Source organism: Bufo bufo, chromosome 1 (genome assembly GCF_905171765.1).
Source record: "Bufo bufo chromosome 1, aBufBuf1.1, whole genome shotgun sequence".
Classification (NCBI taxonomy): Eukaryota; Metazoa; Chordata; class Amphibia; order Anura; family Bufonidae; genus Bufo; species Bufo bufo.
This window is the reverse complement of record NC_053389.1, coordinates 604730132-604782042: the sequence shown is the minus strand read 5'-3', so window position 1 is coordinate 604782042 and position 51911 is coordinate 604730132. Positions and strand designations below refer to the sequence as shown.

Below are 51911 nucleotides of genomic sequence, written 5' to 3'. Positions count from 1 at the left end.
TATATATATATATATATATATATATATATATATAGTGGATATAAAAAGTCTACACACCCCTGTTAAAATGTCAGGTTTCTGTGATGTAAAAAAAGGAGACAAATATAAATCATTTCAGAACTTTTTCCACCTTTAATGTGACCTATAAACTCTACAACTCAATTGAAAAACAAACTGAAATCTTTTAGGTAGAGGAAAGAAAAACTATAAAAATAAAATAATATGGTTGCATAAGTGTGTACACCTTTAAACTAATACTTTGTTGAAGCAACTTTTGATTTTATTACAGCACTCAGTCTTTTTGGGTATGAATCTATCAGCATGGCACATTTTGACTTGGCAAGATTTGCCCACTCTTCTTTGCAAAAAGACTCCAAATCTGTCAGATTGTGAGGGCATCTCCTGTGCACAGCCCTCTTCAGATCACCCCACAGATTTTCAATCGGATTCAGGTCTGGGCTCTGGCTGGGCTCTTTCAAAACCTTAATCTTCTTCCGGTGAAGCCATTCCTTTGTTGATTTGGTTGTTTGCTTTGGGTCGTTGTCATGCTGAAATCTGAAGTTCCTCTTCATGTTCAGCTTTCTAGAAGAAGCCTGAAGGTTTTGTGCTATTATTGACTGGTATTTGGAACTGTTCATAATTCCCTCTAGCTTAACTAAGGCCCCAGTTCCAGCTGAAGAAAAACAGCCCCAAAGCATGATGCTGCCACCACCATGCTTCACTGTGGGTATGGTGTTATTTTGGTGATGTGCAGTGTTGTTTTTGCGCCAAACATCTTTTGGAATTATGGCCAAAAAGTTCAACCTTGGTTTCATCAGACCATAACACCTTTTCCCACATGCTTTTGGGAGACTTCAGGTGTGTTTTTGCAAAATGTAGCCTGGCTTGGATGTTTTTCTTCGTAAGAAAAGGCTTTCATCTTGCCACTCTACCCCATAGCCCAGACATATGAAGAATACAGGAGATTGTTGTCACATGTACCACACAGCCAGTAGTTGCCAGATATTCCTGCAGCTCCTTTAATGTTGCTGTAGGCCTCTTGGTAGCCTCCCAGACCAGTTTTCTTCTCGTCTTTTCATTAATTTTGGAGGGACGTCCAGTTCTTGGTAATGTCACTGTTGTGCCATATTTTCTCCACTTGATGATGACTGTCTTCACTGTGTTCCATGGTATATCTAATGCCTTGGAAATTCTTTTGTACCCTTCTCCTGATTAATACCTTTTAACAATGAGATCCCTCTGATGCTTTGGAAGCTGTCTGTAGACCATGGCTTTTGCTGTGGGATGCGACTTACCTGGAGGCCAGCAACTCAAATCTTTTACAGGGTCAGCTCACCAGCAGGCCCTCACATATCATTTTTTAGAGGGTCCGCTCACCTGCAGGCCGCAACTCAAATCTTATCACCCCAATTTTTGCTATTAAACAGGCTGACATTATAGGTGTGAAAATGTCACCTGAATTTAACTCTGCATTTCTTTTACGTATGCCCCCGTTTTCGTGCAATTTTAACTTGTATTATATGCAAATGAGCCCCTAGGAGCAGGGGGGGTGTTACACCTGCTCCTAGAGGCTTCGTTCGCCCACCTCATTTCCACGCCCTTCTGTCTTGATTGACAGGGCCAGACCAACGTTGGTTCTCCTCCTGGCCCCGTCTGCTGTGTAAATCTCGCGCCTGCGCCGTCCCATTCAGTATTCGGCGCAGGCGCAGTGAGAAACCATACTTAAATAACAGAAATGCAGAGTTAAATTCAGGTGACAATTTCACATCTATAATGTCAGCCTGTTTAATAGCGAAAATTGGGGTGACAGAAACCATTTAAACACCTGGTTTACACTATCCCCATATATACACAAGCACAGAATGTGATGCCCCATACAAGAAGCATCACAACCCAAACAATAATAATAATAATAATAGCGCACAATGCGCTCCAACTAAACTATGAATAACACTGTAAACAAATGAAAATGATTAAAACAAGCAGCAGCGCTTCGAAAATGAAACACAATAGCTACTACCATAGGAACTCCAGCGCTGAAAATGGCTTCTCACCAGAGTCCCTACTCTATGAACAAACACCTAAAAAATGACTACCTCTACATGAAGTAAATTATATATTCAACCCATCTATTCTCTTTTTTATTTGCTTTTTTATTTAACTAATTTTAACACCAACAAACAATCTTTTACAGGGGCAGCTCACCTGCAGGCCCGCAACTCAAATCTTTTACAGGGTCAGCTCACCTGCAGGCCCGCAACTCAAATCTTTTACAACGTCAGCTCACCTTCAGGCCCAAACCTAAAATGTTTTACAGGGTTACAGGGTCAGCTCACCTGCAGGCCTGCAACTCAAATCTTTTACAGGGTCAGCTCACCTGCAGGCCCGCAACTTAAATCTTTTACAGGGTCAGCTCACCTGCAGGCCCGCTACTCAATGTGAATGAGGCCCTCATTTATGTGATATACAGGTTGCATCGGAGTGCCTCTTCCTTGTAATTTTTGGCAGCACTTGCACTTTATATACAAGTAAATATACAGCAAAGAATGTTTTCAATAAATTTTTCCTATAAAATCGATTTTTTTTACTTTGGTTTTGTGCGTAAAACCTTAATTAGATTGTGGGCCTGGTGATCAATTTAAGTCAATTTAAGTCCTTTTAAGCAGAATCTGCAGCATCTCACCTGCAGGCCCTCAGCTAATTATACCTAATAGGTAATTTGTGCGCATGCTGCCTTGCTTGGATATGGTAGCCGTAGCCGTTTCTCAGGCTCCCTCTCCGGAATCAAACACTGATTCCCCGTTACCCATAGTTACAATGGTTTTGGGCTGACTGTTACATCGAAAGTTGATAGGGAAGATATCCAAATGGATCGTGGACGTCACGGGGACGTACGATCAGGCAGAATTTATCTATGGTCAACAAAGTGGCAGCAGGCCATTTCCTGTATAACGTGTGCGCATCCTAAATATCAGTGACATTCATTCAGTGAAATTTTTACTTAGGCGGTGGTGGCAGCGACATTACTTGCACTATACCTCTTGTATAACGTGTGTGCATCCTAAATATCAGTGACATTCAGTTTTAGCCAGGGACGCTGCATTTTGTGGAGGTCGGAGTGAGTTGTATCCTGGGGTGGCGCAGGTGCTACCGACGCCAAGAATTGCGTGACCTACTTCCATCAGGGTTTCCGCCGCCACCTACGTTAGTGGCTGCAACCCCCCTTCTCCTCCTCCGCCTCCTCTTCCACTTCCACCTCTGAATTATCATCTCGCAACACCAGTCGGCCATCGGTCAGTAGCTGGAAGCAGTGTAGCACTGCAGTGGGGAATCGGCAACAGGCGGTGCTGAAACGTATTTGCTTAGGTGACAAACAGCACATCGCCGCAAAACTGTGGCAGGGGATAAGGGACCAGACTGAGTTGTGGCTCTCGCCCACAACATTTTTTAAATAGTCAGCTTGGCAGCAAGCCCTCATCCACAAAATTTTTAAGATGGTCAGCCCAGCAGCAGGCCCTCGTCTACCCTATTTTTTAAATGGTCAACTGGGCAGCAGGCCCTCGTCCACCCTATTTTTTAAATGGTGAGCTCGGCAGCAGGCCCTCATCGACAAAATTTTTAATGGTCAGCTCACAGGCAGGCCCTTGCATATAATTTTTCAGAGGATCAGCTCACCAGCAGGCCCGCAACTCAAATCTTTTACTGGGTCAGCTCACATGCAGACCCGCACCTAAAATCTTTTAAAGGGTCAGCTCACCTGCAGGCCCGCAACTCAAATCTTTTACAGGGTCAGCTTAGCTACAGACCCGCAACTTAAATATATTACTGGGTCAGCTCCCATGCAGGCCAGCAACTCAAATCTTTTACAGGGTCAGTTCACATGCAGGCCCGCAACTCAAATCTTTTACTGGGTCAGCTCACATGCAGGCCCTCGTATAGAATTTTTTAGAGGGTCAGCTCAGCTGCAGGCCCTTGCATATAATGTTTTACAGGGTCAGCTCACCAGCAGGCCCACACCTAAAATCTTTTACAGGGTCAGCTCACCTGCAGGCCCGCAACTCATGCTGCCTTGCTTTGAAGTAGTAGCCGTAGCCATTTATCACGCTCCCTCTCCGAAATCGAACAATAATTCCACGTTATCGGTGGTCACCATGTTTGGCGCATAAAAGAACATCGAAAGTTGATAGGGAAGATATCCAAATGGATCGTGGACATCACGGGGACGTGTGATCAGGCAGAAGTTATCTAGAGTCAACAAAGTGGCAGCAGGGCCTCTCCTGTATAATGTTTCCTCATCCAAAATACCGCAGTAACATTGCCTGTAATTTTGTATTACTTATTTCAATAACAGGGCATCTTAAGAGTCCTGTATTGTTATTTATCGTCACTGCCTCCACAAGTCGGGAGTGTCGTCACGGGGATGTGCCATCGACCCCAGATTAACTAGAGTCACCAAAGCAGCAGCAGGCCACCGCCCATAATGTTTTAGATGGTCAGATCAGCAGGCCCTTGCTCCTAATGTTTTTGAGGGTCACCAGCAGCCTATCAATGATCATTTTTATGTGTAACTAAGGGTGTATCGGAGTGCCTCTTCCTTGTAATTTTTGGAAGCACTTGCACTTTATATACAAGTAAGTATTCAGGAAAGAATGTTTTCTATCAATTTTTCCTCTAAAATAGATTTTTTTCCCCCTTGGTTTTGTGCGTATTATTGTCATTATGTAAAAGTGGCGTACTATTCGGACAACATAGTTCCCAGCAGCGACCAGCGAGTCAAAGATGCATCCATACATCCTCCCCATGCTGTTACAGGACCATTTCGGTGGTGTTACCAACAATTTCTGACATTTTCTTATGAACCAGGCACCCTCTTCAGAGCAGGGGGTATCTGGTTTAATGCTCAGGTTCTCCCATTGACTTCCATTATACTCTACCGAGCACCCGTATATCACGATGTGTTCAGCCCGAGACCCCGAGGACAACGGTGCTCGATCAACACTACTCAGATATAAATAAATAGAACAAATTCATCTATCTACTTATTCATTTACCCACTCATTTATTTATTTATTTCTCCATGTCAATCTCACAACCACACACAAGCCAGCGCTATGTAACATCACAAGAGAAAAATGTCAATTAACCCGATTTAAACACACCCACGATCCTCCCCTTGGCCTGCGCGCCAAAAAAATCTTTGTTTTGAATGTACTGTGAACTCTTTTATATACATAGTCCTGACGAAGGGGGCAATCCAATGCTGGGGGCAATACTGAGTATATGTGTGATTTTTTTATATACATGATTATGTGTATTCGGACAATATCTGCTTGTACATGTGTTTCGCTCTAGTTTACATAATGATATTATCATTTCATTTATTTCATTCAGGCAATGGGGGGTGAGTGTGTTTAACTGTTAAATCCAGTATACCTCTTGTTTTATAAATATGTATATATATATATATATATATATATAGTATCTTATTTTTTTTTATTTTGGTTTAAATATTCCATTTATTAAAATTACAACAGCTCCATGTAAATGCCAGAGAGATAGATATATCGATAGATAGATAGTCCCTTAGTCCTTATCCAGTCTGTTAATGTAGATTTTTCTATGTGATTGGTAGAATTAAAAAAAACCTACAGTAGTGTAAATTAATGAACTATTTACACTAAAGTGCATCTAAAAGCTCAGATTGCAACAATACTGTATGTGTCAGGATGAATAAGGGGTTTATACAGTACATTTCCTCCAGACGGAGATCACATTGTACCGCATAGAAATATAATGCCAGAGGTTGTAATTATACTGCATGGAAGAGTAATACAGAATGTGCGATAGATAATGGATAGATAGATAGATAGATAGATAGATAGATAGATAGATAGATAGATAGAAAGATAGAGTAAAAGCATCCGGGAAGCGGTAGCTGCGGCCGCGGAGCGGCGTATACTGTACATGTAGAAGTACAAGTACATACTGTAGGCTATAATTTGGGAGCTCAATGATTTGTATTTTACCAGGGGGTGGGAGAGTTAAGTTTAAAGGGTTTCTACCATCAGAATTACTGTTATGTAGCTGACTGACATTAGCGATGTGCTAATGTCAGCAGTACATAACAGTATGTTTGTTACATTTCTCCCTGCTGCCGTTTTGCTAAAATACACACTTTTGTAATATGCTAATGAGCCTCTAGGTGCTATGTGGGCATAGATTCAGCACCTAGAGGCTCCGTCTACTCGCCCTTTATCCCGCACTGGTCCTCCGTTTTGCCCGCTCCGCTCCTCTTGATTAATGTCCAAGTTCCATACACCGTTGAAGAAATCCCGCGCCTGCGCCGTTCACTTCTGTATTCGGCGCAGGCGCAATGAGTGAAGGCCGCGCTCCTAGTGCCGGATTCCTCACTGCTTCATCAACGTGTGTAGCAAAACAGCTGCAGGGAGAAATGTAAAAAACATACTGTTATGTAGTGCTGACATTAGCACATCGCTAATGTCAGTCAGCTACATAACAGTATTTCTGATGGTCGAAACCCTTTAAAGCTGTCTCTTTCAGAACAGTGCTGTCAAATTCAAATGTGAGACTGGTAAAAATGCCCTACACTGCTCGATAACTGTATGTTTCATTCAGCAAATTCATGTTTGCAGGACCAACAAAACAGAGTAGTGGAAACAAAGGAAGGTGGGATAATTTTTGGCCTCTTAGATGGTGATGAGGTACAGTAAGTGATGCGATGAGGGAATTAGCAGTATTCTTGCCCAACAGCTGTAGACATTGTGCAGTGTCTGTAGTAATAAAGGCCTGAAGGGAACCAGCAGTGTGGCAGAAAGCAATGTGGAAGGCGGCACAAAAGTAATAGCATGTTACCTAAAGCCCAGGCATATAACTTGGCTTCTGTGCAATTTCGCTAGCAAATGTTGTTGTTTTTTTATCCCCGCTTGATTCGTGCTCATTTCCTAGGGGCTTGGACTTTGGGGAATGTGACAATTAGTACTACTGTGAGGTGCCACATTTACACATTGCTCATTGCCAGGGGTGATGATGGTGCAAACTTTTTATGTAATGCCTGTCAACTATAGAAGTTTGCCGCAAAGGGTTTAGGCCACTTAATTTGCTGATGGTCTAGAAATGATCCTCACGATCTGCTGTGGTCCCAGCATACAGTGGCTCGGCTTTCAGTTTGATCTGCATCTACGAGCTATGTAGTGTACCATTATTTTAAATGGCATCAAACTGCTCAACAACAAAAAAAAACGGCCATCCTGCAGATTTTTTGTAAATGTTTTTACTGTATTATTTCTGGCATAGGATATTCCCATCAATAATGAATTAGTGGTTCAGGACTGCTTCTTGCTTGAATAGCTCTTTGTCCTCCTTCACACTTTTGCTGACAATACTGTAGATATAAGTTTGCATGTATTTGGCCCTCAGAGCTGTACTCCTATGGCAAGCTTCCTGATGAGGGGATTGTTTTTATTACAGTATGTTGGTAAGGTTTTTTTGGCTGGCATATTGTAAATTGCTTGTATAGAGTAAATGTTCTTGTTTGATCTGTTATAGAGGTTTATACCGCTCACATTTCTCATTGCTTCTTGATCACTGAGGAAGGGGTGAATGCAAGTACCCCGAAACGCGTCTGGTGCCACATCCCCCGCAATTTGTGACCAGATACATTTACCAACTATCGACTGCAACCGACCTAGAAAAAGTGGGATTGAATATCTTCGAAAGTTACCTACGTAATTTGACGGCTAACACATAGAGGGACCGATACATCACTGGCCCACATGTTGAATAACAGCCCGCCAACGTGGTTTCCATTAAGAAGAAACTCCTGATACCTGAATGCTACAACATCGCCGGTACAACGCAGGGAGCGAAAATATCCCAAGGTTCGGTAAAGTCTGTCTTGATAGAAGCTGGATTAAAGGTAAATAAATAGTCGCATGCAAGCTGTTTAGTAACGGGACGCCACTACCCATCCTGTTTCAGCGGTACGCCGCTTTATTCAGGAAAGTTTTCACAACGGTATTAACTATAATCAATGTTTAAGGACGGATTGGTTTTGGTGGAATTAAGTAAAGAACTTTGAAGTTTTCTCATCGATCATTAGTAGTGGACACTATTGACTTCCGATTATTTTGCAGGTCGATTTACTTGCAGTCCGAATTTTTGCAGCTTACCCGATTTCTATATCATCGAGTCATTGCTATTGGGATTGTTCATATTCGATTATATTGCTGCTACTTACCCATTTGATCGTATTTTGCTGCTATTTTTACTGCTTGAATTCACTGTTTATATTCTGCTGGTATTTATTCACTGCCAACCTAGCAGGTGTTTTAGGAGTGGTGTATTTGTACACATCTATTATGCTGCTATCATTTTATTATTGATTATCGATCATATATTTAGCATAAATAAACATATTTCCTGTATCTTTGCATGTCCTTTATTTCTGAGAGTGCCCTATCCATATATATACACATTTTTCCATTTATCGAGTGAGTGTTCTCGTTAGGATAGGAGCACCTCATTTTGGAGTTTTGGTTTCTTAGTGCGACATCTTATCCTGCAATACTTTCATTTATATTATTATCTATAACATAAATTTAGGAGTATGAGAAACATTCGGGGCACCTAGAAGTCTGTCGTTAATTGGTAAGAAATGTCAGAATCAATCCCTCTAGCTTTGATTTAGGTTCTAGAGGTCATGTGTACAGAATGCAAGATGAAGTCAGACTTGCGTAGTTAACTCTTTATAGTATGATGCTAATAGCTTATACAACAGTGTCACCTAGGTATGAGTAGGTGGCATTACAACAGTAGCAGAAGTGCATTCTGGGTAATACAGTGACATCACATTCCTTATCACATGTACACGCCTAGCTGACAATGATTGGAAAACTCCAAGCTAGTAAGGTGTGCCTAACTGATAAGTTTGTGATCATAAACCACACATACATGAGGAAAGGGACCACCACCACCAACAACAATAAGAGAAAAAGAAAAAACACAGAGAAACAAAGAAAGCCCAGGAGAAAGATCCTAATGACCAGATCGTACCTTATATCACTCTGTATCATTACAGATTATTGAGTTTCACATTGATTAATCTTTGATTGTATTTAAAATTATTGTATAATCAATCATTTATATTTTTGCATAGATGCTTGTAACTTGTTTTACTGATTGCACAATATAATTAAATAACCGATCAAACTCTTTTTGAGGTGTTATATATGTCCACCTCGAGGATCAACTGCCTTTGAAATTTTGTCTTTGATCCTTTCTTTTATATAAAGCCATTTGCTTTATATCCACGACATAAAGATTGTAGGTCCCACCGAGATCGTGTTAATTTATTAATTATTTGTGCAAATAGTAAAACGTTACATCATTTTCTTGGCTGTCCAGACTGTTGATATATCTGTGTACTGATTATTGGTAGAGAAAATGAGCACAGCTGGTAGTGAAGCGGGTTCTGGTGAAGCTACAGAAGATAGTCCATCTAGCCCGGAACAGTTATTCCACAATATTGTTGAATATGTAAATTCACAGTTGAGTTTGGATCAGGATGTAACTGCATGGCTAAGTAAGCTGTAGGCAGAAGCCAAGAGAGAATGTGTGGATGTATGGTCATCACTTGGTACAGTCAGAAGACATCTAACCTATTTTGATATGCTTAAAAGTACTGCCAGTAAAGACCAACACCTCTTAAGGATGTTGCCACCAGTTCTATGTGCAATATTAGAAGTCAGTACCCTCTTAAAGAATAGAAATGTGCACATAGCAGATATGTAGGCCTATATCCCCTGTATAGAAACAGAGTTATAATCTGCAAAATAATCGATTGAGGACTTAAAACGTGAGCTCGATCTCAGCCATGATGCCTATTATCAACTAAAAAGGGAGGCAGATGAGCTGAACCTCCGTATTTGCAGACTGCAACAAACAGACAGACCAAGCCATAATATAGTCAACGTTGAAAGTGATCTGTGTGATAATGAGAGATTTTTGGATCCTCCAGCTCTCAAAATATAGATATGTCATCATCACGTGCTCCTAAAGCGGAATCCATCCGAGACCCTAAGCCACCTGAGTATGGTGGCATGATTACACAGGAGGCCTTAACCAAATTAAGTCAGGCATTTCAAGCTGTAACCACCTTACTATGCGCTAGCGACGCAAAAGGCCACAGAGGTGTCCCACCACACCTTCCCCTAGACAGGGATGTTAGGGTTAAGTCACCTGTGCCAAGTGGGTACAATGGAAGTGATCAGAGTATGAGTGATTATGACAGTGATGTGGAAAAGCGTGTAGTTTATTCCTTACCACACAGGCATGAGTTTGCCCAAAATGGGGATGAGAGTTTCAGGTTACCGTCATATGCTGAAGTGGTCTCTGGAAAGAAAAAAGCTCAGTGTGCAGAAGGAGATCAGAGTTCCTTGAGTATCATTAATTTTCTCAATGCCACTGTACCTAAATTCTCTAAGAAATGTTCTCCTGAAATTGCTGATCACTTAGAACTGTACCAGTCCACCATGGATTCTTTAACCCTTAGGCTACCAGCAGTGTACATGTACGGTGGTGATGCGATGTGTAAGCATGACGCCCGCTCACACGTGCAGTGGGCGTCATGGCCAGCAGATCTCTGCTGTTCTCCTCCTTTGTTGGCTGCTAGAATGTGTACACTTAAACCATATTCTCATAGGTATAATTTGATGTTCTGCGTGTTGATCCGTTCGTCCTGTCTCCCCTTGTCTGTTGAGTCTCCTCTTGTGTGTTCCCCTCCCTCCCCTTCTCCTGGGTATACATCCCACATATTTGTTCACTTGCCTATAGTACCATGACTGCTATTAAGACATGTTCGTATAACACGAACGGCCTAAATGTCCCGGCCAAAAGGAACCAAATCTTGTATAGCCTTCACAAGCAGAAGGTGGGTATTGCCCTCCTTCAGGAGACTCATTTTAAGTCAGGACACGTTCCTGTGCTTAAAAGTAAATATTTCCCGGTATGGGCCCATAGCACTTTCGATGCTTCTAAATCTAGGGGGGTGTCTATTGCAATACATAGGAATATACCCTGCTCCATTCTAGGTTCTGTGGCTGACTGTTTAGGTAGATATTTGTTCCTGAAGGTGTCCATTTACTCCAGAACCCTTGTGATTGCTAATGTCTACTTCCCAAATACAGGTCAGCTGACTTTTGCATCGCAGGTGTTCGCAGCCTTGGAGGAATTTTCGGAGGGTTTGCCAATCATTATGGGCGGAGATGTTAACCTCCCTCTAGATGCCAGACTGGATACTTCCACAGGTAGGTCCTCCGTCTCTGCTGGGGTAGCTCGTGGACTCTTGAGACACTTACACTCCCTACGTCTGGTAGACGTGTGGCGCATTCTTCACCCTAACGATAAGGACTTCACGTTCTTCTCCCTAACTCATAACTCATATCACCGCCTTGACTATATCTTTATTTCCCACGGCTTACTAGATTTCCAACCGCGGGCAGGCATTAAACCCATTATTTTTTCTGATCACTCTCTGATTTGGGTCTCCTTGAACTTAGGGGACTCTAGTCGCGGGAGGGGGACGTGGAAGTTGAATGACAATCTGTTGAGGGATCCTGTTTGTGTGGCGGATATCAAGACTGTGATCTCGGACTTTGTGGAGGTACATAAAACGGACTCTTCGAGTCCTACCATTAAATGGGAGGCCTTAAAATGCGTAATCAGAGGCAGATTAATTTCTCATGCCTCCAGGCTCAAGAAAATGCTTTCTGCTGAGATTTCTGATCTTCTGCGGAAAATAACTGATCTTGAGCGGAAACATAAAAAAGACCAGTCAATAGTGTTGTTCCAGGAGCTCAGTAGTGCTAGGTCCGCGTTACGGAAAATTATAGATCAAAAATATTTGGGGGTCAGAGATAAGCTTAAAAAGCTCTTTTATGGCCATGGGGACAAAAGTGGGAGACTCTTAGCTAGAATGTTACGGGCGAGACAGCCGGTCACTTATATTTCCTCAATTAATTGTAGGAGCGGGGGTAGGGTTCATTCTACCAGGGACATACTGCAAGAGTTCCAATCTTACTACGAAAGCTTGTACAATTTGAAAGGGAAATATGCTGACTTACCTCAAGAGCAGAAAGTTCAGAAGATTAAGCAATATATGTCGCATTTACTAGGCCCTAAGCTGTCTGTAGAGGAGAGGGATGATTTATAGAGAGAAATCTCCCTTGTTGAGATCCGGGGGTCATTAAAAAACTAGTGGTTAGCAAATGCCCGGGTCCGGATGGCTTTACCCCGCGATTTTATAAGACCTTCCTAGATGTTATTTCTCTCCCCCTAACCGATATGTGCAATTCTATAACGGACGGCTCTTGCTTCCCTGCCCAGGCCCTTATGGCTCACATTTGTGTGATTCCCAAACAGGGGAAGGATCCGTTGGTGTGTAGCAACTACTGCCCAATATCTTTGATCAATATCGATGTGAAGATTTATGCCAAAATCCTTGTCGAAAGGCTAAAAGTTCATATGCCGTCTTTGATCTACGCGGATCAGGTGGGTTTTGTTCCTGGGCGGGAAGCAAGAGACAATACTATTAGAACTTTAGCACATATCACAAGGTCCACCTCTTCCGGATCCCCCCTATGCCTCCTCTCGGTTGACGCCGAAAAAGCCTTTGACCGGGTGGATTGGGTATTCTTACAGGAGACGCTAGGGGCTTTCGGTCTGGGCCCTAATATGACGCACTGGATTCTTGCTTTATACCACAACCCCAGAGCGCAGGTTTGAGTGAACGGGGCTCTTTCTGATCCATTTCCAATCCTTAACAGTACGAGACAGGGATGTCCCCTATCCCCGCTACTATATATCATGGTCATGGAATTCTTGGCCAGGGCCTTAAGGGTCAATCCTTCCATTCAGGGCCTTAACATTGGATCTTTGGAGTCAAAAATAGCCATTTACGCTGACTACCTATTAATATATTGCTCCGACCCGGTTGTTAGTCTCCCCAACATAATGAAAGAGTTCTCACTCTTTGGGGATCTGAGTAATTTCAAAGTGAACCTCCACAAGTCCGAGATTCTGAATGTTAACATACCGCCTGCTACAGTCTCGTCCTTAAGAGCTTCTTTCTCTTTCCAATGGAAAAAGGACTATATCACTTACTTAGGGACTGCCATCCCGTCTAACTTGGCTTGCCTACATCAGAAGAATTTTGTTCCCCTGCTGGAGGACATCAAGAAGGATTTGGCATCCTGGAGGAAACTTCCTCTGTCATGGTTTGGGAGACTGCACACTTTAAAGATGAACGTGCTGCATCCCCATATCTGTGCCATGTGCCTTCTTCAGGTCCCTTAGATCACGGTTTCTGGAATTCATCTGGGCTGGCTCATCTCCTAGATTGGGGTTGCGTTTTCTAACTAGATCCAAATTGAGGGGGGGGATTGGAGTCCCAGATATGCAGTTGTACCATAGAGCATCGATCCTCTCCTATGTACTGGACTGGTTTCACAACATCTCCGCCAAGAGATGGGTTCAGTTTGAAAGGCAGGAATTGGGTTTCCTGGTTCAGGACCTATTGTGGATTTCCAAGCCTCATAGGCCTAAACACATCCCATTTCTCACAGATGGGGTGCTGCGTGTCTGGGACATGCCGTGTCCCTGGGTTGCTCTACTTTTCCGGGTCCCTTGACTCCCGTATTCAACAATCCAAGCTTTCCGCTGGGTCTAGGTCATCAGTCGTTGTTGGGATTGAGCAGGGAGGAGAACGTGAGAGTACGTGACTTTGTGCTTAAGTCAACAATTCGTCCCCTTAATTCTTTCCCTGGGCGTAATGATAGGAGGGCCTGGTTCCATTATTTGGACGTCAAGGAGTTCATATCCTCTCTAGGGCCCATCTCCAATCTATCTACGGACCCTACGGCCTTTGAATCTCTGTGTCTCCAGAAAACTCCCCCGACCCACTTGGTGTCCTTGGTCTACGGGTTGCTTCAGGAGAGCGGGGGGCCTATATCCTCCCTGCCTTACGTTAAGGCTTGGGAGAAGGAACCGGGGAAAAATTTCTCTGAGGAACAGTGGATAAAAGCCTTCACCCTCTCCCATAAGTCCGCTGTTAGTTGTAGTCTGCAAGAGAAAAACTTTAAGATCTTATCTAGGTGGTACAGGACGCCAGCCGTCTTGCATTCCTTCTACCCTACTTGCCCGGACTTATGTTGGAGATGTGGTTTGGAGAAAGGTACCATGTCCCACATTTGGTAGCATTGCCCTAAAGTGTTCTCGTTTTGGGAGGCTCTGAACGGTCTATATAATAAGGTCACGGGTACCTCCGAGAAATGGTCCCTGGAGGGGAGTCTGCTTTCTATGCTCCCCGGTTCCATCCACACTCTCAAGAAAGGCCTTTTGAGGTTTTTTGTGCAGGCCGCGTTTAATTGTACCTAGACATTGGAAGTCTCAAGATGCTCCAAACATAAAGGAGTGGTTGGACACTTTTGAGGGTATACGCAGAATGGAGGAATTAATAGCTGAAGATGAAGGTTCCGATAGAAAGTATCTTAAAACTTGGACTCCCTGGCTTCTGTTCAGGGACACTCCTGCGTTCTTTAGTCGGCTTGATCAGGCAAACAGCAGTGTGTAGTTGTACCAGATACCCATCTTAACCTGGTGTTTCCCTTCCTCTTGTGTCCCCCTTCCCTTGTCGTCCTGTCTTGGCGTCTTCTGTGTTACTGTTTTCCTTTTCCTTTTTTTATTTTTGTTGGGATAATTATCCTTTCAATGCCCTCATCATTTGTAGTCAATGCGAGGTCGTGTTATACAATTGTTATGTCATATCCAGTTGCATATGCTGTATTCTGCTACCAATGTGTTAGTAATACTGTAAACCTGATGTGATTCTGCTTTATTTACAACCTCCGTAATAAAAATAATTGAACAACAAATATATCCCAACCCTTCCCTCAAGTTTCTCAACAACAGGGCGATTGTAGAGGGAAGGAGTATTATGCAAATATATGTATATATGTCCTTTAATATATACATATATGTGTTGGCCCTGTGTGGCCAGTATATGTGGGGATAGATTTGCATTCCCCCAGGTTGTGGCCATGCATTGCCACAGGTATGTCTGGGTATATATGTATATGTATATATATATATATATATATATATATAGATGTATGTATGCCCCAGTTATTGCATACCTCTGTATATATATTTATGTAATATGCCCCAGGTTTATATTGAGTATATACACTCACCTAAAGAATTATTAGGAACACCTGTTCTATTTCTCATTAATGCAATTATCTAGTCAACCAATCACATGGCAGTTGCTTCAATGCATTTAGGGGGGGTGGTCCTGGTCAAGACAATCTCCTGAACTCCAAACTGAATGTCAGAATGGGAAAGAAAGGTGATTTAAGCAATTTTGAGCGTGGCATGGTTGTTGGTGCTAGACGGGCCGGTCTGAGTATTTCAAAATCTGCTAAGTTACTGGGATTTTCACGCACAACCATTTCTAGGGTTTACAAAGAATGGTGTGAAAAGGGAAAAACATCCAGTATGCGGCAGTCCTGTGGGCAAAAATGCCTTGTGGATGCTAGAGGTCAGAGGAGAATGGGCCGACTGATTCAAGCTGATAGAAGAGCAACGTTGACTGAAATAACCACTCGTTACAACCGAGGTATGCAGCAAAGCATTTGTGAAGCCACAACACGCACAACCTTCAGGCGGATGGGCTACAACAGCAGAAGACCCCACCGGGTACCACTCATCTCCACTACAAATAGGAAAAAGAGGCTACAATTTGCACGAGCTCACCAAAATTGGACTGTTGAAGACTGGAAAAATGTTGCCTGGTCTGATGAGTCTCGATTTCTGTTTAGACATTCAAATGGTAGAGTCCGAATTTGGCGTAAACAGAATGAGAACATGTATCCATCCTCTGATGGCTACTTCCAGCAGGATAATGCACCATGTCACAAAGCTCGAATCATTTCAAATTGGTTTCTTGAACATGACAATGAGTTCACTGTACTAAAATGGCCCCCACAGTCACCAGATCTCAACCCAATAGAGCATCTTTGGGATGTGGTGGAACGGGAGCTTCGTCCCCTGGATGTGCATCCCTCAAATCTCCATCAACTGCAAGATGCTATCCTATCAATATGGGCCAACATTTCTAAAGAATGCTATCAGCACCTTGTTGAATCAATGCCACGTAGAATTAAGGCAGTTCTGAAGGTAAAAGGGGGTCCAACACCGTATTAGTATGGTGTTCCTAATAATTCTTTAGGTGAGTGTATATGTATATAGATGTGCACCAAGCATCTATATAGATATATATATTTATAATGCGGCCAGCATATTCCCCCTAGTTCCAGGTGCTCCCCCCAGCTGAGGATGTCTAGTTTCGGCCACTTCAAAGGACAGAGGATCAATAAAGATCCTCTGCCCTTTGATAACATCTCCAGCAGGCAGGAGAACAAAGAGCTTCCGTGCCCCTGTATGCCGCGTACCTCTGGCGCTGTAATTACAGCGCTGGGGGTATGCAATATCTCCACAGGCGGGAGGATCAAAGGATCCCCCCACCTGGGAGCGCGGGCTGGTGCGGTGACATCATATCACCGCGCCAGCGCCTGCAGAGCGGGAAACGGGAACGAGGGCTGCGGGGTTTGAATACCCCAGCGGCACTGCGCTCGACAGAGCAGAACCCCTACCCCCTCCAAGAAGGAGAGCGCAGGCAGTGATGCGCTGCGCTAAATGAGAAGTAAATGCTCCTACCCGCCTCCCGAAAGACGCAGAGCGCTGTGCTGCGCTCAGGAAAGCAACCCCGGCACCTCCAGCAAGGAAAAGGGATCAGACAGCAATGAGCTGCACTGCACTCTGAAGAACCCAACCTTACAAGAGCACAGGCAGCAACCAGACCCAGGAGGAGAGCACACAGGCTGTGCTACGGAGCAACCAGCCCCCCTCTGGAATGTGTGCAGCATCAGCATTCCTTTGCTGGGCTGATCCTGTTCACTGTCCTGCAGCAAACCCTGCATTAACCCTTGCAGGATCACTACCCCGTAGGGACAGTGAGTAGATAGGTCGGGTGGGTTGCTGGTATTTATATGTGTGTGAGTGTAATGTATAGATAGGGAGTGGGGTGGAATTGTGTATTATATTGTACTGTGTGTAGTGTAGCTAGGTGTTTATTGTAGTGCTATTACTGTACTGTGGTGTGTGCGTCTATATGTATATATATTTATAACCATTGATATATAAATATACACTGCTCAAAAAAATGAAGGGAACACAAAAATAACACATCCTAGATCTGAGTTAATTAAATATTCTTCTGAAATACTTTGTTCTTTACATAGTTGAAGGTGCTGATAACAAAATCACACAAAAATAAAAAAATGGAAATCTAATTTTTCAACCCATGGAGGTCTGGATTTGGAGTCACACTCAAAATTAAAGTGGAAAAACACACTACAGGCTGATCCAACTTTGATGTAATGTCCTTAAAACAAGTCAAAATGAGGCTCAGTAGTGTGTGTGGCCTCCACGTGCCTGTATGACCTCCCTACAACGCCTGTGCATGCTCCTGATGAGGTGGCGGACGGTCTCCTGAGGGATCTCCTCCCAGACCTGGACTAAAGCATCTGCCAACTCCTGGACAGTCTGTGGTGCAACGTGACGTTGGTGGATAGAGCGAGACATGATGTCCCAGATGTGCTCAATTGGATTCAGGTCTGGGGAACCGGCGAGCCAGTCCATAGCATCAATGCCTTCGTCTTGCAGGAACTGCTGACACACTCCAGCCACATGAGGTCTAGCATTGTCTTGCATTAGGAGGAACCCAGGGCCAACCGCACCAGCATATGGTCTCACAAGGGGTCTGAGGATCTCATCTCGGTACCTAATGGCAGTCAGGCTACCTCTGGCGAGCACATGGAGGGCTGTGCGGCCCTCCAAAGAAATGCTACCCCACACCATTACTGACCCAATGCCAAACGGGTCATGCTGGAGGATGTTGCAGGCAGCAGAACGTTCTCCACGGCGTCTCCAGACTCTGTCACGTCTGTCACATGTGCTCAGTGTGAACCTGCTTTCATCTGTGAAGAGCACAGGGCGCCAGTGGCGAATTTGCCAATCTTGGTGTTCTCTGGCAAATGCCAAACGTCCTGCACGGTGTTGGGCTGTAAGCTCAACCCCCACCTGTGGATGTCGGGCCCTCATATCACCCTCATGGAGTCTGTTTCTGACGGTTTGAGCAGACACATGCACATTTGTGGCCTGCTGGAGGTCATTTTGCAGGGCTCTGGCAGTGCTCCTCCTGTTCCTCCTTGCACAAAGGCGGAGGTAGCGGTCCTGCTGCTGGGTTGTTGCCCTCCAAAAGGCCTCCTCCACGTCTCCTGATGTACTGGCCTGTCTCCTGGTAGCGCCTCCATGCTCTGGACACTACGCTGACAGACACAGCAAACCTTCTTGCCACAGCTCGCATTGATGTGCCATCCTGGATAAGCTGCACTACCTGAGCCACTTGTGTGGTTTGTAGACTCCGTCTCATGCTACCACTAGAGTGAAAGCACCGCCAGCATTCAAAAGTGACCAAAACATCAGCCAGGAAGCATAGGAACTGAGAGGCGGTCTGTGGTCACCACCTGCAGAACCACTCCTTTATTGGGGGTGTCTTGCTAATTGCCTATAATTTCCACCTGTTGTCTATACCATTTGCACAACAGCATGTGAAATTGATTGTCACTCAATGTTGCTTCCTAAGTGGACAGTTTGATTTCACAGAAGTGTGACTGACTTGGAGTTACATTGTGTTTTTTAAGTCTTCCCTTTATTTTTTTGAGCAGTGTATATAGATATAGCGTAATAGACTGTATTTGCATTGTGTAATAAATATTTCTTTATTCATAACATACAGTAACATAGTAACATAGTACATAAGGCTGAAAAAAGACATTTTTCCATCCAGTTCGGCCTGTCATCCTGCAAGTTGATCCAGAGGAAGGCAAAAAAAAACTGTGAGGTAGAAGCCAATTTTCCTCACTTTAGGGGAATAAAAAATTCTTTCCCGACTCCAATCAGGCAATCAGAATATCTCCCTGGATCAACGACCCCTCTCTAGTAGCTATATCCTGTAATATTATTACACTCCAGAAATACATCCAGGCCCCTCTTGAATTCCTTTATTGTACTCACCATCACCACCTCCTCAGGCAGAGAGTTCCATAGTCTCACTGCTCTTACCGTAAAAGAATCCTTTTCTATGTTTGTGTACAAACCTTCTTTCCTCCAGACGCAGAGGATGTCCCCTCGTCACAGTCACAGTCCTGGGGATAAATAGATGATGGGATAGATCTCTGTACTGACCCCTGATATATTTATACATAGTAATTAGATCTCCCCTCAGTCGTCTTTTTTCTAACGTGAATAACCCTAATTTTGATAATCTTTCAGGGTACTGTAGTTGCCCCATTCCAGTTATTACTTTAGTTGCCCTCCTCTGGACCCTCTCCAGCTCTGCTATGTCTGCCTTGTTCACTGGAGCCCAGAACTGTACACAGTACTTCATGTGTGGTCTGACTAATGATTTGTAAAGTAGTAGGAATATGTTCTCATCACGGGCATCTATGCCCCTTTTGATGCAACCCATTATCTTATTGGCCTTGCCAGCAGCTGCCTGACACTGTGTACATTTGTGTATAGTCTTTAGTTGTAGCCGTCGTAGTAGCAGTAGTAATTTGCACGAAGTTTAGTTCAGTGTAGAGTGAGGCAACAGAGAGTGTTTTATATTTATTGTATAAATAGGCGGAGTCATCACTAGACGACTCACGCCTATTTAAGAATATTAATTATTGAGATTACCCAAATTAGCAATAATTAATATTTCCCTTTACACTCTCTATCCTTAAAAATGCCTATGGGTTAGCGTTTAGGTCCCCAAATTAGGAATCTAAGGAATTCTAACTGTTTTATGATGCAATTCCTATGCAAATTAAACTTAGCCTAGCTAGAGATCTCGATCTTAAAGTTCCCTTGGACAAATTAGTAACGGCTGCAACTTCCCTGTATAACATCAGTGAGTGCAATGCTACTGGTGAGAGGAGATACAAAAGGTCCCCAAAACAAAACGTAGCAGAAGCTAAAATAAACCACAACCTGGGATTTGAAACGCAGCCACGCAGGTACCCTCCATCTACAGGACCTTCCCAACAAACCCAGCGACAACAGGTAGGACCCAAGCAAACAAAGCCTCATAGCCCCAACGGGTTAGAGGGGGATAATAATGGAGACAAAAGGTCTAACTACCATCCCCAATATTACAATAGGGGTCCCCCTGGATACAGGCGCTGGAATAACAGGCCCAGACAACATACTCTACTTCACCTAGTAGTCGGTCTCCCACTTCTAGTTAAGGTACACCACAAAACCAAACTGTGCGCAAATCAAATGATCGGTTTGTATCAGTTGGCAGATCAAGTGGCTAAATTAACTAAAATAGTTAATAAGATGTCCCAGGTGTCTATGGAAAAACAACCTGAGCCTTTTTTAGGGGCGTCTGCAGGGCCCAGCTCAGCCCTATAAAGCAGGCAGGGCGGGGTCAGAGCCCAGGCCAACTCAAGGTTACTGAACTGGTTGTAGAAGAATCTAATGTGATTTCGAATTCTATATTGCCTTGCAGTGTTCCTGACCCTAAAAAGAGGAGGTGTCTAACGTGTTGTCTATTTTGCAGTCTAACCATGTTGGTTCGTGCACTAATGTGTCTTCTCCAGTGAGTGATCCCATCATCTCAGTGACAATCTGTGAGCTGCCGTCTGTAAACTGTGATATAATCCAGTTTTCCCCAAAAGTGGGGGCTGCTGCCACGTGCAGTAAGAATGTCTGGATTTCTCCAGAAGTCGTATCTCTGCAAAAGGATCAAATCCTCAAAAAGCGTCAGATAAGTGAACATCCTAATTTCTTATGTGATTTGTTTCAGGTTGAAGGCCGTTATTTTGTTGATGCTTATCTCCAAGATAAACTTATCGGGCCAATTAGGGGTTTACTTGACACGGGATCAAAGGCCACCATATTGTCATATAGTTATTTCCAACAGGTTATGGATGTGACAGCAAAGAGTCCGAAATTGAAATTGTTTGATGGCTCTTTGATAAGTGTAGGCGGAGACGCTTTGCAGGTCACAACGTCGCAAAATGGAAGGATTACCGGATGATAAAGAGTAAAGAGATATCAAGGTTTCAGCTAAAGGCGGAAACCCAGGATTGGTATAGTATAAACATACGAGTGTACTAACTTATCCTCATGTATTTTTCCTCAGTAACTAATTATCCCTAACTCACTTCTGAACCAAGAACTTGCTCTGTTCAAGAAAGAAAACGATGCCAAATTGAAGATATATGGTAGTATGACTTCTTTCAGCGTAGGGTTGATAAAAGAAAAAGTGGAAAGATATATGTGCTTATATTTGTCATACAATATATTATAGGTGCAATATGACATCAAAGATAATTGCTGTTATGTACATCATCCTGGTCTTGGGGAAGGAGTTCCACGCTGAACTGATCGCTGTACCAGGCCCTTTATCTGGGATCATGCTGCAGAATACCACGGGATTCATCTTGACAAATAAGAGGATTCTATCCCAGAAGATCTACGTCAGTTTGGATCCACGCATCTCCGTTGAAAGACAGTTCAATGTTTCTGAGATTCAATTTCCAGAGATAAAGATGTGGTATCAAATGCATGTCAGTTATTCCCAAGAACGGATTACACAGATCCTGGAGCAGAAAAGAAGAACTCTGACCAGGGAACAGTTTTCCACTAATCAACGACCAAAGCGTTTCATTTCTGCGATTGCAGCCGCCATAATCGTTGGCGTAGTAGGCGCTGTCGTTGCCACCGATGTATCAGTTGCTAATTCCTTCTCTGTTAAGACATTGGAACTTGAGATCGGTTCACTAAAAAGAACCTGATGACATTCATGCAGAGATGGAAAATCAAAAGCAACCTTTATTGAACTTATATTCCGTTGTGGAGGACACTATCGTCACCACCAACTTACACTCAAAGTTATTGACTCACTTAATACATCTTCGTGAGAGTGACGGACAATTTAACCGAAAACTTATATTCCTAAAGGAGCGTATTGATCCTAACCATCCAAGCGATGTGTTGAATGCAAGTTTTCAGAAAGACTTTAGCAAAGCTCTGGCTGGCTAGAAACCAAGTACAAACACCCCAGTTCTTGAGGAACCCGTATGAAAAACCTTTTCGACATTCCAATATAATCCAATTTTATTTCAATGGATTATATTGTAATAAAGGGGGATTTGTTGTGCTTTTTCATAAGTGTATAAAACATTTATATAATTATTATAGTTATAGTGGATATTATTGGCCTATAAAAGCCATGTTGGATTATATTCACTGTGGCGAAACCAACCTCACCACTGGGTTTTGGAGGGGCCTGGCTACTAGCCTCTTGCCCCAGGATTATGGGCTCTCTCATCAGCCAGGCCTCATTTGTTCACAAAGGACTTGGACTAACTTGAACTCCTGGTCTAATTCGTGCCATTTTGGGATGTTAAATGTCTGTGTATTGAAAAGGGTGGGACATTGTATACGTTGAGTAGGGAGGTCTCTCTGTGTGTATTGGCGATGTCCTTTGTCCTGAGAGATAATTGAATTACTTCTGGGTTGTCTCCAGGACAGAGGATATTGTGTATTCGCCTGCCTGTGATGATTGCATCAACCCAGTGTAAGGTAATTCTATCGCGGGCAGAGGGGAGGATTTTGTGTGGGAGTGTCTGAGTGTATTGTGTATTGTATTGTGGGTGGTAACATTGTTGGAAGATGTGCATAAAATGCTTGTGTGTTAAAATAAAGAGGTTGCTTTTATACCTTCATGAAGTTTTGGCTCATGTTTGGGGAATGCGATAACTACACTCTTGGGGATTGCTATATCACAATACTCCCCTGAGTATAAGCTCTTGTAAGAGCTTGTTCATGGTTCCTGCTCTCTGGATGTAGGAGAGGTTCACCCACTGGAAGCTGAAGCCCGGTCTTGGGTCCAGCGTGAGTGGAGGACGGTGAGACCCCAACCAAGCTGCGGCGGTTCGTGGGGTCTGCAGTGCGTACGGTCCCAAGTGGAGTGCTTGGAGTCCTCAGATGGCACTAGGAGTATCTATAGACGGAGGTACCCGGTCGGGGTGCTAGGCGTTCCGTTACATTCACCATCTTGTGTGAATCTTCATGTAGAGTGGAATAGAAGTTCATGGAAAGGTCACTATTAATAAGATTTCTTCTCATGGATGTACCAGTCTGAAAAGAGGCCTTCTTGTCTCCTTATGGATTTATGACAGGAGATAAGAGTGCTCTCTAGATGCAGCTGGTGCTAATTACCTCTACAGTTTGTTCAAAGAAGGAGTCACGCTGCCTCACTTTGGCTATATTTCATGAATCTTGATCAGGATTGGATACGCCAGCTTTTTGGTGATGCCAAACAACGAGATTCCACAGGAGGATAGTCTTTCTCACAAAACAACCCTTCTGTAGATATAAAGGTTAAGGCACATAGTGAAGGTCCACCAATCTTCCAGATAATAGTTGATTTTATTATACTCACAAAGGTATAAAATCAGTAGGCATAAAACAAGATATAAAGTGTCCGTGGTTATAACACCGCCCGACCCAGGTTTCGTCAAACCAATGGTTTTTTTTTGTGGAAGGGGATTGGAGGAGTATGTATGTCATCCCAAGACCCATATAAAAGGAACGCCCATATGAGGGTGTAGTATCCGCTCCTGATGAAGCTGGTGTGACGAAACCTGGGTCGGGCGGTGTTATAACTACGGACACTTTATATCTTGTTTTATGCCTACTGATTTTATACCTTTGTAAGTATAATAAAATCAACTATTATCTGGAAGATTGGTGGATCTTCACTATGTGCCTTAACCTTTATATCTACAGAGGGGTTGTTTTTTTATAAAGATTATCCTCCTGTGGAATCTCGTCGTTTGGCATCACCAAAAAGCTGCCGTATCCTATCCTGATCAAGACTCATGAAATATAGCCAAAGTGAGGCAGCGCGACTCCTTCTTTGAATTGACTGGTTTGAATGTGAATAAGACCACTTCACACGGTGGTCTGCGACGCCAAAAGAGAAAAAAGAAAACACAGTGGTGAACTTTTATCTTTTTTCTTTTCTTTTTTCTTTTTATTTATTATATTTTTTATTTGATTGCAGAGACCTCTACATTTTGGTATTTAATAATGAGGAGAAAATCTGTGATATCTAAATACGCTTAGAATCAACCTTAGTTTTGTATAATAAAATCAATAAGAGATATGTATCGTTTTATATTGTTACGTATTATTAACCCTTAGGATGCCAGAGGTTTTTTTAGTTTTTGCGTTTTCATTTTCCTTCCCTATTTTCCGTGAGCCATAACTTTTTATATTTCCAGTCACATAGCTGTATGAGGACTTATTTTTTGCAGGACAAGTTGTACTTTCTAATGCCACCATTAATTATGGCATAAAATGTAGTGGGAAGCGGGAAACAAATTCCAAATGGGGTGGAATTGGAAAAAAACACAATCCCACCACAGTTATACGGGTTTTGTTCCCACTGCGTTTTGTTTATGGCAAAACTGACCCATGCCCTTTATTTTCTGGGTCAGTACGATTACAACGGTACCCCATATGTTTAGGTTTTTTATGTGTAAATAGTGTAAAAATAAATTTTAACTTTGAGAATTTTTTTTTTTTATATTAACATATTCTGACCCCATAACTTTTTTATACTCACTCTGAGTATGTTTAGGGACTTATTTTTTGTGGGACAATTCATAGTTTTTATTCATACCATTTTGGAGTGTGTATGACTTTTGGATCACATTTTCTTTAATTTTTTTGGGTAAGAGAAGCAATGAAAAAATGGCAAATTGGCTATTTTTACCCTTTTTTCCGTTACGCCATTCGCCGTATTGGATTTTTTCTTTAGATTTTAATATTATGGGCCTTTTAGGTCGCAGTGATACCCAGGATGTTTATATTTATTGTTATTTAGTTTTTTTATTATTATTATACGGAAAGGGGGGGTGATTTTAACTTTTATATATTTTTTTTATTCAACTTTTTTAAAAAAAATTATCATCATTTTAAGGCTCATAAATGATCTTATAAAGGATGTTTTTGTATTTTTAATTTTGACCTATAAGCGATTTAAAAAATGCCAATTTCTTTGCATTTTGCTCATTTCTTATGTTGGCCTGCCATCTGGTGGGCAAAATAAGAATTGCAGCATTAATGCTCTGAATCTCTTCATAGCGGGTGTCATGCTTGAACAGCGCTACCAGCGCTGTACATGTTCAGCGCTGGTAGTGAAAGGGTTAAGGACATTTATGTATCTGATATCATATATATATATATATATATATATATATATTCTTAGGAACGCATATATTCCAATTATATGATGAAGACAGTTTGGGTATGGACTTTGTTAATGAGTATCTGTAAAGATGTGGTGTTTTTACTAACAATCAATTAACCGTTGGTGTAGCAGAGGAGGCACAGATATCTCTGTGAGAAAACAAGGCTCATTCATATTATTATCTATAACATAAATTTAGGAGTGTAAGAAACATTCAAGGAGCGCCTAGAAGTCTGTCCTTAATTAGTATGAAGCTTTGATTTAGGTTCCAGAGGTCATGTGTATAGAATGCAAGATGAAGTCAGACTTGCGTAGTTAACTCTTTATAGTATGATGCTAATAGCTTATACAACAGTGCTACCTAAGGATGAGTAGGTGACATTTAGTGTTGAGCGCGAATATTCGAATAGCAAATTTTTTTCGTAATTATCGCCACTGCAAGAATTCGCGAATATTTAGAATATAGTGCTATATACTTGTTTTATCTAATATTTGGCTTTTTTTTTTCATCTGAACACATTCCTCTCTGCTTCTTGCTTGTGGGCCAATGAGAAGGAAGTAATGTCAAGTTTACAACAATACTTAGTGCACCAATCAGTAATCTGTATTCAGACCTGCTAAAATGTGAAGTTGTACGTAGTGCGAAAAAATTTTTGAGTCACTGCCGATTAGCGCAATCGTGAATATATTGGAGCACTTGACTCTATGTGCATATAAAGCTATTGTAATGTTCTGCCATGCCAACCATTTTCTCCAGTCTCAGAAGAAACTCATGAAACTTCTAGCAGCTTGAAAAATGTAGCCAAAGTGACCCAAGCCTGTATTTCACGTTACGAATTCGCATTACGCGATTTTTACATTGCCGGTTTTTTGCCTTCAATAAAATAATCTCGAATTCTCGAAATTCACGAATATATGACGAATATTCTACAAAATATTCGTGAAATATAGCAAATTCGAATATATCCCTGCCGCTCATCACTAGTGACATTACAACAGTAGCAGAAGTGCATTCTGGGTAATACAATGACATCACAGTCCTTACCACATGTACACGCCTAGCCGACATTGATTGGAAAACTCCAAGCTAGGAAGATATGCCTAACTGATAAGTTTGTGATCATAAACCACACACACAAGGAAAGGGACCACCACAACCAACAACAACAAGAAAAAAAGAGAAAACACAGAGAAACAAAGAAAACCCAGGAGAAAGATCCTAATGACCAGATCGTACCTTAGTCCCTGCACATCATCTGTATTCTCGGTAATGTATAACTTTGTTTTGTGTAATATTGATAGAAATTAATCAGCCTCATATTTAGCAAACTCCCCACTGTTGGCGGGTGTATAGTTGTTAAAAGTGCTACGTCAATATTGTTAGTATTCAGCAAAGATGGATATTGCTGAATAAAAGATCCAATATTGATTCAAGAGGAAACTCTCTGATTGGAATAATTTCATTCCATGGTCAATACCAGGCTTGATAATTTATATTGCTACCCCATTATCCGAGATTTGTCATAGTTGGGTGCAGAGCAAGGGTTTGTATCTTTTATTAACGTTATTGAGTTTTTATATCTAAAAAATTGTGGTTGAGATGGATTGCATTATTTTCTTCGGTCTGAGAGGTACTGTGTATACGCTGGTATTTGTGTTGGCATATCACTGTGTATCATTGCAGATTATTGAGTTTCCCATTGATTAATCTTTGATTGTATTTAAAATTATTGTATAATAAATCATTTATATTTTTGCATAGATGCTTGTATCTTGTTTTACTGATTGCACAATATAATTAAATAACCGGTCAAACTCTTTTTGAGGTGTTATATATGTCCATCTCGAGGATCAACTGTCTTTGAAATTTTGTCTTTGATCCTTTCTTTTATATAAAGCCATTTGCTTGATATCACCGGCACTGTGGATGTAAAATTTTGCATCACATGTCCATTTCCACATGGATTTATGTTCCCCACGAGTGGATGAATATTAGGGCTACATAGTGATCTTGGTCTTGTGATGCTGTGCGCAATAATCACAGCAGGATCACAATGTAGCTCTGCTAGAATAGAAATGAATGAGGTCAGAATGTGACTCGCATATGTGCAGCAAATGCAGAATTACAAAAAATACAACACGCTAGATTTTTTTCTCAGCAGACGTGCAAGTTGGGCTGTGACTCCTTTTATTTCTTTGCTACATGTAGCACCACTACACTGCGATACTTTGGCATGATACAGTAGTTGTCGCTCAACCAAGATCACCATGTAGTTAAACCCTTAATCTCAAAAGCCTATTCACTTTGTTACTACCATTATACACTATATACCTTCTGACCTGAGTACAATTATTGGAAAGGGAAAAGGTTCAGCAAGTTTTGATGAGTTTGGGAATTCTAAATAACAGAACCGTAGGACAATGAACAGCTCGGACAGCGTTTAAAGAAATTTCGACTATGGCATACAGAATAAACCTCCCCCGTAATGTTATTGATCGGACATATAATTAATTTTAACAAGTGTATGAACAGAAAAGCTTGACGGGTAGATGTTAGGACGCCAAAGCTTCTTCATGTCTGTATATTGCCTGTAGACAAGAAGGTGTACCCCGAACATTTAAAGAAATCTGCACCGTCTCAAGAATCTCCAAGAAAGAAATTGGCAGATGTTTTAAGCTGATCTTGAAAGCACTGGAAACAAATGTGGATTTGATTACGATGGGAGACTTTATGTCCAGGTTCTGTTCAAACTTGGGTCTCACCAAACAAGTGCAGATGGCAGCTATTTACATTGCACGCAAAGTTGTGGAGCTTGACTTGGTTCCTGGAAGAAGTCCCATATCCGTGGCAGCTGCTGCCATTTATGGATTCACAAGCATCTGCTGAAAAGAGAACGCAGAAATAAATCGGTAACATAGCAGGTGTAGCTGATGTCACCATCCGACAGTCCTACAGACTCATCTACCCACAGGCTCCAGACTTGCTCCCTGCAGACTTCAAGTTCAACTCACCCGTTGACAAGTTGCCGCAATTATAAACCAACCATGTGAGGTTCTGGAATAGTTGAGTTGAGTTACGGTTTTATTTCATGGTGATGCAGATGCGTCAAGCACAATTGGTGAAATCTGCAGCAAGTCTAAAAAAAAATTCCAAGCATTTTCTATGTCTATATCATAGCAGGTTAAATATTTAAGATTTGAACAACGGCATGTTCAAGGACAGGAGAGGTTCCGAACTTTCACATCCAGTTACTACAGATACTGATACTACTGATTCATTACTTAGTTCAGCTTAACACTGACATCTACTGGCCTTGTTTTGTATTGCTGTAGTGAAAGAGGAGAAGTGGCGGTTCGTTAGTGACGCTATGCGAAAACAGTAATCACTAGCGCTACTACATCTGTATCTGTCCCACATAGAAGACTTATCAATAAACTGCAGTCATTGAGCATGGACTCCCATATTGTTGAGTGGATTAGGCAGTGGCTGAGTGACAGACAACAGAGGGTTGTAGTCAATGGAGAACATTCAAAACAAGGTAATGTTACCAGTGGGGTTCCACAGGGATCTGTACTGGGACCGATTTTGTTTAATATCTTCATAAGTGATATTGCAAAAGGCCTCGCTGGTAAGGTTTGTCTTTTTGCTGATGACACAAAGATATGTAACAGGGTTGATGTTCCTGGAGGGAAACGCCAAATGGAAAAGGATTTAGGAAAACTAGAAGAATGGTCAGAACTCTGGCAACTGAAATTTAATGTGGATAAGTGCAAGATAATGCACCTGGGGCGTAAAAACCCAAGGGCAGAATATAGAATATTTGACACAGTCCTGACCTCAGTATCTGAGGAAAGGGATTTAGGAGTAATTATTTCAGAAGACTTAAAGGTGGGAAGACAATGTAATAGAGCAGCACGAAATGCCAGCAGAATGCTTGGATGTATAGGGAGAGGTATAAGGCTACTTTCACACTAGCGTTCTGCTGTCCGCTCGTGAGCTCCGTTTGAAGGGGCTCACGAGCGGAGCAGAACGCTTCCGTCCAGCCCTGATGCAGTCTGAATGGATGCGGATCCGCTCAGACTGCATCAGTCTGGCGGCGTTCAGCCTCCGCTCCGCTCGCCTCCGCACGGCCAGGCGGACAGCTGAACGCTGCTTGCAGCGTTCGGGTGTCCGCCTGGCCGTGCGGAGGCGAGCGGATCCGTCCACACTTACAATGTAAGTCAATGGGGACGGATCCGCTTGAAGATGACACAATGTGGCTCAATCTTCAAGCGGATCCGTTCCCCATTGACTTTCAATGTAAAGTCTGAACGGATCCGCTCAGGCTACTTTCACACTTAGAAAATTTTCTAAGTTTTAATGCAGACGGATCCGTTCTGAACGGATGCGAACGTCTGCATTATCGGAGCGGATCCGTCTGATGAAACATCAGACGGATCCGCTCCGAACGCTAGTGTGAAAGTAGCCTAAGCAGTAGAAAGAGTGAAGTGCTTATGCCGCTGTACAGAACACTGGTGAGACCTCACTTGGAGTATTGTGCGCAGTACTGGAGGCCATATCTCCAGAAGGATATAGATACTCTAGAGAGAGTTCAGAGAAGAGCTACTAAACTAGTACATGGATTGCAGGATAAAACTTACCAGGAAAGGTTAAAGGACCTTAATATGTATAGCTTGGAAGAAAGAAGAGACAGAGGGGATATGATAGAAACTTTTAAATACATAAAGGGAATCAACTCGGTAAAGGAGGAGAGCATATTTAAAAGAAGAAAAACTACCACAAGAGGACACAGTTTTAAATTAGAGGGGCAAAGGTTTAAAAGTAATATAAGGAAGTATTACTTTACTGAGAGAGTAGTGGATGCATGGAATAGCCTTCCTGCAGAAGTGGTAGCTGCAAATACAGTGAAGGGGTTTAAGCATGCATGGGATAGGCATAAGGCCATCCTTCATATAAGATAGGGCCGGGGGCTATCCATAGTATTCAGTATATTGGGCAGACTAGATGGGCCAAATGGTTCTTATCTGCCGACACATTCTATGTTTCTATGTTTCTATCTACCTGTTATCTTGCAATAATGTTAAATACAATTAGTAACACAACTATGATAATTACATTATGATTTATATATTATTGCAGTAAAAACTTGAATGCATTTTTCAAGCAATAACATGCATTCACTAGAACAATGCCATTTTTCTTGCAGTAAAACATCTTTGAAGTAGGCAATCTGATAAAATTGTGCTTTCAGCAACATGATTAGAATTTGCATTACTAATGTAAAATGTGTTTGCTGTATCTATCATCTTGAAGCATTGTACAACACATTTAGTAACACTAATATAATAGTGGCCTTATGATTTTTGCAGAAAAACATCTTTCAACCACTTTGATGCAGTAATGCCTTCAGTAACATGGTTATAATTTGGGTTATTGATGTAAAATGCATTTGCTGTATCCACCTTTCAACAATGTACAAAACATTCATTAACATTATCTTGTAGCAATGTACAACACATTTATTAGCATGGCCATAACGCACTGCGATGACCAATGACAAATGGTAAATAAAAACTGGTTTCTTAAAAAAAAAAGGGGCAATTTATCTGTGGTTGCAAGAATGTAATTTATATTGCAATAAGCATATGAAGTGTAGAAAGGAACTTTTTTTTTTGCAGGAATCTCTAATATAGAACTAGTTGCCAGAAGCTGAGCTAACAGTACCTTGCCAGCAACAGTGGTGTACATCCAATAGAGGCAGACCACGCAGCTGCTATGGGGCCCCTAGGGGAAGGGGGCCCCGCAGTGGAGGATAGGCCCCACCCAGTAATTACAGTTGTATAGCTACCTGTGAAAAGAGAATGTAAGAAATGGTGAAGGACCTTTGGTGATGTCATCAACCATGTGACCAGTGCAGGAAGCCAAGGAATAGCAGAATAGCAGAGCCGCAGAAGTCTGAAGGACCTTTGATGATGTCATGATCATGTGACCAGTGCAGAGGACTGGTGAAAGACCTGTGGGATATGGCTGTGAGGGGGAGGAGCTTCTGTGTGGTGTCTGCTGGAAGAAAAGTTAGTGGTGTACTGGGATAACCCATATAACATCCTATAAAAGCTGGAAGTTGTAGTTCTGTCCTATTATATCCCTCTTCATGTAATTTCAACCTATGCCCCAGTACAATCTGGTAATGCTGGGAGTTGTAGTTCTCTCCTCTTATACCCCCTCTCTGTAATGTTTACTGATGACCCATAATAAGTCTGGCCATACTGGGGGTTATAGTTATTTCCTTTTAAAGCTATCGCCTAGTACAACTGTATGATGCCCTATAATAATCTGGACATGCTGGGAGTTGTTGTCCTCTTCTTAGGCTGGGTTCACATCACCATTTAGTTTTCCGTTTTGCTTGCAGGACTTTTTCCCATCTAAAATAACGGATCTTAGACAGAAATTAATCAAACGGATGCGGAATGTGCAGAACTGATGCTTGAAATGCAGGATCTGTTTTTTCTTTATTTTTCTGTTCTTCTGACATATCAGAAGTACGGAAAACTAAACGGTGATGTGAACCCGACCTTATACTCTCTCTGTATAATATCGACTGGTATCCAATAATAACAGCCTGGATATGCTGGGAGTTGTAGTTCTCTCCACTTTTTCCTCTCCCTGTGTTGCCCCCTCATTTCCAATAATAACTATCTGGTGATGATGAGACGTGTAGTTCCCTTGTCACTATTGTGATGTTCTGCAGCTTCTGAGGTGTGTATTAGGCTTTGTTCACATTTGTGCTGGTGATGTTCACTGTTCTGCTGTCATAGGAGCACAACAACGAAAGTCACTGCAGTTCCAGATCTGGCACTTCATGGACGTCAACACCTAATAGATCCCACTGACTATAATGAGATCTGACGGGTTTCCATCTGCTAGGCTATAAAATTGTGTCCAGCATTTATGACCTGATCTGTGAATGAGGCCCCAATACAGATGTGATCAAAGCCTTTCTTGTTCTCTAGCATCAGATTATGATGTTCTGCAGCAGCTGAGGTGTGTGTTAGGAGGTTCTGCAGCAGCTGAGGTATGTATTATGAGGTTCTGCAGCAGCTGAGGTGTGTATTTTGAGGCTCTCTAGCAGCTGAGGTGTGTATTATGAGGTTCTGTAGCAGCTCAGGTGTGTATTATGAGGTTCTGCAGCAGCTGATGTGTGTATTATGAGGTTCTGCAGCAGCTGAGGTGTGTATTTTGAGGCTCTGTAGCAGCTGAGGTGTGTATTATGAGGTTCTGTAGCAGCTCAGGTGTGTATTATGAGGTTCTGCAGCAGCTATGGTGTGTATTATGAGGTTCTGCAGCAGCTGAGGTGTGTATTATGAGGTTTAGCAGCAGCTGAGGTGTGTATTATAAGGTTCTGCAGCAGCTGAGGTGTGTGTTATGAGGTTCTGCAGCAGCTGAGGTGTGTATTATGAGGTTCTGCAACAACTGATGTGTGTATTATGAAGTTCTGCAGCAGCTGAGGTGTGTATTAGGAGGTTCTGCAGCAGATGAGATGTGTATTAGGAGGTCATGCAGCAGCTGAGGTGTGAATTAGGAGGTTCTGCAGCAGCAGCTGAGGTGTGTATTAGGTTCTGCAGCAGCTGAGGTGTGTATTAGGAGGTTCTGCTGAAGCTGAGGTGTGTATTAGGAGGTTCTGCAGCAGCTGATGTGTGAATAAGGAGGTTCTGCAGCAGCTGTGACGTGACTGACCAGTCCAGACCTGACCTGATCAAGCAGCGTCACCAGTCCAGACTTCAGTCCAGCTCCGTGACTTGCAATCATATTTTAGTATTCTTTTCCAGCATACCAGCAGAATACGAGAATCGCCAGATCCAGCATTCACAATCATAGGGTCCTTCGAGATCCCACATGCAGCAATGTTATGCCCTTTGTTTTTGCCAGAATCTGCAATGGAGGCTTCTGCTGGAAACTCTGCAGCAGATGTGCACGTATCCTAAGGAGTGCTATGGGTCGCTCACAAGGGGGCCCAATTTTGATTCTTGCCATGGGGCCCAGAGATTTCTATGTACGCCTCTGGCCAGCAAATTCCCCAAATGTATCTCCTATATTCTCCCTATAATCTACTTATACTGCCCCTATCACATTTTATCAGTGGTTAATGTCTGCAATTGTTTTTTGGCTGACAGAGCCATATCACAACATCCTTCCAGGTCACAAGTACAATGCAGAATGGCATTCTGTGATGCTGTCTGTAACAGGACCTTGCTCAATACTGCCCGTGATTGGCTGATCAGGCTGTATGTCAGCCTCTGAGCCAATCAGGGCAACCCCCCCACTACTTCCTCCCAGTGTCATGTGACCGTTCTTCTTCTTCCTCCCTCATGTTTTTTACCACCAACATAAACAGTAAAATGGCGATGGACACCATTTTTATGTGATTCATCTGAAGCGAATCAGAAAACTTTGGAACAACCTGGTCCTATTATAATCAATTCACTCATCCTTAGTTTAGACATATTTAACAATCCAAATACATTTTGGTCATAATTTCAAACTATATTCACAGACACAATATTCTGGTGCAAAACAAAGTTATTTTTTTTTTTTCAATTTTCTATTGGATTTTTTCTTACAGAGATAAATGAGCGAGAATGGAAGATTTTTTTTTAACACATAGGAGTAGCATCACTTTGGAAAAAGAACCAACACAGTAATGTACACTACTCACAAAAAGGGATATTTGGCTTGTGGGTGAAATTTCAGGATGAACCTAAAATGTACTCTTAATGTGACCTTCTATAAACTTTTGAACATGTCCAACTGTTTAATGTTTCAGTACTTTTTGCAAAACTTGCTGTTCTCTAACAAGGAACTTAATGGCAAACTTCACAACAGGTGATTCATCCATGAATTGCTCAATAAATTTCCTGGTTGAATTAGAATTGCTATTCAAACAGTCCTCCTCATCATGCTGTTCACATTTTGACATCATGAGACCAACACGATCATCAGTACCTTGCGAGGCTTCAAGCAGGATGTTCTGAGACAGAAGTGGTCATTTAGTTTGTCAGTGTCAGAGAGTGTCATCAGCAGGTTGCCACAGAGATACAGAGAGACTGGAAGAGTCACAGAAAGGCATAGAAGTGGACGTCCTTTGGCCACATCCCACACTGATGATCAGATGATGAATGCCACACAACTGCAGGCACATTTAAGGGAGGTGAGAAGCACCCAAGTGTCACGTCAGAACATTGAAAACTGTTTACGTCAGCGTCGTCTGCATAAAATTAGAGGGGCAAAGGTTTAAAAGTAATAACAGGAAGTATTACTTTACTGAGAGAGTAGTGGATGCATGGAATAGCCTTCCTGCAGAAGTGGTAGCTGCAAATACAGTGAAGGAGTTTAAGCATGCATGGAATAGGCATAAGGCCATCCTTCATATAAGATAGGGCCTGGGGCTATCCATAGTATTCAGTATATTGGGCAGACTAGATGGGCCAAATGGTTCTTATCTGCCGACACATTCTAGATGACCTGCAAGGGTACCTGACCACACCACTAGGCACAGGAGTCATCATCTTGCATGGTCCAGGGAGCATCTACGCTGGACAAGGGACCAGTGGGCCTCAGTGCTGTTCACTGATGAAAGTTGGTTTACACTAAGCAGAAATGATGGCCGCCAATGATGTTGGAGACGTCAAGGAGAGCGCTATGCATTAGCAACTGTTGTCACCAGACACAAGCTTTGGTTGTGGTGGTGTTACAGTGTGGGCAGGTCATGTCATTATCATCTCAGGCAGGATTACAGTGACAGTATGTAGATAGCACAATTAGTGATGGAGGCAGCTCACCTCCTTCTCCTTCCTGTACACCCTCTCTGATCTCTGCACAGGTCCTAGAACACTCTTCCATACAGGTCAATGAGTCAGCTCCTGTCCATTTTGCCTATGGTCTCTCTAAATGCTGTTAACAGCTTATGCAAGATGGCTACCATAATCATGTTCAGGTAATAGAATTAAAAGAATCTACAAAATTATTTGGTTTTAATTGTTTTCAATTCATATAGTATAGCATAATAAAATTACCACAGGTAATCCTAACATGCTTGGACCATGTTACTGTACATACTGAATGTACTACTGTTCCAATGACAATTCCATACATTATCTAACTAAAGCCTGTATTACACTGCCCGATTTTTTGCAGATAATCACCAACGAGCGTTCACATGAAAGCTTGTTAGCGATCATCTGTCAGTATAATACTGCCGCCGATTGACACTTGATCATTGGGCAACCCAAATCTTTTCACATATTAAAAATTATCGTTTGCAGGTGGAAGATTGTGGTGTCTAATAACAGCATGGGAACGAGTGATGGCATGACAATTGCTCCTCCCCATGCTGCGGAGGAGATCGCTGCATCTAATAGCAGTGGTCTCCAACTCTAGGGAGCAGACAATTGCTGGGAGGGAACGCTTCCCTCCCAACAAACGTCTGCCACGTTGGGCTATGTAATACAGCGTTAACACCACCACACATAGTACTGCCATATAGTTCATTTATAAAAGTGTCAAATAGTGAACACAAAACAGTCACATTGTGTCAAAGTGCTCCAATAATAATGCAATACAATTCTTAAATGATACGAAGATGCAAATATTAGGCTACGTAGGCTATTGTGGAGACAGGGTAGAGAAGGATTCAAAGTGGTAGAGTCCCTATTATCCCCTTTGCCCGTCATACTATTCAGCTGTCAATCCTTATGCTACTTGGAGAAAGCTTTATACAGACCTTATGTAGATGCTCAATCTAAGCAGCCAAAATGAAGCTCTGGTAACTGATAATCTACCAGAAGAAAATGTCCATTTTTATACCTTTCTAATGGGTGTCTCATAGCAACACTACAAATCTTCAGATAATGCATTAGGTGTTATCTAGAAGAGAGAGCGATGTAGATAAGTGGAGACTCATTATAGTATTATATTCTGCATGGACTCTAATAATAAAACTACAGACTACTGAGCATAGTATGTAATTAACATTGCTTGCGATATTGGAAACCCTCCTATTTATTTCATGCTGTATTACACAACAGTACTGGCATATGTCAAAAATGTCAGATAGGTGCAGGTCCCACCACTGGGCCCCACTTGAATCTCTGGAAATGGGGACCCCGAAGTGAAGGGAAAGCTGCAGCCAACCTCTATTCACAGCTATGGGAGTTTCAAAAATATTCAAGCGCTGGCTCACCAATTTCCAATAGCCCAACAGCACTTATCTGACATTTGTGACCAATCCTAGTGATATGCATGGTTGGACTGGCCCAACAGAGTAACATAGGATTCTCCAGTGGGCCTAAGCTCTGACAATAATAGATTCCTTAAAGGGGTTGTCTCACATCAGCAAATTACATTTATCATGTAGAGAAAGTTAATACAAGGCATTTACTAATGTACTGTAATTGTCCATATTGCTTCCTTTGCTGTCTGGATTCATTTTTCCATCACATTATACATGGCTCGTTTCCATGGTTACGACAAACCTGCAATCCTTCAGCAGTGACCGTGCTTGCAGTAAAAGCACTGGCTTCTCTTGTGGCCAGCACCATGGGAGTGCGCATACAGCACTTTTTTTCCTATAGTGTACAAGCATGACCACCAATGCTGGATTGAAGGGTGGCGAAACCATGAAAACGAGTAGAGTCTAGACTCTAATCTGATGTAAAAAAAATTTGAGCCAGCAAAGAAGGCAACATGGACAATCACAATACATTAGTAAGCGCCATGTATTATATTTCTCTACATGATAAATGCCATTTGCTGAAGTGAGACAATCCCTTTATTAAAGCAGGGCCCTTAAAGGGGTTGGGCAGGAAGTATATATTGATGACCTATCAAGTGAACGGAGCAAGTATTTGTAAGTACACTGGACTTCCGAGGTGTCGGGCAGTGTAATGAAGAGGAAATAGCACATAGAGCGCCGCCTCCTCTTCAAACAGCTGATTGGGGGGGGGGGGTCTCGGACTCCTGAGGATCGGTCATCAGTTCATAATGCCCCTTGAAGGTCCTATATACACAGAGGTTGGGGCCTCAAAATCATTTTCTCTGCTGGGTCCAAGGGACTTCAGTCTGATGCTGGCGATATGCCACAAATGTTGAGATGGGAAAACGCCTTTAACTGTATATTTTAGAGGTTGATAAAATATAAAATGTCATTTTGATTATATCAGACTGTTCACCAATAGTGTATGTTATTATTACTTATTAGATGTGTTTAGATGGTTAGTGAAAACTGTAGAAAACCTGATTTAAAAGCCAAAGCCCCATCTAAATATTTACTCCTAGTCAATGTTGTGGTCACTATATTATCCCTGCAGAGTTTTTTTACAATGATGAAGGAAATCAAAATGTGTCATGCAGGTATGTATGTAGACTAACAGCATATGTCCATTGGTACTAGATAACAGGGCCAGTATGATGGGTAGGCAAAGGTAGGGGTCCACCCAAGGCACCACATCACCACCCGTATTTACTTTCAATTGTAACTACTGAGCGCTTCCATTGCTTATTAGTACAGGAGGCCTAGGGAGCGGTGAGTATAGCACCTTTAGTCCTGGTATTACTCACTGCTTCCTGGTCCTCTTCTTTGGGCGCCAGCACTGCCCTGGATCCTGACAGCGTACAACTTCATGATGTAGAGTGTGTGTGCAATGTCATGATATAATGCAGCACTGGCACCAGGGCAGTGCTGCGCCAAGAGAGCAGTGAACCCAGAGTGGTGGTGCCTAGAGCAGATGAGGAGAGATGACTATATATATATATTTTTTTTAACTGCATTTAGGGGACAGAAGGGTGCAGGTTATAGGGCGTGACTGAGATCTGAATAAATATGGGGACTGATCTGGGGTTGGTATGAATTTAGGGTTTGGTTTTGGGCCTCATCTGGGATCTGTGAGAATTCGGGGGCTATTTGGGGTCTGTACAAATTTGGGGGCTGTTCTGTTAAAATTTGGGGTCTGATCTGGGATCTGTATAAATTTGGGTTCTAATCTGTGTTCTGTACAAATTTGGGGGTTGGTTTGGGGATTTCTGAATTTGGGGTCTATAAGAATTTAGAAGCTGATCTGGGGTCTGGATAAATTTGAGGGCTGCTCTAGAGTTTGTATGAATTTGGGAACTGATCAGGAGGCTGATTTGGGGTCTGTATGAATTTGGCGGCTGATCTGGGGTCTGAATTCACTTTGGCTTCCATTCTGGAGGTCTGTGTTAATTTTAGGGTCTAGTCTGGATGTCTGTATTCATTTTGCAGTCTAGTCTATAATTCTGTATTAATTTGTGGGTCTGTCTGGATGTCTATTAATTTTGGGGTCTAGTCTGGGAGTTTATTAATATTGGGGTCTGGTCTGTGGTCTGTTTTAAGAAGAGATTGTCAAGCCATACAGTTAGATCCCTATATATTTGGACACTGACACAAATTTTGTTTTTATTACCTGTTTACTAAAACATAATTAAGTTATAGTTATATAATGGACATGAACGTAAAGTCCAGACTTTTAGCTTTTATTTGAGGGTATCCACATTAAAATTGGATGAAGGGTTTACTAGTTTCAGCTCCTTTACATGTGGTACCCTGTTTTTAACCCTTTAGGGACCCATGACGTACCGGTACGGCATGGTTCCCTAGTCCTTAAGGACCCATGACGTACCGGTACGTCATGTATAGTTCCGATCACAGCCGCCCGGTGGGCGGTGATCGGAACCCGGTGCCTGCTCAAATCATTGAGCAGGCACAATGGCTAAATGCGCGGGGGGGTCACGGGTCGGCGATCGGCGCAAACCGCAGGTCAATTCATACCTGCGGCTTGCGGCTTTTACCTGGTGCGGCGGCGGTGGTGCCATCGGGTCCCCATGGGGCTGTAGGGAGGACCCGATGGCATGGAAGGCAGCGCGATGGCTTCCTGAGGCATCTCGCTGCCTTCCGGTGAAGAGCCTGTGAGATCCAGCCCCCTGGATCTCACAGGCCGGAAGCTGTATGAGTAATACACACAGTATTACTCATACAGCCAATGCATTCCAATACAGAAGTATTGGAATGCATTGTAAAGGATTAGACCCCCAAAAGTTCAAGTCCTAAAGTGGGACAAAAAATAAAGTGAAAAAAAAAGTTGAAAAAAAAAGTTTTCCCCCCAAAAAATCTAAAGTTTCAAGTAAAAATAAACAAAAACGTCATTTTCCCCAAATAAAGTAAAAAAAATTATTAAAAAATAGGGGGGGGGAGTATACATATTAGGTATCACCGCGTCCGTATCGACCGGCTATATAAACATATCACATGACCTAAGCCCTCAGATGATCACCGTAAAAAATAAAAACTGTGCTAAATAAACAATTTTTTTGTCACCTTACATCACAAAAAGTACAACAGCAAGTGATCAAAAAGGCGTTTGCCCACCAAAATAGTACCAATCTAACCGTCACCTCATCCTGGAAAAAATGAGCCACTACCTGAGACAATCGCCAAAAAAAACTATGGCTCAGAATATGGAGACACTAAAACATAATTTTTTGGGGTTTTAAAAAAGCTGTTATTGTGTAAAACTTACATAAATAAAATATTTGGTATCGCCGTGTCCGTATCAACCGGCTCTATAAAAATATCACATGACCTAACCCCTCAGATGAACACCGTAAAAAAAAAAAAAAAAAAACTGTGCTAAATAAACCATTTTTTGTCACCTTACATCACAAAAAGTGTAATAGCAAGCGATCGAAAAGTCATATGCACCCCAAAATAGTGCCAATCAAACTGTCATCTCATCCCGCAAAAAATGAGACCCTACCTAAGATAATCGCCCAAAAATTGAAAAAACTATGGCTCTCAGAATATTGAGACACTAAAACATGATTTATTTATTTTTTTTAAATGATATTATTGTGTAAAACTTACATTAAAAAAAATGTATACATATTAGGTATCGCCGCATCCGTATCGACCGGCTCTAGAAAAATATCACATGACCTAACCCCTCAGATGAACACCGTAAACATATTTTAATAAAAACTGTGCTAAATAAACAATTTTTGGTCACCTTACATCACAAAAAGTGTAGTAGCAAGCGATCAAAAAGTCACACGCACCCAAAATAGTGCCAATAAAACCGTCATCTCATCCCGCAAAAATCATACCCTACCCAAGGTAATCGCCCAAAAACTGAAAAAATTATGGCTCTCAGACTATGGAAACACTAAAACATGATTTTTTTTTGCTTAAAAAATGAAATCATTGTGTAAAACTTACATAAATAAAAAAAAGTATACATATTAGGTATCGCCGTGTCCGTATCGACTGGCTCTATAAAAATATCACATGATCTAACCCCTCAGATGAACACCGTAAATTTTGTTTAATAAAAACTGTGCTAAATAAACAATTTTTCGCCACCTTACATCACAAAAAGTGTAATGGCAAGCGATCAAAAAGTCACACGCACCCCAAAATAGTGCCAATAAAACCGTCATCTCATCCTGCAAAAATCATACCATACCCAAGGAAATCGCCCAAAAACTGAAAAAAATTATGGCTCTCAGACTATGGAAACACTAAAACCTGATTTTTTTGCTTCAAAAAAGAAATCATTGTGTAAAACTTACATAAATAAAAAAAAGTATACATATTAGGTGTCTCCGCATCCGTGACAACCTGGTCTATAAAAATATCACATGATCTAACCTGTCAGATGAATGTTGTAAATAACAAAAAATAAAAACGGTGCCAAAACAGCTATTTCTTGTTATCTTGCCTCACAAAAAGTGTAATATAGAGCAACCAAAAATCATATGTACCATAAACTAGTACCAACAGTACTGCCACCCTATCCCGTAGTTTCTAAAATGGGGCCACTTTTTTAGAGTTTCTACTCTAGGGGTGCATCAGGGGGGCTTCAAATGGGACATGGTGTCAAAAAAACCAGTCCAGCAAAATCTGCCTTCCAAAAACCGTATGGCATTCCTTTCCTTCTGCGCCCAGCCGTGTGCCCGTACAGTAGTTTACAACCACATGTGGGGTGTTTCTGTAAACTACAGAATCAGGGCCATAAATAGAGTTTGGTTTGGCTGTTAACCCTTGCTTTGTAACTGGAAAAAAATTATTAAAATGGAAAATCTGCCAAAAAAGTGAAATTTTTAAATTGTATCTCTATTTTCCATTAATTCTTGTGGAACACCTAAAGGGTTAACAAAGTTTGTAAAATCAGTTTTGAATACCTTGAGGGGTTTAGTTTATAGAATGGGGTCATTTTTGGGTGGTTTCTATTATGTAAGCCTCGCAAAGTGACTTCAGACCTGAACTGGTCCTTAAAAAGTGGGTTTTTGAAAATTTCTGAAAAATTTCAAGATTTGCTTCTAAACTTCTAAGCCTTGTAACATCCCTAAAAAATAAAATATCATTCCCAAAATGATCCAAACATGAAGTAGACATATGGGGAATGTAAAGTAATAACTATTTTTGGAGGTATTACTATGTATTATAGAAGTAGAGAAATTGAAACTTGGAAATTTGCAATTTTTTACAAATGTTTGGTAAATTTGGTATTTTTTTATAAATAAAAAAGATTTTTTTTTACTTTATTTTACCACTGTCATGATGTACAATATGTGACGAAAAAACTATCTCAGAATAGCCTGGATAAGTCAAAGCATTTAAAAGTTATCAGCACTTAAAGTGACACTGGTGAGATTTGCAAAAAATGGCCAAGTCCTTAAGGTGAAATAGGGCCGAGTCCTTAGGGAGTTAAAGGGTCCAAAAGTATTTGGACAATTGACTCAAAGGATATTTCATGGACAGGTGTGTGCAATTCCTTCATTATTTCATTCTCAATTAAGCACATAAAAGGCCTTGAATTGATTTGAGGTGTTGTGCTTGCATTTTGAAGATTTTGCTGAGAAGTAAACATGCGGTCAAAGGAGCTCTCCATGCAGGTGAAACAAGTCATCCTCCATCTGCGAAAACAGAAAAAACCCATCCGAGAAATTGCTACACTCTAAAGAGTGGCAAAATCTACAGTTTGGTTCAACCTGAGAAAAAAAGAAAGCACTGGTGACCTCAACAATGCAAAAAGACCTGGACGCCCACGGAAGACAACAGTGGTGGATGATTGCAGAATAATTACCATGGTGAAGAGAAACCCCTTCACAACAGCCAACCAAGTAAACAACACTCTCCAGGATATAGGCGTATCAATATCCAAATCTACCATAAAGAGAAGACTGCATGAAAGTAAATGCAGAGGGTTCACTGCACGGTGCAAGCCACTCATAAGCCTCAAGAATAAGAAGACTAGATTGGACTTTGCTAAAAAAAAACATCTTAAAAATCCAGCACACTTCTAGAAGAACATTCTTTGGACAGATGAAATCAAGATCAAACTCTACCAGAATGATGGAAAGAAAAAAGTATGGCGAAGGCATGGTACAGCTCATGATCCAAAGCATGCCACATCATCTTAAAACACAGCGGAGGCAGTGTGATGGCTTGGGCATGTATGGCCTCCAGTGGCACTGGGTCCCTAGTGTTTATTGATGATGTGACACAGGACAGAAGCAGCCAGATGAATTCTGGGGTTTTCAGAGACATACTGTGTGCTCAAATCCAGCCAAATGCAGCCAAACTGATTGGTCAGCGTTTCATAATATAGATGGACAATGACCCAAAACATAAAGACAAAGCAACCCAGGAGTTTATTAAAGCAAAGAAGTAGAATATTCTTGAATAGCCAAGTCAGTCACCTGATCTGAACCCAATAGAGCATGCATTTCACTTGTTAAAGACTAAACTTCAGACAGAAAGGCCCACAAACAAACAGCAACTGAAAACCGCTGCAGTAAAGGCCTGGCAGAGCATTAAAAAGGAGAAAACACAGCGTCTGGTGATGTCCATGTCATTGCCAACAAATTAGAAATTAACATTTTATTTACAATTATTTAATTTGTCCAATTACTTTTGAGACCCCAATGTCCTCGCTGGTCTCGCTTGTACCTCCACCCCTCTTTCGTCTCTGAAATGTGATTGCAACAGCCAGTGACTGGGAAGCAAGCGGTGGGGGGATCAGTTGGATATCATTACTTTTTTTTTTTATAGCGCTCTAAACAGCTAGCAAAACTACATGGCTGAACAATCCAGTTTTTTGAGTACTGATCTGGGATTTAAATCTACTTTCAGATCTATTTTGGGGTTTGATGCATAACATTTGCGTTGGGGCACATCATTTTCCTGTTTCCATCTGCATCTATGGGCACTTATTTTTGGGCAGTGCAGTATTTAGGGGCATTGGGCAGTAAAGTGATTACACAGCAGGCACAGTATTGGTGGCAGGATGGCAGTGTTAAAGGGGACAGATGCACATGAGGTTTATTTGCTGTAGAGGGTAGGGATGGACTACAGAAACAATGAGTCAAAGTCAGAGATGTAACCTGAATATCCTGGGCCCTAATGCAAAATCTGTAACAGGCCTCTTGCTATTGCATGCATTTATTAATACTGGGGTATTCTTATATGGCAGAGGGGGTGTCACTCCCCTGGCAAAGGATGTCTGTGCAGTGAACTCTGCAGTCTTCTGGAGAAATCATCATGATGGTCTGGATGAAATGGAGAAGAAAAGCAAAGTGAACAACTCAAATTAGTGGGGACATAACCTCAGAGTCATTGTATTTGGGTTTGCGTGACTGCGTCTTTAAAATGTGTTTAAATCTCTTTATTAGAAGGTAAGGTCACTTCAAATTCTTTTAGGGGGAAGGGAAGGGGCAACTTTCCTACACTGCCAGACTTAAAGGAGTTATCCAAATTCTAAAATATCATCTCCAATGCCCAGGTCCCTCGTATACATTATACGTACCTGCTCCCTGGAACCTGCGGATCCCTGCCCAGCTACTGCTGCATCTAGCAGCTAGGGAGGCTTGTCCCCATCATGGCCTGCTATTGGCTGCTCCCCCCTTTCCCTGTCACTCGAAGTTTTGATCCACGCAATGGGGAGATGCAGCGGTGGCCGTGCAGGGATCCAGAGCAACGCAGATGTCGGGAAGCAGGTAAGTATAATGTATATGAGTAGCCTGGGCATTGGGGTGGGGGGATATTTTAGACTTTGGATAACCCCTTTAAATAATGTGGCTGTTATCGAGAAGATCTTGGTCAGCTTTGGCTTCATTTTTTATAAACTGCAGCAGCTTTTCCCCAGGCATCTTTCATGTATTTTGGTGCATTCATTCTAACTTCACAATCCTTGTAGAGCCTGTAGAAGAGAAGCATACCCACAGCATCATACTGACACAGAATGCATATGGAAAGAATCTGGATTTCAATATTTCTGATCCTTTGCTTCCCAAAAATAAACCAAATGTCGACTTCTAGCTATTTTATATGTATTTTAGTAAGGCTGTTTTTCTTTTGACAGCATTTGATTTAACACATATAGCAGGCCTGTACCTTTAAAACATAGTTTTATTTATGCCACACTGGTGATCTGCATTTTACTACATTTGGAACTTCTGAGGGTATGGCCGCAAATGCAGGTTTTATATGCAGTTTTTACAGCCAAAACCAGTAGTGGATTCAAAAAAAGAGAAGTAGTAATTGTAGTATGTAGTAATCCTTTTAGGATGCACTTGAAAAACTGCATACAAAAACCTGCAGTTGCGGCCATAGCCTCAGTGAGCCTTCATATTTCCCAGTTTAATACAGTTTTTGAAGTCAATGTCAGGATCGAAAATGGAACAGGATTATATAGGAAAGATTATTTTTAAAAACTTCCCTTACCATGATACGGTGGTGTCTGTCTCTTTGCCCAACAGAGCACATGGCCATCTCTGGAAGGTTGCTCTGCTCTGGCTGGTCGGCCTATCAGAGACTTGGACATTTAGGGCTCTGGCTCGGTGTGCAATCAGAGGTCTAGCAGCGAGATTTAAACCAGGTACTAACTCTAGCTCAGTGCCTTTGTTTGCTATAATGTCCTGGCTCCTGTTTGTGCTTCTGTGTACCTGAATCCTAATTCTGCTCATTAACTCGCTGTGTACCGACGTCAGCCAGTGCTTCTGATTATCCTCTTATCCTCTAATGATTTGGCTTCATCTGTGCTCCCCTAGTTTTCCCTTGGCCTTGTTGACTAACCTTCTGCCCCTCTTTGGTCATCTGGTAAGGTCTGCAACCTGCAAACTTAGGGTTTATGCCCACAGCTGTTGCCCACGGCGGGTCCGCAATACACGGGGCACCGGCCGTGTGCATTCCGCATCACGGATGCGGACCCATTCACTTGAATGGGTCTGCAAATCCAGAGATGTGGTGCATAATTGAACAGAACCACGGAGTGCTTCCGTGGGGTTCCCTTCCGTGCTTCCGTTCCGCAAAAAAGTAGTGCACTCACTGCAAGTGAATGGGTCTGCAATCTGCGTGCAGCTGCCCCGCGGTCGTGCCCTTACTAGTGTTGATAGAGCACCAAAGTGCTCGTGTGCTCTGGCCGAACACATCAGTATGCTTGTGTGCTCTACCGAGCACAATGGAAGTCAATGGGAGAACCCCTCTTCTCTTCCGAGCAGGGGATGCCTGGTTTGATGCTCGGGTCTCCCATTGACTTTCATTGTATTAAATTGTACTCGAGCACCCGCATTATTCGGCCGAGCACTCAGATGTGCCGAGCATAGCAATGCTTGAGCCGAATAGCAGTTCAGCCAAGCATGCTCGCTCAACACTAGCCCTTACACCTGTTTTCAGTTACCTTACTCCGCCGACATGAGCAGGGTCCCTAGCATCCAAGACCATCTGGCTCTGGTGAACTCCTAGGGGTAGCCTTAGAGTCTACCAACTGGACTGATGTATTACGATATGTAACAGATTTTGATTTTGTTGGCTGTGGTTCTGCTCAGTGATCTCAGTAGTGTTTTTACAATTTACTTACAAAACAGCAATGAATCCAGTACCAAAGAATTTCAAAAACAATCTTAACTATAATTTAAAAACGCCAAGCTCTAAATAGATTATAATTTTGTATTAGATGAGGTGTGATAAAGAGTTAAGTATAACATTTACATATTGTGCTTCTACTTACTTACTTGCAATGCTAAATGGAAGTTGCTATGGAAATTTCCTCAAGAAACAAGCATGACATTCAGTCTCTAAGATTACAGATATACTGATCTCCTAAGCTAATAATTATATAATTTCTTCTTTATGCAAAAGAATACATTAAAAAATATGTGTTTACTGCTAGACTGGGATGAAATCTAATCCATGGTCTTTGTTAATAAATCAGATAATCCTAATAATAGAAGCATTTACAGCAAGGTTGCAAAAGTTTTTCCAGCAAATAACATGGTCAGGAATGTGTCACCACATACATTGTAGATGTACCCTGGTGGAGTTATGTGCTTGTCCTATGTAATTTTCTGACCTATGAAAAATACACAGTTGAATCACATTATTATAACCACCAGTTAATAACCAGAATAACCGTTGTGTGCAGCACAGACATCAGCTAGATGGGCTGGGAGCAGGGCCGGCTCCAGGTTCATGTGGGCCCTTGGGCAATAAAGTCTCAGTGGGCCCCCTTACACTGTACAGATACACCGTAATATAGTAGATATCACCTGCAGTCCTATGTAACAACACAGATAACACAGTGATGGCTATTAGTAATGAGCGGCAGGGGTCATATTCGAATTTGTGATATTTCGCGAATATGTAGAATATTTGTCATATATTTGCGAATTCGTATATTCGTTATATTCGACATTCTTTTTTACTATGCGAAAATCTGCAAGGTAATGATCGCGTAATATGCGAATATTGCGTGCTCAATACAGGCGTGGGTAAAAAACTAATATATAGCACTATAGAATATAGTGCTATATATTTGTTTTTAGAATATTCATCATTTTTTCCATCTGAACACATGATTCCTCCCTGCTTCTTGCTTGTGGGCCAATGAGTCATTGGCCCACAAGCAACTTAAGCAGGGAGGAATCATGACTTCAGATGGAAAAAATTCAATATAGTGCTATATATTTGTTTTTTAGAATATTCGTCATTTTTTTTCCATTTGATTAAGTTGCTTGTGGGACAATGACTCATTGGTCCACAGCAAGAAGCAGGGAGGAAATATGTGTTCAAATAGAAAAAAATTAAGAATATTCATCATTATGAATATATAGCACTATATTCTAAATATTCGCGAATTCTCGAAGTGCCGATATTCGAGATTAAAATTCGCTATTCGAATATTCACACTCAACACTAATGGCTATCTGAGTACAGAAAATGTATAGTAGTTGTGTTACCTGCAGTCCTATGTAAAATGACAGATGACACTAGTGCTAATAATGTGTTAGTGTTACCTGCAGTCCTATGTAAAACCACAGATAACACTAGTGCTAATAATGTTTTAGTGTTACCTGCAGTCCTATGTAAAACCACAGAAAACACTAGTGTTGATAATGTGGTAGTGTTACCTGAAGTCCTATGTAAAACCACAGATAACACTAGTGCTGATAATGTGGTAGTGTTACCTGCAGTCCTATGTAAAACCACAGATAACACTAGTGTAGATCATGTGGTAGTGTTACCTAAGTCCTTACTGTGCCTCCCTGTGCCTCTCTCATGGACTCCGTGCCGGCGGCGGTGCCTCCTCTTCTTCCTTTTTCTTCTTGCCCCGCACAGAACGTCCTGATGCAGCTGCATAAAGGCATAGGAACACTATCGGCATTGTGATCGTGACACACACACAGGAAGAGACACATACACAGGGACACACAAAGACACACACACTGGGTTGGTCAAATACACACAGGGACAGACACACACACAGGGACAGACACACACACACACACAAGGTCAGACACACACACAGGGATTGTCAAATACACACACAGGGACGGTCAAATACACATACAGGGACGGTCAAATACACACACAGGGACGGTCAAATACACACACAGGGATGGTCAAATACACACAGGGACAGATACACACACAGAGACACACATACACACAGGGACACACACACACACAGGGACAGATACACAGGGACACACATACACACAGGGACACACACACACAAAGGGACACACATACACACAGACACACACACACAGGGACACACACACAGGGACAGACAGACACACACAGTGACAGATACACAGGGGCAAACATACACACAGGGACACATGCACACACAGGGACAGACACACACACACAGGGACAGATACATAGGGACACACATACACACAAGGACACACACAGGGACAGATACATGAACAGGGATACACACACAGGGACACACAAAGGGACAGATACACACACAGGGACGGTCAAATACACACAGGGACAGATACACACACATAAGGATGGTCAAATACACACACAGAGACACACATACACACAGGAACAGACACATACAGTTAGGTCCATACATATTTGGAGACAACATTTTTCCAATTTTTGTTCTGTACATTGCCACAATGGATTTTGAACAAAACAATTCAGATGCAGTTGAAGTTCAGACTTTCAGCTTTAATTCAATGGGTTGAACAAAATGGTTGCATAAAAATGTGAGAAACGAAAGCATTTTTTTAAGCTCAATCCCTTCATTTCAGGGGCTCAAAAGTAATTTGACAAATTAAATAATTGTAAATAAAATGTTAATTTCTAATACTTGTTGAAAACCTTTTGTTGGAAATGACTGCCTGAAGTCTTGAACTCATGTACATCACCAGACGCTGTGTTTAACAAGTGAAATGCATGCTTTATTGGGTTCAGATCAGGTGACTGACTTTGCCATTCAAGAATATTCCACTTCTTTGCTTTAATAAACTCCTGGGTTGCTTTGGGTTTATGTTTTGGGTCATTGTCCATCTGTATTATGAAACGCCGACCAATCAGTTTGGCTGCATTTGAGCACACAGTATGTCTCTGAAAACCCCAGAATTCATCCGGCTGCTTCTGCCCTGTGTCACATCATCAATAAACACTAGGGACCCAGTGCCACTGGAGGCCATGCATGCCCAAGCCATCACACTTAGTGGTGAGCGGGAGGTGCCATATTCAAATTCGACGAAATTCGCGAATATTCGTCTCATATTCGTCGAAATCGAATATTCGTCATTATTCTAGTTATCGCGATTAATATGCGATTTAAATAATCGCGTATTGCGATTTTAACTTAAGGTAACTTTTCTATTGGTTTGATATCTAGAATTAGCGAAGATGACGAATATGACGAATGTATTCGTCATATTCCTCGAAACGAAGATAACAAAGTATTCTCCATCTTCGTTTTAGCTCCATGTTCGTCAACTTCGCTAAATCTAGCAATCAAATAGGAAAGTTGACTATAAAGACAGCTAAGTTTTTAATTCGCTATGCGATAATATTACTTAGCTTTTTTTTTTTTATAAATAAAATAATTATAATACTTGATAATTAATATAATTATTCTATTTATTTAAAAAAAAAAAAAAGTAATATAATCGCATTAATCATTGGTGGCAGTGGCCACAGGGTCCCCTTCCCCCCCCCATCATTGGTGGCAGTGGTCAGTTCCGATCGGTAGTCCAAGCAGTATAATGCTTGGGCTCCGATTGGTTACCATGGCAGCCAGGACGCTACTGAAGTCCTGGCTGCCATTGTATGTTAGCGAGCAGCATTATACTGACGTGCGCCGTGGCCGCCGGGCGCTCCTTCTTCTCATAGGTCTGTGCGGCGCATTGCTAATGCTATAAGCATTAGCAATGCGCTGCACAGACAGAAGAAGGAGCGCCCGGTGGCCACGGAGCACGTGAGTATAATGCTGCTCACTAACATACCATGGCAGGGTGCACTTCAAGTGAATGTTCAAAACTGTTTCTCTACATTGCACTGTGTTACCTCACCTGTCTAAGCTGCTGTTCGTCTTCTTAAAGAGACAGTACCATTTTTTGCTGTTTGTCTTCTTAAAGAGACAGTGCCATTTTTCGCGAAACCATAAAAAATGTCTAGACAAGGCTCTGAACACTCTTTTATGGCTGAACCAACGCAGATACATCACGCCTCTGAACCGGCAGACGTACAGGGAGCAGATTCTGCAGATATTACCGAACAGAGTGTAAGACCCAAACGTACAATAAAATCAACACAGTGAAAGTGAAAACTATGAAGCCACTAGAGATGAGTTCTCCAGAAATCTATCAGACCTTTGGGACAGAACCTCACACTGCATGTCAGTTTTGTCACACTCTAATGATCAACCAGCTGAAATAAGAGACTCTATAAATCACCTATTTGCTGTGTATGTACGCTACCAACAGCTGTCTGCAAAATACTTAGCCTTCTTGCAGGACTCTAATATAGAAGGTTCTTCAGCAGAACTTACTAGGACAGTGCAAAATGCTAAGCTTAAGGCAGAACTCCGCATTACTCAACTGCAGGAGACCAGATCTCACAGATCCACCACAACCAAGCGCATTGCACTTTCTTCCAGATCCTTTCGTTCCAGAAGATCAAGATTAAGCCATAAGTTTATAGAGCTATGCAAAAAGGTAAAGGACGGCTCACCTCTGGCTCAAGATGGCAAGGTGCACCAAACAGATGTCGTACCCTGATCACCAAAGAACAATTGTAAAATAAAAAGAATGGGCACTCTTATACCTGGTTCTCAAAGTTAGCAAAGTGACACTATTTATTAATGACAATTAATACATAGATCGTCACCATACATGAATGAATATATATGTATCCTAAACAGAATATTACCCTAAAAAATGCTGCAATTAAAATACCGAATACAATATCAGATAAAAATTATAAATGGATCAGTCCACTGATATAACTACTAGATGGGGATGGCCGGAGTTGACCAGGCTGCATGGGAATAAGCAGACTGAGTGTCCTCTATTAATTATAGCAGTGGCCAGTGCCGGGAATTTCTCCAGATAAAACGTAAAAATAATTATATATCGACGTGTGTGCATATAAACATATAGTGCAATAGAAACCAATAGTGATATAAAACAATTGTGTAGAGTGAAAAAACCTGTAAGGTAAAATATGATAATTATGTGATTAAATATAGCAGTGCTCAAAATAGTCGCGTAATAAATAAAACATAAAGTGTCACTGGAGACTCGGCAATATAAGAGGGCAGTAGGTCTCACTGATGGTTCTATTCCTAAAAAGCGATCTTCCTGTTATACCATAGGTCTCCTAAGAATCGGCTTAATATAGCACTATTCGGTCGGCACAGTTCATCAATGTACTATATTGCACAAAGTTGCGATCCAGCAGTATAGCTAGTTAGGCATACTTTTCATTCCAAAGTGGCAGTGCGGTGTGAAGGAATTATTGTGCAGCAATGCATATATTTTCAGCAGTATTCAGTTTGTTACTCACGTACAATCCTGCAAGCCCCACCGTGGCGTCCCACGTGGTGTAGAATCAGGGTGAGTTGCTGCTTTACT

The 51911-nt window shown here is 41.8% G+C and overlaps 1 pseudogene; it reads left to right on the top strand.

Annotated features, from left to right (window-relative positions):
- Positions 1-22752: 22752 nt before the first annotated feature.
- LOC120986131 lies at positions 22753-28491 on the top strand (annotated as a pseudogene).
- The last annotated feature ends 23420 nt before the right edge of the window (positions 28492-51911 follow it).